This window comes from Arachis ipaensis, chromosome B6 (genome assembly GCF_059453495.1).
Source record: "Arachis ipaensis isolate K30076 ecotype BB chromosome B6, ASM5945349v1, whole genome shotgun sequence".
NCBI classification, from domain to species: Eukaryota; Viridiplantae; Streptophyta; class Magnoliopsida; order Fabales; family Fabaceae; genus Arachis; species Arachis ipaensis.
The window spans coordinates 39,452,511-39,524,599 of NC_142441.1; the positions used below are offsets into that span (position 1 = coordinate 39,452,511).

At 38.7% G+C, this 72,089-nt stretch overlaps 1 protein-coding gene, 1 long non-coding RNA gene and 1 other non-coding gene across 3 annotated transcripts; 1 reads left to right on the forward strand and 2 right to left on the reverse strand.

Moving 5' to 3' along the window:
• Window positions 1-626: 626 nt before the first annotated feature.
• LOC148555225 (uncharacterized) lies at window positions 627-42,165 on the reverse strand. Its single transcript, XM_088490621.1, has 3 exons — window positions 42,015-42,165; window positions 40,502-41,284; window positions 627-1,420 (listed from the first exon to the last, which is right to left on the reverse strand). The coding sequence occupies exons 1-3, from the start codon at window positions 42,163-42,165 to the stop codon at window positions 627-629; spliced, it is 1,728 nt and encodes a 575-aa protein (XP_088346747.1).
• On the forward strand, window positions 29,834-29,941 carry LOC148555226 (small nucleolar RNA R71). Its single transcript, XR_015887288.1, has one exon. It is a non-coding gene; the product is annotated as a small nucleolar RNA R71 (small nucleolar RNA).
• Window positions 42,166-54,954: 12,789 nt separating the features above from the next.
• Window positions 54,955-57,570, reverse strand: LOC107619529 (uncharacterized). The gene is made up of 4 exons (XR_015885627.1): window positions 56,819-57,570; window positions 56,567-56,716; window positions 55,185-55,253; window positions 54,955-55,014 (listed from the first exon to the last, which is right to left on the reverse strand). It is a non-coding gene; the product is annotated as an uncharacterized LOC107619529 (long non-coding RNA).
• Between the last annotated feature and the right edge of the window lie 14,519 nt (window positions 57,571-72,089).

Below are 72,089 nucleotides of genomic sequence, written 5' to 3' on the forward strand. Positions count from 1 at the left end.
TGGGATGTAGCCATTGACGACGGTGATCCCCTACATACAGCTTGCCATAGGAGGACGTGCGTGCGTGAATTAGAAGACAGAGGAAAGCAGAGATTCAGAAGACAAAGCATCTCCAAAACTCCAACATATTCTCCATTACTGCATAACAAGTAACCTTTAATTTATGCTCTCTTGGTTATTCGCAATTCAACTGATAAACATATTTGACTTCCTGACTAAGATTTACAAGATAACCATAGATTGCTTCAAACCAACAATCTCCGTGGGATTCGACCCTTACTCACGTAAGGTATTACTTGGACGACCCAGTGCACTTGCTGGTTAGTGGTACGAGTTGTGAAAAGTGTGATTCACAATTCGTGCACCAGTGGCCACACCAAACTTGCTTCTTAGCAAGTTGTTTAACTCATGATGAAGCATTTGCAATTAAATTCCCAGAGAAACTAAGAACTCTTCAAGCTAAAAAAAAAAACTAACATTAAAAGTTATAAACTAAGAACTAACCAAACTAAAGATTTAAGCAATTAACACTAAGACTAGAAAGCTGTAAAAGGAAAGGATAAGGATGTTGGGGTGTCTCCCAACTAGTGCTTCTTTAACGTCACTAGCCTGATGGTTCTTCCACTTCAGCTGAGGTTGTAGTTCACCCTGTGCTCCTCCAACGATTCCCCTAAGTAGTGCTTAAGCCTATGGCCATTGACAGTGAAAGTCCTCTGTACTTTTTCATCCATGAGTTCCACATGACCATAAGGTGAAACCTTAGTTAATGTGAAAGGTCCTGACCACCTTGATTTCAGTTTCCCTAGGAAGAATTTGAGTCTTGAGTTATAAAGGAGAACTCTTTGCTCTTCTGCAAAGTCCCTTTTTACCAGCCTTTGATCATGCCATTTCTTTGTCTTCTCTTTATAAATCTTTGCATTTTCATAGGTTTGAGTTTTGAATTCATCCAATTCATTCAGCTGCAACAACCTTCTTTCACCAGCAGCCTGATTGTCAAAGTTTAGCATCTTTAGAGCCCAAAATGCTCTATGCTCAAGCTCCACAGGCAAATGACAAGCTTTTTCGTATACCAATTGGTATGAAGACATGCCAATTGGTGTCTTAAAAGCTGTTCTATAAGCCCATAAAGCATCATCTAACTTCTTGGACCAATCTTTCTTTGAGGTCCCAGCAGTCTTCTCAAGAATCCTCTTGAGCTCCCTGTTTGAAATTTCTGCTTGACCATTGGTTTGTGGGTTGTATGGTGTGGCTACTTTATACTTAACACCATATTTGAAGAGGATGGTCTCTAGTTGCGTGTTGCAAAGGTGACTTCCCCCATCACTTATGAGAGCTCTTGGCACCCCAAACCTACTAAATATGTTTTTCCTCAAGAAGTTGATCACCACTTTGTTGTCATTGGTTGATGTTGCTATAGCTTCTACCAACATGGATACATAGTCCCATAAAGTCAATTCCCCATACATCAAATAGCTCTAATTCCACGATGAAATTCTGTGGCATTTCATTCTTCTTGGGTAGGCTGCTAGCTCTTTGACACTCATTACATCTTGTCACAAACTCCTTTGCATCTTTGAAGATGGTAGGCCAGAAAAATCCACACTGCAAAACCTTGGCTGCAGTCCTTTCTCCACTAAAGTGCCCTCCACAGGTAGATCCATGGCAATGTGATGAATCCATATTTTACGATATATTTTGGTTTGATTTGAGTGGATTCCATCACATAAACCCACATTTATTCACCTAAATAGCATGCTTTTGATATTTCTTCCTAAATTGTGCGTGAAAGTGAAAACATGCTCTTTTGTGCTTAATTTAGTCAATTTTATTCACTTTAATCCCATTTGGTATCTTGATGTATTTGTTAAGTGATTTTCAGATTTCCAAGGCAAGAATGAGTTGAAGAAGTGAGGAAAAGAGCATGCAAAAGGAAAGAATTCAAGAAATAAAGGATTTGGAAAGCTGCCAGCCCTGACCTCTCTGTACTAAAATGGTCATAACTTGAGCTACAAAGGTCCAAATGAGGCGGTTCTAGCGGCATTGGAAAGCTAACATCTGGGGCTTCAAAATTATATCAATTTGCTATAGTGGACATAAGTCTAAGTGTGCGTACGCACAGGTACTTGTGCGTACGCACAAGTCAGGATTCAACATGTGTGCGGACGCGCACATCTGTGCGTCCGCACAGGTCCCTGCACGTGACCTCATTAATTGCAACTCACTGGCAGCGATTTTTGGGTCTCCAAAACCCATTCCAACTCATTTTTTTAAGCTATTTAAGGCCAAATTGAAAAAGGATGGGGGGGGGGGGAGAGCAATTAGGTTTAGCTTTTATAATGTTTTCTCTTAGTTTCTAGAGAGAGAAGCTCCCCCCTCTCTCTAGAATTAGGGTTTCTTAGTTTAATTTCCTTTAATTTCAGCATTTAATTCTTGTTTTAGTGTAGGTTCATTTATGTTTCTATGCTTTCTTGTCTTTATCTTCTTCATCTCTTTTGTTATTTTCTCTTTTATGTTGATTTTCATATTATGAACACTTTTGTTATTTTAATTCTAATTAATGCAAATTTATGTTTTCATGTCATTTATTGCTTTCTTAAGTTGTCATTGTCATTTCCTTGCTTTGGTAGTTTTAGAATTTATTTTAATGTAATTTAATATTATTTTATTTTCATGCACACCAAGTGTTTGATAAAATGCTTGGCTTAGTTTTTACTTAGTTTTTCTTCACTATTGGCTTGAAATTGTTGACTTTGGTGATCCTTGAGTCATTGATGTCCATTCTTGTTTGATATATTAGAGTAGTTAATTGATTTGGTTTTCCTTGTCTCTATGTGACCCCTTAGTGTTGACATAGGACTTAGGGATTGGAATTAACTATGCCTATTTGACTTATCTTCGATGTAGGATTGACTAAGTGGGATTAACTCTTCATAATCATCATATGTTTGTGGTCAATAACTAGGATAGGTAGCCTTAGCCTTCAATTACTTGCCATGAGGTTTCTTGCATTTTAAGTTTTCTTTACTTGCATTTAATTGCTTTGACTTTATTGTGTTGACTTTTATTTGCTTTGATGTTTAATTTCTTGCATGTTTAATTTTCACACTCTTGGTTGAGAAATTGGATGTTTGGGTGGAATTGAGTTGTGGATGTCCATTCCGCATTGTGTGAGAATGGTTAATTGATTTGGTTTCCATTGACGCTAGTCTTTCACTAAGTAATTAGTGAGTTGCCTAGGACTTATGGATTGAGATCAATTACACCTTTTGACTAATTCTCAAGGAGGATTGACTAGTTTGTATTGCTTCCACACAATTGCCATATTTGTGGTCCAAAACTAGGATAGGAAGCCTAGATTACCAACTTCTTGCCAAGAGTTGCCATTTGCATTTCTTGCATGTTCCTTTACTTTCTTGCTATTTACATTTTTTGCTCTCTTGCTTTCATTTCCCAATCTCCCATGCTCTCTCCTTCATAGCCAATAATTGTACATTTCATTGCAACTCCTAGGAAGATGACCCGGGAGCTAAACACTCTCGGTTTATATTTTTTTATTTGAATTTAACATTTGATTTGGGAATTAATAGTTGGTCTAGACTATACTTTCAACGATGGAATTTTATATTTTGAAATTTTAGATCCATGATAAATTCTCTTTATCACAATGCCAAAGGACCTCTTGTCCTTCCTCATAAGAAATGCATCTTCTTAATATTCCATCAGCACACCTCTTGAAGAGGTATGGTTTATCCCATATGAAATGCTTGGCATTATTGATCAGCTTCCTTCTTAAGTGCTTGTTGATGTTGGAAGGTAGCTCTCCAATGGCCTTGAAGTTGTCTATGTCTGCGAACCATGGAGCCTCTTGAAGTACCAACAATTGCTCACCTGGAAAGCTTTTATTTACACCAGGGCTGTGAGCTCCATTGTCCATATGTAGGATCATTGATAGGTGGTCTGCCACCTTATTTTCTGCTCCACTTCTGTCCTTAATTTCAATGTTGAACTCCTGGAGTAATAGGATCCATCTGATCAATCTCGGCTTGGACTCTTGCTTAGTTAGCAAGTATTTGAGTGTTGTATGGTCAGTAAAAACAACTATTTTAGAGCTATTGAGGTAAGACCTGAATTTGTCAAAAGCAAAGACTATAGCAAGGAGCACACGACGCGCAAACGTTGCTGATGCGTACGCGTCATATATTGTGTGCGTGAAAAATACAAATTTAATAGAGAGTTGGGCAGGAGTAGTGCTGGTGGCATGCCTTGCGCACAAACAAGTCCACGCGTACGCGTCCATCACGCGCACGCGTCGCTTGCGTTTTCACCAGTCCATGCATACGCGACCCCCACGCGTACGCATGACTTTGAAAATTGGTGTAAATGGGTGTATGGCCAGAGAGTTATGATGGTGTGGCGGTGGAACTGTACTGGGAGCACAAGCCCTATCACGCGTACGCGTCGTTTTCCCACCAAGGCCATCCACGCGTGTGCATCTCTGATGCGCACGCGTCGTATATAATTTTGGCACATGTGCATATCAAACAGAGAGTTGTGCATGCGCGAGGCTGCGTTCGCGCCAATCGCCCAACCACTATCATGTGTACGCGTCCTAGACGCGTCCGTGTCCCCTGAAAATAGCGCGATCTACGCGTACGCGTGATGCACGCGTACGTGTCGCATGCGACGCACAATTTATCCACTTTAGAGCCTGATTTCAAATCTCCTCCCCCATCATAATTCTTTTCAATCCTAATTATTTCTTCCTTTTTCTTTCTTTCTTCTTCCTTATTCTTTCTTACTTTCTATTACTTTCTTCTTTCCTTTTTCATCTTTCTCATCAGGTTTCTTTTTTTCTTCTCTCTCCTTTACTCTCTTATTCTTCATTTAATTATTGTATTTAATTATTTTTCTTTCTTCTCAATTTTATCTTAGCTTAATTCCTTTTGGTTTCTTTTTCATTCCTTTTTCATGCATTTTTATGTTGGTGTTGGAGCTTTATTTGGGTCTTATATTATTATACTTGAGCTTGTGGATATATTAGGAAGTGATTTGACAATTAATATTAATTTTTGGGTTGCATGCATATTTGGAGTTCTTACTTTCTCTAACAAATTTTACATGCATCCAAGTGTTTGTAAAAAGTCCGTATGGCATTGTGAATTCTTAATTATGCTATTCTTCTACACTACTGCCTGTTTTTCACAAAAATCTTGCAATCTTTTATTGATTAAATATAATTGTCAACACAAATGTAGTTGTTAGTTTGTTACATTTGATAATCAAATTGAGCTATTAATGCTTGATCTATGCTACTCATGCCCTTGTCGGCATACTGATAAACACCTTGCATCTAATTGCCTTAATATATCATGCTATATTTCCATTGATGTCCTAATTACATGGAGTCGCGACCATGTTTTTACAATATTCTTCTTTACCTTGGCATTGATTTCACTTGTATTTTCCTCCTTCCGGTTCTAACTATTTGATTTCATGCCCTTTTCTTTTCTCCCTTTTCAGGATGGCCACCAGGAAAGGTACAGAGAAAGCCTCTAACAAGCCACCGGCGAGGAGAAGAACGAAAAGAGCACTGGCTGCGGAACCATCCTCAACATCAGTCAAGCCATCCACAAGGCGGGTCAAGAGGATCATCAAGGTCGATAAAACCGAGAACGCCTTTTCAGCAAGGGACACTACGCGGTTCACTAACCGCTACTGTGAGCACCAAGGCCATGATTCTGTGGGATGATCAGTATGTCCCCAACGAAAAGTACATCAGACCCCCAGCAGCCACTACTAGCCAGACTGCAGACCCCATAAAGAGGTGAAGACTGTGGAGATGCTGTTATCAGGCCCCCTTTGTTCCTGACTGATGGCACCGAGGACGGTGCCAAGCTTTAAGTGTGGGGAGGTCGGTCAGTACCTGACTCCCAGAGGTAATTATTTTTTTTCTTAACACCAATAGGTTATTATTTTTTTTCTTTTGTTAGATAGGATAGATTGCATAATAATAAGTGTTTGCATCTATGTTCTACTCGGTTGAAAAATAATAAGTTTCTTTTCAAGACCCTATTTTTGAAAATTTCACTAATTCAAATTAAAATTCTATGTTGAACTTGTATGAAGATTGTAACTTGGAACATGGTTTAGAGCTAGAACACACAACCCAGTGAGATTTTAAGCCTAATTGTATGGTTACATGATTTAACCATTATTTTTATTCTTGTGTGTTTTCTCTCCTCTATGATTGCAATCTATGGTTTGTTCCGTTCTATATGTCCATTGTTTAATGTATTCATGCATATGTATGATTGAGGCCATCATTTGTTATTAGCTCACTATCCCAAATGGCCTACCATTCTAATTACCTTTATTCGCCACTTTGAGCCTTCTCTATCCCCTTTTGTTCTTTATGTTACCACATCACTAGTCTTAAGCGAAAAAATAATGAACTACCCCAATTGAATCTTTGGCTAGTTTAAGATAGGGATTGTGTGTCAAATTAAGTGTGGAAAACTATGGGAACTCTGGTTAATAAGAATGTGTATTGCTTAATTGATGAATATTAAGAATTTGAATGCTACTCGTGTGAAATTATGAAAACCAAATGCATTGATGTTGTAATGCTTTCAAAATAAATCTAAATTTAAGGGAATGAAAGCACCCCAATGTTAAGTTCAATAAAAAGATCAATGCATGTGAGATAAAATAGAAGAACATTTAAATACATGAGTAGGTGAAAAGAACAAAAAGTGAGACTATGGGTAGTTAGGCATGATTTTAGAAGCATAGGGAATGTATGTGCGTTAGGTGAGAACTTAGGTTAATCAAGGATTCAATTCTTAGCTCACTTGGCCATACATGTATCCTCACCCTTACCTAAGCCCCATTACAACCTTGAAAAAGACCTCATGATGTTTGCATGTGTGCACTAAATATTTGTTGATTGGTTAGATGAAGAACAAATTTTAACACATGAATAGAGGAGACTAGAGTGGATTACCCTATACACTTGAGTGATTAGAGTGCGTATACACTTCCAGTGAGGGTTCAATGCTTGACTCTATGTTCCTAGCTCTCATGAGCTATCTTCTCACAAGTTTACTTATCTTTTATTGTGTGATTTGAGTTAGTGGAATCTGAATTTTATTTGTCTTGGAGAACTTGTTCATTTCTTTAACCAAGTAGGTATAGACATTTCATCACATAGTTGCATTCATATGTATAGGTTACATTGCATTGCATGAGTCTTGTTGTCTCTATTCATTCTTTCTATCTCCTTGAGCTTAGCATGAGAACATGCTAATATTTAAGTGTGGGGAGATTGATAACCCAATATTTTGTGGTTTATCTTGAGCTAATTTGAGTGGTTTTTATCAACTCTTTACTCACTTATTCATATGATTTGCATGATTTTACAATTCCTTCCGAATTTTGTTCTATGGTTGAAAACTTGCTTCCTAAGCCTTTAAATTGTATATTTTAATTCTCCTTTTTACCATTCGATGCTGTGATCTGTGCGTTAAGTGTTTTCAGGCTTTATGGGGGCAGGAATGGCTTAAAGGATAGAAAGGAAGCTTGCAAAAATGGAAGGAACACAAAAAATAAAGGAGACAACTAGCGGGAATCGACATGTGTGCGTACCTAATGCGTACGCGTGAACTGGAGTTTGCACGACGACGCGTGCGCGTACCTGACGTGTACGCGTGACTAGCGCAGAAGACAAGCGACGCGAACACGTGACTGACGCGTACGCGTGACCAGAATTTTTGTCAATCGACGCGTACGCGTGAATGACGCGTACGCGTGACATGCGCCATGTGCAGAAATCACAGAAAATGCTGGGGGCGATTTTGGGCTGAGTTTAGACCTAGTTGTCGGTCCAGAAACACAGACTAAAGCCAGGGGACAAGCAGAGACTCAACACACAACATTCATTCATAATTTAGGTTTTAGTTGTAGTTTCTAGAGAGAGAGGATCTCTCCTCTCTCTAGGTTTTAGGATTTCTCTTAGTTTTAGGTTTATTTCTTCCCAAATTCCAGGTTCAATGTTCCTTCAATTTAGTTTCTCTTCTACTTTTAATTGTCTTAGCATTCTAGTTTATTTATCTTTCCAATTGACTTTATGAACTCTCCATGTTAGATTTGATTTCTTTATTTAATGCAATTTGAGGTATTTCATATTTATTATTTTAATTTAGCTTTTTACATTCTTAGCTTTGGTTGAGTAATTAGAGACTCTTGAGTTATCAAACTCCTTGTTGATTGATAATTGACAGTTGCTGGTTGATTTGGATCCCTCTAAAACTAGTTTTTCCTTAGGAGTTGACTAGGACTTGAGGAATCAAATTGATTAGTCCACTTGACTTTCCTTTATTTAGTAAGGGTTAACTAAGTGGGAGCAATGAACAATTCTCATCACAATTGATAAGGATAACTAGGATAGGACGTCTAATTCTCATACCTTGCCAAGAGTTTTTTAATTATTAATTTATTTTCTTGCAATTTACTTTTCTTGTTCCTTATTCAAAAACCCCAAAAAGTATACTTTTCCATAACCAATCATAAGCATACCTCCCTGTAATTCTTTGAGAGACGACCCGAGGTTTAAATACTTCGGTTATCAATTTTATTAGCGGTTTGTTACTTGTGACAACCAAATTTTTGTACTAAAGGATTCTTTGTTGGTTTAGAACTATACTAGCAACGGGAATTTATTGTGAATTCTTTACCAGCAAAGAATCCATTCGTCACCTGTGCGTACGCACACCCCTGTTTTCTCACATTTTACTTCTTTTCTTCTCTTCTCTCTACTTCTTCTCTTCTTCTCTTCTTCCACCCCTCTCTTCTCTTACTTTTACCCTCTTCTCTACTTGATTTACTTTGTTTTCTTTGCATTTTATTTCTACTTTAGTGATTATACTAGTTTTTCTTAGTTGTTTGTTAATTCAATAAGTTGCAAGTGTTTGCTTAATATTGATTGGGTTGCTTATTGATTGAATTTCATCAATGCACTTATACTTTGCCTTCAACCACTATCACCTAATTAGATTTGCACATTTATATTTTGTTGCATGTTAGGTGAAACTTTTATGAGTGCACATGAAATTTAGTGAATTGAATTGAATTGCTTGTTCATCATGGTTTTCGCGTCAATATAATCACATCACAAGGTCCTTATTCCTTGTTAATGCTTTGCATTTGTTTGAGTTGACTTGACTTGATTCTTATCAAGACTTGTCACTTTTTGTAACAAACACCTTAACCATGTGATTATTTGATTTTTCCTAAGGATGAATAAGTAGTTCCTTTTCATTAATGGATTGGTTATTATTTATTGTACTATTTTACATCAATCTTGAGCTTTAACTTGCACAATATCAATATCCAATATTCTTAATTCAATTCACTCTTGTTGCAATTTCCTAAGTTTGCTTGTGTTTGATTGATGCTCATTTATTGCTTGCTTCTTAGGCCATTTAGTTGAGGAACTCATGCTTACTTTTTCATTGTGTGGATGCCACGTTAGCCGGCCGTTGTATGTATTCCATACCACTATGCAAAATTCCTCAATTAGATGCTTATTTACTCTCTCCTTTACCTTTTTGTGCTACTTGCCCTATGAGTCCTAACTATACTTTGCTCTTCTTTTTGAGGATGAGACATAAAGGCAAGGAGTCGGGAGAGGATGAGGATACTGAGGAGGGAGATGCCGAGCATACATGGACTCGGCAATCTCCACACAACCCAAGCCACCGCATCCGCCAACTGAAGGTAGAGCTCTTGAGAGATATTCTCCCCGGATTTTGTTTGTGCACGAAGGGCCGTGCAACGCTTAAGTGTGGGGGAGGATTTGCCATTTTGGGGTGTAAACTTTCTTTTTCCAAACACCTTGCACTTTATTTTTATTTCTTTTAGTAGGTTTCTTGTATATATTTGGAGTGTTTTTGACTGTTGCATTGCATTTCCTTCTAGTATATATGTCTTAGACTATTCATAGTTTATATCTATTGCGTTTTGCATCTTTTTCTTAGTATATATTTTATAGATAGAAATTGTGACTGGATGACGTGAATAGTATAACACCTAGTTCAATTTTGTCCTAATTGTTCATGTTAATTTTTGCTTGTTGAAAATTAGGAATAGAACTAGGAAAGATTTTGAAATTGCATCCATCACAACATACATACATACATACATATAGCAAATAAGTTTTGGTAAAACAACAAAGAATTTTCAAGAAACCCCTTTTTAGGGCATTCCATTGATTAGATTTGAAACTTGTTTTTGAACTTGCTTGAAATATCTTTTTATGGAACATAGAAAAGAGCTTGAACAAATACCAAGTGAGATTTGAGCTTTAATTGTGTGGTTGCACATTTTCAGCCACAATTTTTTGTTCTTGTGTGATAAACTCCTTTTATGATTGTGATCTTAGATTTGCTTTAGTTTATATGTCTTATATTTGTTGTTTTGGACTGTATTTAGTATGATTGAGGCCATCTTTGTATAGCTCACTAACCCATATGGCAAACCCTTGTATCTATCGTTGTAAATCACTTTTTGAGCCTTTAATTCCCCTTTGTTCTCATTATAAGCACATCATTCACCCTAAGTGAAAAACCATTATGTCCATTGATTGTATCTTTGATTAGCTTGGGTTTGAGTGTGTTTGTTAATCAAGTGTGGGGGGAATTTGTGGAAAACATTGGTAGTTAGTTAGCTTTGGGTGTTCATTGAAAATATGGCAAAATGGGTAACTACTCATGCATCTATTGGTTAAAACATATGCATCTCTTTTTTTTGATAATAAGAAAAAAAAAAGAAAGAAAGAAAGAAAAAGAAAAGAAAAGATAATAAGAATGAAAATAAGAGATGCATATGTGGTTGAATTGAAAAGAAGCATGCATGAGTGAATGTGAGAAAGGGATAAATGGGTAGCTAGGATTGTTTTGTTATGTATATAGGATGATATATAGGATTAGGTGGGATGCTTGAGCTAATCAAAGATCCAATCTAATAGCCCACTTAACCATATTAATACCTAAGCCCCATTACAACCCACAAAAGTCCTCATGATATTTGCATTCATTCATCAAGTATTAGTTGATTGTTAGATGGCTTGCAAATCTTTGAGAAACATGATTAAAGGAGGATTGAGTGATTAAACCCTACACACTGAGCGATTAGAGTGTAAACACATCTGGTGAGGGTTTCAATTGCTCAATTCTATGTTTCTATTGCTTATTTTGTATCTTTTTGCAAGTTGTTAAACTTAATTTTGAAAATTTCAAATCAATCTTTGGACATTGATCATATTGCTATATTTTCCTTATCTTGGCCCTAAGTTCCTACTTTGGATTGATTGAGATTCTTTTGTTTGTTTTTGCCAAACTCAATAGGAATCATAGTGTAGATATATACAGATAGCATTTAGCATAGTTACATGCATGTAAGTAGTTGCATTAATAATTACCCCCTTCATTCATCTCCTTTGGTTGGTTTAGCATGAGGACATGCTTGGGTTAAGTGTAGGAGAATTGATGAATCCATATTTTACGATATATTTTGGTTTGATTTGAGTGAATTTCATCACATAAACCACATTTATTCACCTAAATAGCATGCTTTTGATATTTCTTCCTAAATTGTGCGTGAAAGTAAAAACATGCTCTTTTGTGATTAATTTAGTCAATTTTATTCACTTTAATCCCATTTGGTACCTTGATATATTTGTTAAGTGATTTTTAGGTTTCCAAGGCAAGAATGAGTTGAAGAAGTGATGAAAAGAGCATGCAAAAGGGAAGAATTCAAGAAATAAAGGATTTGGAAATCTGTCAACACTGACCTCTCTGTACTAAAATGGTCATAACTTGAGCTACAGAGGTTCAAATGAGGCGGTTTCAGCGGCATTGGAAAGCTAACGTCCAGGGCTTCAAAATGATATGCAATTTGCCATAGTGGACATAAGTCTAAGTGTGCGTACACACAAGTCAAGATTCAGCATGTGTGCGGACGCACACATCTGTGCGTCCGCACAGGTCCCTGCACGTGACCTCATTAATTGCAATTCACTGGCAACGATTTTTAGGCCCCCAAAACCCATTTTAACTCATTTTTTGAAGCTATTTAAGGCCAAATTGAAGAAGGATGAAGGGGGGGCAATTAGGTTTAGCTTTTATAATGTTTTCTCTTAGTTTCTAGAGAGAGAAGCTCCCCCCTCTCTTTAGAATTTGGGTTTTCTTAGTTTAATTTCCTTTAATTTCAGCATTTAATTCTTGTTTTAGTGTAGGTTCATTTATGTTTCTATGCTTTCTTGTATTTATCGTCATCTCTTTCGTTATTTTCTCTTTTATGTTGATTTTCATGTTATGAACACTTTTGTTATTTTAATTCCAATTAATGCAAATTTATATTTCCATGTCATTTATTACTTTCTTGAGTTGTCATTGTCATTTCCTTGCTTTGGTAGTTTTAGAATTTATTTTAATATAATTTAATATTATTTTATTTTCATGCACACCAAGTGTTTGATAAAATGTCTGGCTTAGTTTTTACTTAGTTTTTCTTCACTCTTGGCTTGAAATTGTTGACTTTGGTGATCCTTGAGTCATTGATGTCCATTTTTGTTTGATATATTAGAGTAGTTAGTTGATTTGGTTTCCCTTGACTCTATGTGACCCCTTAGTGTTGACATGGGACTTAGGGATTGGAATTAACTATGCCTATTTGACTTATCTTCGATGTAAGGTTGATTAAGTAGGATTAACTCTTCATAATCATCATATGTTTGTGGTCAATGACTAGGATAGGTAGCCTTAGCCTTCAATTACTTGCCAAGAGGTTTCTTGCATTTTAAGTTTCCTTTACTTGGATTTAATTTCTTTGACTTTTATTGCGTTGACTTTTATTTGCTCTGATGTTTAATTTCTTGCATGTTTAATTTTCACACTCTTGGTTGAGAAATTGGATGTTTGGTGGAATTGAGTTGTGGATGTCCATTTCGCATTGTGTGAGAATGGTTAATTGATTTGGTTTCTATTGACGCTAGTCTTTCACTAAGTAATTAGTGAGTTGACTAGGACTTATGGATTGAGATCAATTACACCTTTTGACTAATTCTCAAGGAGGATTGACTAGTTTGTATTGCTTCCACACAATTGCCATGTTTGTGGTCCACAACTAGGATAGGAAGCATAGATTATCCACTTCTTGCCAAGAGTTTCCATTTGCATTCCTTGCATGTTCCTTTACTTTCTTACTATTTACATTTCTTGCTCTCTTGGTTTCATTTCCCAATCCCCCATGCTCTCTCCTTCATAGCCAATAATTGTACATTTCATTGCAACTCCTAGGGAAAATGACTCGGGAGCTAAAGACTCTCGGTTTATATTTGTTTTGATTTGAATTTAACATTTGATTTGGAAATTAATTGTTGGTCTAGACTATACTTTCAACGATAGAATTTTATATTTTGAAATTCTAGATCAACGATAAATTCTCTACAATGCCAAAGGACCTCTTGTCCTTCCTCATAAGAAATGCATCTTCTTAATATTCCATCAGCACACCTCTTGAAAAGGTATGGTTTATCCCATATGAAATGCTTGGCATTATTGATGAGCTTCCTTCTTAAGTGCTTGTTGATGTTGGAAGGTAGCTCTCCAATGGCCTTGAAGTTGGCTATGTCTGCGAACCATGGAGCCTCTTGAAGCACCAACAATTGCTCACCTGGGAAGCTTTTATTTACCCCAGGGCTGTGAGCTCCGTTGTCCATATGTGGGATCCTTGATAGGTGGTCTGCCACCTTATTTTCTGCTCCACTTCTGTCCTTAATTTCAATGTTGAACTCCTGGAGTAATAGGATCCATCTGATCAATCTCGGCTTGGACTCTTGCTTAGTTAGCAAGTATTTGAGTGCTGTATGGTCAGTAAAAACAACTACTTTAGAGCTAATGAGGTAAGACCTGAATTTGTGAAAAGCAAAGACTATAGCAAGGAGTTCTTTTTCTGTGGTGGTGTAGTTCTTTTGGGCTTCATTAAGGAACTTGCTGGTATAATATATGACATGCACTAGCTTATCTCTCCTCTGTCCTAATACAGTACTAATGGCAAAATCTGATGCATCACACATCAATTCAAAGGGCAATTCCCAGCTTAGTAGTGCTATAATAGGTGCAGAGGAGAGCTTACTTTTAAGCTCCTCAAAACCTTTCATGCATTCTCTATTAAATATGAAGGGTACATTAGAGACAAGTAAGTTACTTAACGGTTTAGCAATTTTTGAGAAGTCTCTAATGAACCTTCTATAGAAGCCAGCATGTCCCAAAAAGCTCCTAACTGCTTTGACATTGCAAGGTGGAGGTAATTTTTCAATCACTTCCACCTTAGCTCTATCTACCTCTATGCCTTCTTTAGAGATTTTGTGGCCAAGGACTATCCCTTCGATAACTATAAAATGACACTTTTTCCAGTTCAAAATCAGGTTAGTCTCTTGGCATTTCTTGAGCACGAAGGCAAGATGGTATAAGCAATTAGGGAAGGAATCACCAAACACTGAGAAATCATCCATGAAAATCTCAATAAATTTTTCAATCATATCAGAAAAATGGACAACATGAATCTTTGGAATGTAGCAGGTGCATTGCACAAACCAAAGGGCATACGTCTGTATGCAAAAACACCATAAGGGTAAGTGAAAGATGTCTTTTCTTGGTCCTGAGGATCCACTACAATTTGGTTGTAACCTGAATATCCATCCAAGAAGCAATAGTACTCATGCCCAACAAGCCTTTCTAACATTTGATCCATGAAGGGTAGAGGGAAGTGATATTTCCTTGTGGCTACATTAAGTTTTCTGTAGTCTATACACATGCGTCATCCGGTGATTGTTCTTGTTAGTATCAGCTCATTCCTTTCATTTGGCACAACTATGATCCCCCCTTCTTGGGAACTACTTGAATAGGGCTCACCCAAGGAATATCTAAGATGGGATAAATTACCCCTGCTTGCCATAGCTTTAGCACTTCCTTTTGCACCACTTCCTTCATTGATGGGTTCAATCTTCTTTGTGGCTGGATTGATGGCTTGTCATCCTCCTAAAAAAGGATCTTATGCATGCACATTGAAGGGCTTATTCCCTTCAAGTCAGAGAGGGTCCACCCAATGGCATCCTTGTGTTGTTTCAGCACCTTAATGAGCTCCTCCTCTTGTTCCTTACTCAGGGTTAAATTGATGATTACTGGATAAGTTTCATTGTTTCCTGAAAGAACGGAACTCTCGCGTGATCTAGAATTTTCACAAATAAATTCGTGTTGTAAATATAGCTTCTAGACCGACAAGAATTCCTTTCTTACAAAAGTTTGGTTGTCACAAGTAACAAAACCCAATAAAATTAATAAACCGAAGTATTCAAACCTCGGGTTGTCTTCTCAAGGAACTGCAGGGAGGTGTTCTTGTTATTAGTTATGAAAAATAGTGTTTTTGGGTTTTAAAAGGTTTGAACAAGGGAAATAAATTGCAGGAATTAATAAATTAATAACTAATAGAACTCTTGGCAAGATATGAAAATTTGGAAGTCCTATCCTAGTTACCCTTATCGATAATGATGAGAATTATATTTTTGCTTACACTAAGTCAACCTCTAACTATGAAGGTAAGTCAAGTGGATAAATCAATTTAACACCTAAAGTCCTAGTCAACTCCTGAGAAAAGACTAGAGTTATAGGAATCTAAATCAATCAGCAAAGATATCAATTATCAATCACGATGAGTTTGACAACTCAAGAGTTACCAATTAATCAACCAAAGCCAAAAGGAAAAAATTTAAATTATTTATATAAATAAAGGAAAGCAATCATAATTCTGAAATATATTAATTAAGAAAATCCTAACATGAAGGGTTCATAAACCAATTGGGCAACATAAGTCAAATACAAATAAAAGCATTAGAGTATATAAAAGTAAAAGAGAAACATAAATTAAAGGAACATTGAACCTGGAACTCAAAAGAAATTGTAAGTTGAAATAATAAGAAATCCTAAATCCTTTAAGAGGAATCCTAATCCTAAATCCTAAGAGAGAGGAGAGAACCTCTCTCTCTAAAAATTACATCTAAATTATGAAAAGTGAATAATGGAATCCCCCCAATGAATGGATGCATTCTCCCACTTTATAACCTCTAATATGTGATTTCTGGGCCAAAAACTGGGTCAAAAACAGCTCAGAAATCGCCCCCAGCATATTCTGGTACGTACAGGTCGCGGGAAAGTGACACGAAAGCGTCGTCCACGCGTTTGCGTGGGTTGAATTTTGCAGATGCGACGCGTGCGCGTCATCCACGCGTCTGCGTCGCCTAACTTCGGGGCAGTGATAAACCATTATTTTATGGTTTATATTGTGCTTAATTGTGCGGTTTTATCAAATCTTTACCTACTTATTCATATGATTAGCATGCATTTATAATTCCTTCCTAAAAATACTTCATGGGTGAAAACTTGCTTCCTAGAGACTTTTAATTTTGTATTTAATTCTCCTTTATTCCATTCGATGCCGTGATCTATGTGTTAAGTGTTTCAGGCTTTATAGGGCATAAATGACTTGGAGATTAGAAAGGAAGCTTGCAAAAATGGAAGGAACGCAAGAAATTAAGGAGATGACCAACGAGAAGTGACGCGAACGCATGGCTCACGTGACCGCGCAACATAGAGGAAATTGCAGTGACGTGGACGCATGGCTCACGCGACCGCGCGGATTGGAAACTGCACAAGTGACGCGAAGGCATGGACGACACGCACGCATGGCAAGGCAAAACGCTGGATGACACGAACGCCTGGATGACGCGATCGCGTGACGTGCGCAATCTGCAGAATTCGCTGGGGGCAATTTTGGGCCCTGTTTTGACCCAGTTTTTAGCCCAGAAAAGTAGATTAGAGCTAGGAAACATGCAGAGACTAGAGAACAACATTTATTCAACAATAATTTTAGTTTTCAGATCTGATTTTACCTCTCCTCTAGGTTTTCTCTCTACACATTGATAGTTCTTAGGATTTCGTTTTTATTGCTTTTTGGATTGGGATATTGAGAAGAGTTATTACCTCCACTAAGACTTCATTACTCTAGTTTGTTTCCTTACTTGTCTCTTACTCTTCCATGTCCTTAATTTATTCAGAATTACTATTGGATTATTTTTAGAATTTATTAATACAAAAACTATTTTTATTTTTAATTGATCTTTTTGATTATTATCTATCATGTCTTTCTTTATTTCTCTTTATTATTTTGTGAAGTTTACATTCACAATGAGTGAGTAGTTCCATAACTTGATTGGGAGTTTATTGAAAGGAGGACCTTGAGTTGGAATGCTCAAGAGAAAAATTGTAATTGGGTTTATTGTTGGATTGTCCTCTAGTCACTGACACTAATCCTTTCCAAGGGAGAGGATTGAAACTTGTGAATAGAAATAGCTTTCCAACTTGCTTGACTTTCCTCTACCTGGTAAGGGATAACTAAGCAGAACAACCTTCAATCATCAATTAATCTTGAGAGTACTCCAACAAGAATAGGGCTTCCAACTAATCTACTCCCGGTCAAGGTTTTTATTTAAAATTACATAAATTCTCTAATTTAATTTCCTATTTATCAACTCAAACCATTTTTGAAAATATCTGATTAATAAAATAGCACATCTTTTTGCAACTCGTTGGGAGATGACCTGGGACTCATACTCCCAGTATTTTAATTCTAATTTTGTGACAACCCTTCTAAATTGATAAACGGATTTTCGGTTGGTTAAGAACTGTACTTGCAACGTATCTCTTATAATAATTTCTTAACTCGCCAATTTCTGCCACGTCAATTTTTGGCGCCGTTGTCGAGGAGTTGTAATAGAGTGCTAAGTTATTGATTGGAATTTATTTATTTGCATTTTATTTTATCTTGCTATATGAGCTGCATGTTTCTTTTGTTAAATGACGTGTTCACTTCCTGATCCAAGCTTGCCAGTATTTGATCCTGAGATTGAAAGAATTATCTCACGAATAAGGCAAGCTCGGCGTCGGTTAGTCCTCTCTGAGGACAAATCTGAAGCGTCACTTGAGGAAGAAGCAAGCTCCCTTTCTGCTGATTCGGTTGATTTACGTGCAAGTGACATGGCAGCACCTAGGAGAATTACTATCCAGGAGGTTGGAGCCCCCGATTTTACAATACAACCGTTTCAAGCGCATCACCCAGCAGTGGCTACAGATTTTGAAATAAAAACTGCACTGCTCAACTTGATGCCTAAGTTTCATGGCTTACCTGCTCAAGAGCCTATCAAGCACCTTAGAGAATTCCAAGCAGCCTGTTCTACTGTCAAGCGTGATGGTGCAGATGAAACTTCTATTTTGTTAAAAGCTTTCCCATTCTCTCTTGAGGGAAAGGCGAGAGAGTGGTACTACACTCAACTCGCAGTAACTGTTTCTGACTGGGATACGCTTAGAAGGGAATTTTTGAAAAAATTCTTTCCAGCTGAAGTTACTGATAAACTGAGGAAAGACATGTCCATGATTGTTCAGGACAAGTCCGAGACTCTCTACGAATACTGGGAGCGCTTCAACAACCTTTTGGAAGCATGCCCCCACCATATGATTGACAAGATAGTGTTGCTCGGCTACGTCACACAGGGCATGAGGCCTCAAGATAAGATCACATTGGAAAGTGCCAGCAATGGGTCTATGAAAAAGTACAACACCACTGATGAGGCATGGCAATTGATCATCGACTTAGCTGAATCTACTCGGAATCACAGGCAGAAACAAAGCCGGTCAAAAGCTGTTGCAGAGGTATCCTCTAACAAAGAGACTACTGCTCTGACTCAGAGTATATGCGAGATGACCAACTTACTGAGGCAGATGCAGTTGAATCAACAATAAGCTCAGCAAGCTCAACCTTCTCCACCACAGCAAATCCAACAGTTAGTTCCACAAAGAGTATGCGGGGTCTGTGCTGATTATAGCCATTATACTGATAAATGTCCGCAGCTTCAGTAGGAAGACAACACTGTGGCAGCCACTCATAACTTCTATGACCGCCCCAATCAAGGATACAATCAAGGTGGCAGTTACAGCCATGGATGGCAGGACAATTCCAACCAAGGTTGGAGAGATACTTCTAATCAGAGTTGGAAGGACAACTATAACAGAGGAGGCAGAGACAATCAGGGAAATCAGAGGTGGAATAATAACAACAACAGGTAGCAGAACCAGAACCAGCCTTACAAAGCACCTCACCTGAGGCAATCCCAAGGACCACAGAAAAACCAACAGCAGACCTCTCAGATCACTTATCCCTATTCATCTTCTAATGATGAGTTACTATAATCTATTGATCGGAGATAGTAGGCCATGGAAAACAACCTTACTTCTACTCTAAATGGTCTGAACTCTACCTTGCAAGCTCTTGTCTCACAGATTGGATCACTGAATAACTCAAATAACCAGCCTTTGAGCTCCAGTAGAATCCCCTCTCAACCATTACCCAATCCAAAGGGTGGTATTAATGTCATCACCCTAAGGTCTAGAACCACATTGCAAGAGAGGAATCAGGAGGAGCCAAACTCACCAGAACACGCCTCAGCTGAAGAGGTAGTGGAAATAGAAGATGTTAAGGAGGAAGCGGACATACAAGACATGGATAAAGAAGAAGAAGCTCAATCACAGGAAGAAGCACCAAAGGGCGCAGACACTGCAGAAAATGCCATTCCTATTCCATTTCCACAAATTGCAAGAAAGCCCAGGAAGCAGTTGGAACCTGATCCCAAAATGGTAGAAATATTCAAAAAGGTTGAGGTAACTGTTCCCCTTTTTGATGTTATTCAGCAGGTACCTAAATACGCAAAGTTTCTAAAAGATTTATGTATACATAAAGACAAAATTAATGAATTAGAAACTATTCCTTTAAGTAGTTTTATATCTGCTTTAATGGGAGGTATCCCTGAAAAGTGTAGTGATCCAGGTCCATGTATGGTTAATTGTACTATTGGTGGTGTGGTATTTTCTGACTGCATGTGTGATTTAGGAGCATGTGTGAGTATAATGCCTTTGTCTATATATGATATTTTGAGGCTCCCTCCCTTAAAAAGGTCGACAACTCGTTTTGTGTTAGCAGATAAAAGCATTATTACAGTGGTTGGAGTTGCTGAAGATGTATTAGTGGGCATTAAAGGGCTTACATTTTCCATTGATTTTTATATCCTAGAGATGCCCTAAAATGACTCAGAGAAGCCATCATCAATCCTACTCGGAAGACCATTCCTGAAGACCTCGAAGTTCAAATTGGATGCTTTTTTAGGAACATACTCTTTTGAAATAGACGGCCGAGTAGTAAGCTTCAATCTAAATGGAGTTATGAAGCACCCTCCGGAAGATCATTCTATCCTCCAGTGTGACATCATAGATGAAACCGTGGCTGAAGTTCACCAGGAGGAGTTCGAAGAGAAGTACATAGGACAAGGTCTGAGTGTGGGGACACTTTCTGAGGACAATAAAAGTACTCTACCATTGTCACCAACTCCAGACAATCCAGAGCCTGGCCATGAGCAGAAGTTAGAATTAAAACCCCTCCCTCCACACCTCAAATATGCTTACCTTGAGGACAAGCAGAAGTTTCCAGTTATCATTGCAAGGGAACTCACTTCTCAACAAGAAGAGCAGTTACTTAGTGTGCTGAGGAGGCACAAGAAGGCAATTGGGTGGAGTTTGGCAGACATAGTAGGCATCAACCCTCAAGTTTGTGAACACAGGATATTTTTAGAAGAGGGAGCAAGGCCTGTTCGTCAACCCTAGAGAAGACTAAACCCCACTATCTTAGAGGTTGTCAAGAAGGAAGTGACCAGACTGCTGGAGGCAGATATCATCCACCCCATCTCAGACAGTAAATGGGTAAGCCCAGTACAAGTGGTGTTTAAGAAGTCTGGAGTCACTACAGTGATGAATGAGCATGGAGAGCTCATAGCAACCAGAGTACAGAACACCTGGAGAGTCTGCATTGATTACAGGCGTCTCAACCAAGCCACTCGTAAGGATCACTACCCCTTTCCATTCATTGATCAAATGCTAGATCGCCTGTCAGGTAAATCACATTATTGCTTTTTAGATGGTTACACAGGCTATTTCCAAATTCATATAGCTCCTGAAGATCAGGAAAAGACCACTTTCACATGTCCTTTTGGAACTTATGCTTATAAGAGAATGCCTTTTGGCTTGTGCAATGCACCAGCTACTTTCCAAAGGTGCATGATGAGTCTTTTCTTTGATCTTATTGAGGACTGTATGGAGGTTTTTATGGATGATTTTAGCGTTTATGGTGATTCCTTTAATCTTTGCTTGGATAGTTTATCTAGAGTATTAGATAGATGTGTCAGTACAAATCTTGTATTGAATTTTGAAAAATGTCACTTTTTGGTAAAACAAGGTATTGTCCTAGGACATGTTGTGTCTAATACTGGCATTTCTATAGATCCAGCAAAGGTGAATGTTATTTCTAGTTTACCTTACCCCTCCTCTGTGAGAGAAGTCCGTTCGTTCCTTGGCCATGCAGGTTTTTACCGGAGATTCATTAAGGACTTTAGTAAGGTAGCACTTCCCTTATCCAGACTACTGCAGAAAGATATTGAGTTCGAGTTTAGTGAGGATTGCAAACACGCGTTTGATAAGCTGAAGACTGCCCTGACTCAAGCTCCAATTGTGAGAGGACCTGACTGGAGCCAGCCATTTGAGATCATATGCGATGCTTCCAACCATGCAGTAGGAGCAGTACTGGCTCAGCGTGAAGGTAAGGACCCTTTTATAATTGCTTATGCATCTAAGACTTTAGACGCCGCTCAGTCTAATTACACTACTACTGAGAAAGAGCTTCTTGCTATTATTTTTGCTTTGGATAAATTCCGAGCCTATTTACTTGGTATGAAAGTAGTAGTATACTCGGACCACGCAGCTCTAAAGTATTTATTAGCTAAAAAGGAATCCAAACCAAGGTTTATACGTTGGATACTGTTACTACAAGAATTTGATTTAGAAATAAAGGATATGAGTGGTAACCAGAATTTAGTGGCGGACCACTTGAGTCGTCTTGAGCACATCTGGGATGACTCCACTCCTATAGCTGATAATTTTCCATTTGATAACCTGCAAGCAGTATCTGAGGTAGTCCCTTGGTATGCACCTGTAGCTAACTATCTAGTTAGCCGCACTTTTCCTCCAAACTTTACTAAGCATCAAAGAGACAAGCTGAAAAGCGAGTCTAAATATTATATATGGAATGACCCGTATTTATGGAGATGTGGCGCTGACCAGGTAATTAGACGGTGTGTGCTCAATCAGAATTTCAGTCCATTTTAGAGGCTTGCCACTCATCTGAGAGTGGAGGACATTTTGGCCCTCAAAGAACAGCTAGAAAAATCTTAGACTGTGGATTCTGGTGGCCCACTCTTTTTAGAGACGCTGCTGAATTTTGTAAATCTTGTTTCCCATGCCAAAAATTTGGTAATATATCCAAGAGGGATGAGATGCCTCAACAAATTATGCTTTTCTGTGAAATTTTTGATGTTTGGGGCATTGACTTCATGGGTCTATTTCCAAATTCTAATGGTTACTTTTATATATTGTTAGCGGTGGATTACGTTTCTAAATGGTTGGAAGCAATTTCTACCCGCATTGATGATGCTAACACTGTTGTTTACTTTGTTAAAAACCATATTATTTGTCGCTTTGGATCACCACGAGCAATCGTGAGCGATCAAGGCACCCATTTTTGTAACAGGAGACTAACAGGATTACTGAAGAAGCATGGGATAATTCATAAAGTAGCAACAGCCTACCATCCTCAGACTAATGGGCAAGCCGATGTGTCTAACAGAGAGATAAAGTGCATATTACAGAACATAGTCAAACCTCATAGAAGAGACTGGAGCACGAGGCTACAAGATGCGCTCTGGGCATACAGAACAGCGTACAAGACACTCATTGGGATGAGTCCCTTCTGCTTAGTTTATGGAAAAGCCTGTCATCTCCCAGTTGAAGTAGAGCACAAAGCCTTTTGGGCAGTAAAAGAGTGCAACATGGGATTTGAGACAGCCGGAGCTAAAGGAAGTTACAACTGCAAGAATTAGAAAATCTTCGCCTAGAAGCTTATGAGAACTCAAGGCTGTACAAGGAAAAGAAGAAGGCTGTACATGATAAGCACATCAAGAGGAGAAAGTTCCAACCTGGGGACTTAGTCCTTGGTGCACGAAATTGTGATGTCCAAGCTCGAACAATCCCTGGCAACGTGAGCAATTTGGTACGCGTAATTGTGATTACACTTTAATTATGTAAAATTCATGGCTCTTTCTTTCCCTGGCAATGGCGCCAAGAACATGGTGCCAATACCATGGTTCACAACTTCGATACAACTAACCAGCAAGTGCACTGGGTCGTCCAAGTAATACCTTACGTGAGTAAGGGTCGAATCCCACGGAGATTGTCGGTATGAAGCAAGCTATGGTCACCTTGCAAATCTCAGTTTGGCAGATATAAATTGATAAGGGTGTTTTCGAATTTAATATAATAAAATAGGGATAGAAATACTTATGTAATTCATTGGTGAGAATTTCAGATAAGCGAATGGAGATGCCTTCGTTCCTCTGAACCTCTGCTTTCCTGCTATCTTCATCCAATCAGTCTTACTCCTTTCCATGGCTGGCTTTATGCAAGGGCATCACCGTTGTCAGTGGCTACATCCCCTCCTCTCAGTGAAAAATATGCTCACATGCTCTGTCACAGCACGGCTAATCATCTGTCGGTTCCCGATCATGCTGGAATAGGATTCACCCTCCTTTTGCGTCTGTCACTAACGCCCAGCACTCGCGAGTTTGAAGCTCGTCACAGTCATTCAATCATTGAATCCTACTTGGAATACCACAGACAAGGTTTAGACTTTCCGGATTCTCTTGAATGCCGCCATCATTCTAGCTTACGCCACGAAGATTCCGATTAAGAGATCTAAGAGATATTCATTCTAGCTTTTTTCATGTAGAACAGAAGTGTTTGTCAGGCACGCGTTCATAAGGGAGAAGGATGATGAGCGTCACACATAATCATCACCTTCATCATGTTCTTGGGTGCGAATGGATATCTTAGAAGCGAAATAAGATGAATTGAATAGAAAACAGTAGTACTTTGCATTAATCTTTGAGGAACAGCAGAGCTCCACACCTTAATCTTTGGAGTGTAGAAACTCTACCGTTAAAAATACATAAGTGAATGGTCCAGGCATGGCCGTGTGGCCAGCCCCCATGGTCTGAAAACAATGCGTTCAAAGATCTAACTGATCAAAAGATGTCTAATACAATAGTAAGAGGTCCTATTTATAATAAACTAGCTACTAGGGTTTACAGAAGTAAGTAATTGATGCATAAATCCACTTCTGGGGCCCACTTGGTGTGTGCTTGGGCTGGGCTTTGAGTGTTGCACGTGTAGAGGTCTTTCTTGGAGTTGAACGCCAGCTTTTGTGCCAGTTTGGGCGTTCAACTCTGGTTTTGGCTCCTTTTCTGGCGCTGGTCGCCAGATTTGGGTAGAAAGCTGGCGTTAAACGCCAGTTTACGTCGTCTATTCTTGGCCAAAATATGGACTATTATACATTGCTGGAAAGCCCTAGATGTCTACTTTCCAACGCAGTTGGAAGCGCGCCATTTAGAGTTCTGTAGCTCCAGAAAATCCACTTTGAGTGCAGGGAGGTCAGAATCCAACAGCATCAGCAGTCCTTCTTCAACCTCTGAATCTGATTTTTGCTCAAGTCCCTCAATTTCAGCCAGAAAATACCTGAAATCACAGAAAAACACACAAACTCATAGTAAAGTCCAGAAATGTGAATTTAACATAAAAACTAATGAAAACATCCCTAAAAGTAACTAGATCCTACTAAAAACATACTAAAAACAATGTTAAAAGCGTATAAATTATCTGCTCATCACAACACCAAACTTAAATTGTTGCTTGTCCCCAAGCAACTGAAAATCAAATAGGATAAAAAGAAGAGAATATACTATAAATTCCAAACTATCAATGAAACAGAGCTTCAATCATATGAGCGGGACTTATAGCTTTTTGCCTCTTGAATAGTTTTGGCATCTCACTTTATCCATTGAGGTTCAGAATGATTGGCATCTATAGGAACTTCAGATTTCGAATAGTGTTATTGACTCTCCTAGTTCAGTATGATGATTCTTGAACACATCTTCTTTATGAGTCTTGGCCGTGGCCCTAAGCACTTTGTTTTCCAGTATTACCATCGGATACATAAATGCCACAGACACATAATTGGGTGAACCTTTTCAGATTGTGACTCAGCTTTGCTAAAGTCCCCAATTAGAGTTGTCCAGGGTTCTTAAGCACACTCTTTTTTTTTTTTGCTTTGGACCTTGACTTTAACCGCTCAGTCTCAAGTTTTCACTTGACACCTACACGCCACAAGCACATGGTTAGGGACAGCTTGGTTTAGCCGCTTAGACCAGGATTTTATTCCTTTTAGGCCCTCCTATCCACTGATGCTCAAAGCCTTGGGATCCTTTTTATTGCCCTTGCCTTTTGGTTTTAAGGGTTATTGGCTTTTTCTGCTTGCCTTTTCTTTTTCTTTCTATTTTTTTCGCCTATTTTTTTTTTCTACAAGCTTTGCTCTTTGCTGCTTTTTCTTGCTTCAAGAATCATTTTTATGATTTTTCAGATGATCAAATAACATGTCTCCTAGTCATCATTCTTTCAAGAACCAACATATTTAACATTCTTAAACAACAACTTCAAAAGACATATGCACTGTTCAAGCATACATTCAGAAAACAAGAAGCATTGTTACCACATCAATATAATTAAGCTAAGTTCAAGGATAAATTCGAAACTCATGTACTTCTTGTTCTTTTGAATTAAAACATTTTTCATTTAAGAGAGGTGATGGATTCATAGGACATTCATAACTTTAAGACATAGTTACTAACTACTAATGATCATGTAATGAAGACACAAACATAGATAAGCACATAACATAGAAAACGAAAAACAGAGAAAGCAAGAACAAGGAATGAATCCACCCTTGGATTCATAGGCGTTTCCTTCTTGAGGAACCAATGATGTCCTTGAGCTCTTCTATGTCTCTTCCTTGTCTTTGTTGCTCCTCCCTCATTGCTTTTTGATCTTCTCTTATTTCATGAAGCATGATGGAGTGCTCTTGATGTTCCACCCTTAGTTGTCCCATATTGGAACTCAATTCTCCTAGGGAGGTGTTGATTTGCTCCCAATAATTTTGTGGAGGAAAGTGCATTTGAGGCATCTCTGGGATCTCATGGAAATGAGCTTCTTGCGCCTCTTGAGCTCCATGACTGGGCTCTCTTGCTTGCTCCATCTTTTTCTTAGTGATGGGCTTGTCCTCTTTAATGAGGATATCTCCCTCTATGTCAATTCCAGCTGAATTGCATAGGTGGCAAATGAGGTGAGGAAAGGCTAACCTTGCCATAGTGGAGGACTTGTCAGACACCTTGTAGAGTTCTTGAGGTATAATCTCATGAACTTCCACCTCTTCTCCAATCATGATGCTATGGATCATGATGGCCCGGTCTATAGTAACTTCAGACCGGTTGCTAGTGGGAATGATTGAGCATTGAATGAACTCCAACCATCCTCTAGCTATAGGCTTGAGGTCCAATCTTCTTAGTTGAACCGGTTTGCCTTTGGAGTCAATCTTCCATTGAGCTCCTTCCACGCATATGTCCATAAGGACTTGGTCCAACCTTTGATTAAAGTTGACCCTTCTAGTGTAGGGGCGTTCATCTCCTTGCATCATGGGCAAGTTAAATGCCAACCTCACATTCTCCGGACTAAAATCTAAGTATTTCCCCCGAACCATTGTAACATAGTTCTTTGGATCCGGGTTCTTACTTTGATCATGGTTCTTGGTGATCCATGCATTAGCATAGAACTCTTGAACTATTAGGATGCCGACTTGTTAGATGGGATTTGTTAGAACTTCCCAACCTCTTCTTTGAATTTCATGTCGGATCTCCGGATACTCATTTCTTTTGAGTTTGAAAGGGACCTCAGGGATCACCTTTTTCTTGGCCACAACATCATAGAAGTGGTCTTGATGGGCTTTGGAGATGAACCTTTCCATCTCCCATGACTCGGATGTGGAAGCTTTTGTTTTCCCTTTCCCCTTTCTAGAGGATTCTCCGGTCTTAGGTGCCATCAATGGTAATGGAAAAACAAAAAGCTTATGCATTTACCACACAAAACTTAGAATATTGCTCGCCCTCGAGCAATAAACAAGAGAATAGAAGAAGAAGAAGAAGAAATATGGAGAGGGAGAGGGAGATGTGGTTTCGGCCAAGAGGAGTGTAGAGGGATGTGTTGTGTGAATTTGATGAAGAATGGAGGTCTTTATATAGGGAAGGGAGGGGGGAAAAAGGTTTCGGCCATATGGGTGGGTTTGGGTGGGAATGTGGTTTTGAATTTTGAAGGTAGGTGGAGTTTATGAGGTAGGTTTATGGGGAAGAGTGGATGGATGTGAGTGGTGAAGAGGTGATGGGGAAGAGTGTTTATGGGGTTGTGTGAAAGAGAGTGGTGAGAAGAAGTGAGTGGAGGTAGGTGGGGATCCTGTGGGGTCCACAGATCTTGAGTGGATCCTGTGGGGTCCACAGATCCTGAGGTGTTCAAGGATTTACATCCCTGCACCCATTAGGCATGTAAAAATGCCTTTGTACCCAACTCTGGGCGTTCAGCTCCAGGTTGGTGGCCATTTTGGGCGTTCAACGCCCATTTGTGTGCCATTTCTGGCGTTGAACGCCAGAACCATGCCTATTCTGGCGTTCAGCGCCCAGAAGCTGCCCATTTTGGGCGTTCAGCGCCAGAACCATGCTCTGTTCTGGGGCTGAACGCCAGACAGATGCTCCTCCAGGGTGTGATTTTTCTTCTGCTGTTTTTGATTCCGTTTTCAATTTTTATATTTATTTTGTGACTCCACATGATCATGAACCTAATAAAACATGAAAAACAAGAATAATAGAGTTAGATAAATAAACATTGGGTTGCCTCACAACAAGCGCTTCTTTAATGTCAATAGCTTGACAGTGGGCTCTCATGGAGCCTCACAGATGTTCAGAGCATTGTTGAGACTCTCCAACACCAAACTTAGAGTTTGGATATGGGAGTTCAACACCAAACTTAGAGTTTGGTTGTGGCCTCCCAACACCAAACTTAGAGTTTGACTGTGGGGGCTCTGGTTGACTCTGCTTTGAGAGAAGCTTTTTCTGCTTCCTCTCCATGGTTGCAGAGGGAGATCCTTGAGTTTTAAACACAAGGGAGTCCTTATTCCATTGAAGGACTATTTCACCTCTGTCAACATCAATCACAGCTCTTGCTGTGGCCAGGAAAGGTCTTCCTAGGATGATGGATTCATCCTCTTCCTTTCCAGTATCCAGGACTATGAAATCAGCAGGGATGTAAAGGCCTTCAACCTTTACTAACACGTCCTCTACTTGTCCATAAGCCTGTTTTCGTTTACTGTCTGCCATCTCTAATGAGATTTTAGCAGCTTGCACCCCATAGATTCCCAGTTTCTCTATTACAGAGAGGGGCATGAGGTTTATTCCTGAACCAAGGTCACACAGAGCCTTAAAGATCATGGTGCCTATGGTACAAGGTATTATGAACTTTCCAGGATCCTGTCTCTTCTGAGGCAATGTCAGTTGATCCAGATCACTTAGTTCATTGATGAACAAGGGAGGTTCAACTTCCCAAGTATCAATGCCAAATAATTTGGCATTCAGCTTCATGATTGCACCAAGAAACTTGGCAGTTTGCTCTTCAGTAACATCCTCATTCTCTTCAGAAGAGGAATACTCATCAGAGCTCATGAAGGGCATAAGGAGGTTCAATGGAATCTCTATGGTCTCTAGATGAGTCTCAGATTCCTTTGGTTCCTCAGAGGGAAGCTCCTTATTGATCACTGGACGTCCCAGGAGGTCTTCCTCCTTGGGATTCACGTCCTCCTCTCCCTCATTGGGTTCGGCCATTTTGCTTATGTCAATGGCCTTGCACTCTCCTTTTGGATTCTCTTCTGTATTGCTTGGGAGAGTACTGGGAGGGATTTCAGTGATCTTTTTACTCAGCTGGTCCACTTGTGCTTCCAAATTTCTAATGGAAGACCTTGTTTCATTCATGAAACTCACAGTGGCCTTGGATAGATCAGAGACTAAGTTTGTTAGATTAGAAGTATTTTGTTCAGAGTTCTCTGTCTGTTGCTGAGTGGATGATGGAAAAGGTTTATTATTGTTAAACCTGTTTCTTCCACCATTATTAAAGCCTTGTTGAGGCTTTTGATCCTTCCATGAGAAATTTGGATGATTTCTCCATGATGAGTTATAGGTGTTTCCATAAGGTTCACCTAAGTAATTCACCTCTGCTATTGCAGGGTTCTCAGGATCATAAGCTTCTTCTTCATAAGAAGCCTCTTGAGTACTGTTGGATGCAGCTTGCATTCCATGCAGACTCTGAGAGATCATATTGACTTGCTGAGTCAATATTTTATTCTGAGCCAATATGGCATTCAGAGTATCAACTTCAAGAACTCCCTTCTTCATAGGCGTCCCATTATTCACAGGATTCCTTTCAGAAGTGTACATGAACTGGTTATTAGCAACCATGTCAATGAGTTCTTGAGCTTCTGCAGGCGTTTTCTTTAGGTGAATGGATCCACCTGCAGAAGTGTCCAGTGACATTTTTGATAGCTCAGATAAACCATCATAGAATATATCCAGGATGGTCCATTCTGAAAGCATGTCAGAAGGACACTTTTTGGTCAACTGTTTGTATCTTTCCCAAGCTTCATAGAGGGATTCACCTTCTTTCTGTCTGAAGGTTTGAACATCAGCTCTAAGCTTGCTCAGCTTTTGAGGAGGAAAGTACTTGGCTAAGAAAGCCGTGACCAGCTTATCCCAAGAGTTCAGGCTGTCTTTGGGTTGAGAATCCAACCATAATCTAGCTCTGTCTCTTACAGCAAAAGGGAAAAGCATGAGCCTGTAGACTTCAGGATTTACTCCATTAGTCTTAACAGTATCACATATCTGCAAGAATTCAGTTAAGAACTGAAAAGGATCTTCAGATGGAAGTCCATGAAACTTGCAGTTCTGCTGCATTAGAGAAACTAATTGAGGTTTCAGCTCAAAGTTGTTTGCTCCAATGGCAGGAATGGAGATGCTTCTTCCATATAAATTGGAATTTGGTGCAGTAAAGTCACCAAGCATTCTCTTTGCATTGTTGTTGGGTTCGGCTGCCATCTCCTTTACTTGTTCGAAATTTTCAATCAAGTTGTCTCTGGATTGTTGTAATTTAGCTTCTCTTAATTTTCTCTTCAGAGTCCTTTCAGGTTCTGGATCAGCTTCAACAAGAATGCCTTTTTCTCTGTCCCTGCTCATAAGAAAGAGGAGAGAAAAAGAAAAGAAGAGGAATCCTCTATGTCACAGTAAAGAGGTTCCTTATTGTTAGTAGAAGAAAAGAAGAAGAAATTCGAACACAGATAGAAGAGGGGTTCGAATTTGGTGATGATGTGAGGAAGAGATGTTAGTAGATGAATAAATAAATAAATAAAATAAGATGAGAGAGAAGGAGGGAATTTTCGAAAATTATTTTTGAAAAGGAGTTAGTGATTTTTGAAAATAGTTTTTGAAAAATGTTAGTAATTTTCGAAAATTAAGATTTAAAAATTAAAATAATTAATAAATTAAAAAGAAATTTTGAAAAAGGGGGAAGATATTTTCGAAAATGAGAGAGAGAGAGTTAGTTAGGTGGTTTTGAAAAAAGATAAGAAACAAACAAAAAGTTAGTTAGTTAGTTGAAACAAATTTTGAAAAGATAAGAAGTTAGGAGGTTAGAAAAGATATTTTTGAAATCATATTTTTGAAAAAGATAAGATAAGAAGATATTTTAGGAAAGATATGATAGAAATTAGTTTTGAAAAAGATTTGATTTTTAAAATCACAATTAATGACTTGATTCATAAGAAATCACAAGATATGATTCTAGAACTTAAAGTTTGAATCTTTTTTAACAAGTAAGTAACAAACTTCAAATTTTTGAATAAAAACATTAATTGATTATGTTATTTTCGAAAATTTGATATAAAATTAAGAAAAAGATTTTTTGAAAAATATTTTTGAAAATTTCGAAAATAACTAAGAATTTTGAAAAAGATTTGATTTTTGAAAAAGATTTTGAAAAAGATAAGATTTTCAAATTGAAAATTTGATTTGACTCATGAGGAACAATTTGATTTTAAAAATTTTTGAAAAAGTCAATCCAAATTTTCGAATTTGATGAGAGAAAAAGGGAAAGATATTTTTTTTTATTTTTTTGAATTTTTATGATGAGAGAGAAAAACACTAAAAAGATGCAATGCATGAAATTTTTAGATCAAAACAATGAATGCATGCAAGAATGCTATAAATGTCAAGATGAACACCAAGAACACTATGAAGATCATGATGAACATCAAGAACACAATTTTGAAAAATTTTTAATGCAAAGAAAACATGCAAGACACCAAACTTAGAATTCTTTAATGCTTAGACACTAAGAATTCAAGAATGCATATGAAAAACAAGAAAAGACACAAAACAAAAAATCATCAAGATCAAACAAGAAGACTTACCAAGAACAACTTGAAGATCATGAAGAACACTATGAATGCATGAAAATTCGAAAAATGCAAGATGCACATGCAATTGACACCAAACTTATAACATGACTCAAGACTCAAACAAGAAATAGAAAAATATTTTTGATTTTTATGATTTTCTAAATTTTTTTTGGATTTTTTTTCGAAAATTATATGAAAAATAAAAAAATAAGGATTCCAAAATTTTTAATATGAATTCCAGGAATCTTGCATTCTTAGTCTAAAGCTTCAGTCCAAGAATTAGACATGGCTCACTAGCCAGCCAAGCTTTCAAAGAAAGCTCCAGTCCAAAACACTAGACATGGCCAATGGCCAGCCAAGCTACAGCATGTAATTCAGACATGACACGCCTGACATACTCATTCCCAAAGGAATTAGACATGGCTTTACAGCCAGCCAGGCTTCAACATGCTTCATGAAACACTAGAATTCATTCTTAAAAGTTTTGAATAAAATTTTTTTTTGAAAACATTTTTATATTATTTTTTTTCGAAAACAAAAGAAAAATTTTTTGAAAGATTTTTGAAAAATTTTTGAAAAGAAAATAAAAAGAAAATTACCTAATCTGAGCAACAAGATGAACCGTCAGTTGTCCAAACTCAAACAATCCCCGGCAACGGCGCCAAAAACTTGGTGCACGAAATTGTGATGTCCAGGCTCGAACAATCCCTGGCAACGTGAGCAACTTGGTACGCGTAATCGTGATTACACTTTAATTATGTAAAATTCATGGCTCTTTCTTTCCCTGGCAATGATGCCAAGAACATGGTGCCAATACCATGGTTCACAACTTCGATACAACTAACCAGCAAGTGCACTGGGTCGTCCAAGTAATACCTTACGTGAGTAAGGGTCGAATCCCACGGAGATTGTCGGTATGAAGCAAGCTATGGTCACCTTGCAAATCTCAGTTTGGCAGATATAAATTGATAAGGGTGTTTTCGAATTTAATATAATAAAATAGGGATAGAAATACTTATGTAATTCATTGGTGAGAATTTCAGATAAGCGAATGGAGATGCCTTCGTTCCTCTGAACCTCTGCTTTCCTGCTATCTTCATCCAATCAGTCTTACTCCTTTCCATGGCTGGCTTTATGCAAGGGCATCACCGTTGTCAGTGGCTACATCCCCTCCTCTCAGTGAAAAATATGCTCACATGCTCTGTCACAGCACGGCTAATCATCTGTCGGTTCCCGATCATGCTGGAATAGGATTCACCCTCCTTTTGCGTCTGTCACTAACGCCCAGCACTCGCGAGTTTGAAGCTCGTCATAGTCATTCAATCATTGAATCCTACTCGGAATACCACATACAAGGTTTAGACTTTCCGGATTCTCTTGAATGCCGCCATCATTCTAGCTTACGCCACGAAGATTCCGATTAAGAGATCTAAGAGATATTCATTCTAGCTTATTTCATGTAGAACAGAAGTGTTTGTTAGGCACGCGTTCATAAGGGAGAAGGATGATGAGCGTCACACATAATCATCACCTTCATCACGTTCTTGGGTGCGAATGGATATCTTAGAAGCGAAATAAGATGAATTGAATAGAAAATAGTAGTACTTTGCATTAATCTTTGAGGAACAGCAGAGCTCCACACCTTAATCTATGGAGTGTAGAAACTCTACCGTGAAAAATACATAAGTGAATGGTCCAGGCATGGCCGTGTGGCCAGCCCCCATGGTCTGAGAACAATGCGTTCAAAGATCTAACTGATCAAAAGATGTCTAATACAATAGTAAGAGGTCCTATTTATAATAAACTAGCTACTAGGGTTTACAGAAGTAAGTAATTGATGCATAAATCCACTTCCGGGGCCCACTTGGTGTGTGCTTGGGCTGGGCTTTGAGTGTTGCACGTGTAGAGGTCTTTCTTGGAGTTGAACGCTAGCTTTTGTGCCAGTTTGGGCGTTCAACTCTGGTTTTGGCTCCTTTTCTGGCGCTGGACGCCAGATTTGGGTAGAAAGCTGGCGTTGAACGCCAGTTTACGTCATCTATTCTTGGCCAAAATATGGACTATTAAACATTGCTGGAAAGCCCTGGATGTCTAATTTCCAACGCAATTGGAAGCGCGCCATTTGGAGTTTTGTAGGTCCAGAAAATCCACTTTGAGTGCAGGGAGGTCAGAATCCAACAGCATCAGCAGTCCTTCTTCAACCTCTGAATCTGATTTTTGCTCAAGTCCCTCAATTTCAGCCAGAAAATACCTGAAATCACAGAAAAACACACAAACTCATAGTAAAGTCCAGAAATGTGAATTTAACATAAAAACTAATGAAAACATCCCTAAAAGTAACTAGATCCTACTAAAAACATACTAAAAACAATGTCAAAAAGCGTATAAATTATCCGCTCATCAGTCCTCCTTTACAAATCTAGACTGAGGCTCATGCCAGGAAAGTTGAGATCAAGATGGGAAGGTCCATATAGAGTAGAGAAGGCAGAGCCGTACGGAGTTTTTCACCTAAGTCATCCTTCAAGCTCTGAATTCATCAAAGTTAATGGACATAGTTTAAAGCTATATCATGGTGAGAAGATGAAGAAAAACAAGGAGCTTGAGATCTTCCTCTTGGACAATCCACCCATAGCCGAAAACTGAGCTAGTGGAGCGTCCAACTTACGGACGTTAAAGCAAAGTGCTAGGTGGGAGACAACCCACCATGGTATGATCGTTCCTTTCTTTTTATTTTTTAGTTTCCTTTAGCAATAACTCTTCTCAGTACCAGTGCCTATAGCTTGCATCTGTATTTGCATATTGCATAAAAAAAAATTCGTACGCGACACGACCGCATCACCGACGTGTCCGCATCGCAGGTGGCTCAGAAAGAATAAGAAATCGAACAGAAAGTCACGCAAGAGTGTGGCTGGAGGCGTGCTTTTGGCACTAATCACCCCACGTGACAGCGTCGCCGACGCGTCCACGTCATGTGGGAGAATTGCCTCCCACGCATCCGCGTCGCCCACGCGGACGCGTGACCTGAAAATCGACGTAAAAAAGGTGCATGGCCGAAAGTTGTGCTAGAGTGGTGCTGGACTGGCGCTGGACGCACAGTCCCTACCACGTGAATGCGTGCCCCATGCGTCTGCGTCATCCCCTAATATTGGCCACCCACGCGATCGCGTCAACCACGCGACCGCGTCACCCAAAAATTTGGCAAAACAAGGTTTTTGAACAGAAAGTTGTGCGAGCGCGAGGCTGCCCTCGCGCCAGTAGCACAAAATGAGTCACGCGTCCGCGTGACCGACGCGACCACGTCGACTTCTCTAAGCGCCATCCGCGCGAACGCGTACCCCACGCGTCCGCGTTGCTTGCGCCGCACAGCTTAACCTATTTTGCCAAAATATCTTATCTTTCTCTTCCCCAAAATCCTACTTTTTCTTTTCCCTCCTTATTTCTTCCTTCTTCCTTCTTCCTTCTTTCTCACTCTCTACTTTTTCTCCCTCTCACTACCATTATCAAGGTTTTTCTTTTCTTCTTCCTTCCTTACTTTTCTATCGTCCTTCTTATTTTTATGTTTTCTTCTTTTCTTTTCTTTTTACTTTCATTATCCATGTTTTCTTTTTCTTTTAATTGGTGTTAGCAATTTATTTGGGTCATTGTTTCTTATTATATGCTTGTGAATTATTGCGAAATTGTTTGGCAATTATATATTAATTTTTAAGGGTTGCTTGCATGTGTAATTTAATAATTTCAATCGCTTATTCATCATGCATGCTATGTGTTTGTGAGAAAGCCCATATGACATTATGCATTTTTCTAGATTATTTCATTCTACTATTCTAATGCCTGCTTTTCACAAAACCCCTTTCATATTTTATTCATTGAAGATAATTGTCAATACAAACGTGATGACCAGTTTGTTACGAGTGATAACAATTTTAAGTAATTAATGCTTGATCTATGCTACTCATGCCTTTGCCAGCATACCAATAAACATCTTGCATCTAATTACCAAAAAAATGCACTTACTTTATTTTCTTTGATGAACTTTTCACATGTAGTCATGACCATGTGTTAACGACATCCTTCTTTCCTGTGCATTGATTATCACCTATACCATCCTCTTCCTTACTCTATCCCTTTGAATTCAAAGTTACTTTTTTTTCCCTTTTCAGGATGGCCACCAAGAAAGGAAAAGAGAAAGCTACTTTCAAACCACCAGCAAAGAGAGGAACAAAAATAGCATTAGTGGTAGAGCCTTCTTCAACTGTAGTAAAGCCCTCAACAAAAAGAATTAAGAGGATTATAAAGGTTGATGAAAAAGAGAAAGCCTTCCCAGCAAAGGACACTGCACGATTTCCCAATCGCTACTGTGAGCAGATGTTCCCCATCCTGGCAGAACGGAGTTACAACAACGAATACCTTCTTATCCTCCCGCCCAATATTGCTACCTTTGTTGAGCCGCAAATTGAACGAAGACAATGGGGTTTCCTACAGAGATAGCAAAGGCAGGTTAATCTTTCTTGGGTAATTGAGTTCTACTCCAATTTTCACCTGCCAACCCTGCAGTCTGTCTATGTCCGTCAGAAGCAAGTCCCCATTACAGAAGAGGCCATTCAACGAGCTTTAGATCTTCCTCCTGGTCCAGAAGGACTGGACGCATTTCAAGAAGCCTCACTCAAGCGCCAGACATACCAATTTGACTAGGACGCCATTCTCAGAGTTATCGCACAACCTGGCAGCAGATGGATCTACGGATACCATCATTCCTGTCCTAAGGGAATATTGGCTTCTGCACTTACCTTGGAGTCTCGAGTATGGGCACAGATCATGTCCCATTATGTCTTCCCGAGCACCCACGAGTCCTCCTTCACTGCAGACATGGCTGTTTTACTATGGTGCATCCTTACAGACCAGCCTCTAAACTTACCAAGACACATCCAGAATGCCATGGGACACGTACAGATTGCGGGCAACTTATCTTTTCCCGTCCTAATTTCAGATCTTGTCTCCGCAGCCGGAGTCGCCTACAGAGCGGGTGACACCAAAGCCATGCTTCCATGGGATGATCAATACGTCCCTAACGGGAAATATATCAGACCTCCAGCAGCCACTACAAGCCAGCCTACTGAACCAGCTGAGAACATTCCTCCTTCAACACCACAAGCACCTACAACAAACCAACTGCTCCATCAGATTCTTGAAATGTTGGATCGGCAGGAACAGAAAGCAAAGCTTAGAGAGCGCCGTAACAAGCGCCAATTCACATACCTCAAGGAGCTGATTATGGAAAAATTCAAAGACTCAGACACCCCGGACTCCACTTCCTTTACCAGCACAGGGAGCCATGATGGTCCTGACTGTGGAGATACTGCTACCAGCCCACCTTTGTTCCTGACAGATGGCACCGAGGATGGTGCAAAGCCTTAAGTGTGAGGAGGTCGGTCAGTACCTGACTTCCGGAGGTAATTTCTCTTCCTTAACACCAATAAAATATAATATTTAGTTAGTTTTTCTTTTGTAGAATAAGATAAATTGCATAGTAATAGGTTAGTTGCATGCATGTCCTACTTGATTGAAAAGGTAATAAGTTTCTTCTAAGACCTTATTTTTAGAACAAAATTTCACTAATTTTAATCAAAACGTTTTTGTTAAATTTGCTTGAAGTTATATTTGGAACATGGTTTTTGAGCTAAAGAACACACAACCGAGACTTTGAGCCTAAATACATGGTTATATTATTTAACCATAATTATTTTATTCTTGTGTGTTTACTTCTCTATGATTGTAATCTATATTTTGTTTCATCCTATATGTCCAATGTTTAATATATTTATATGCCTGCATATGATTGAGGCCATTATTTGTTTAGCTCACTTATCCAAATTAAGCCTACCCTTTCAATTACCTTTGTTAGCCACTTTGAGCCTTTAAATCCCATTTGTTCTGCATTTTACCACATTACTAGCCTTAAGCGGAAAAACAATTATATATCCCAATTGAATCTGGTTGGCTTGAGATAGAATTGTGTGTGTTAATTAAGTATGGAAAATTGTGGAAACAAAAGATAATGAGGGAATGTGTCATGATGATATAATGAGAATTTGGGTACCTACTTATGTGAAACTATAAGAATTAAAAATCTATGTGCATTGATAAGCTATGTTTATTTTTTATGTTTATGTTTAAAAAAATTCAAAAATAGTCAATAAATAAATAAGGGGACAAAATTACCCCAATGCTAAGTTAAAAATTCAAGGATCAATGCATATATGATAACCTTAAAATAAAAATTGATACATGAGTATAGAATGTGAAAGAGAAATTTTGGGTAGCTAGGTATGAAATTTAAGTTATATAGAATTTATGTATGTGTGTTAGGTGAAAGCTTGGGTTAATTAAAGATTCAATTTATAAGCTCACTTAGCCATATATATGCCCGTACCCTTACCTTGGCCCCATTACAACCTTGAAAAGACCTCATGATGTTTGCATTGGTATATTAAATGTTGTTTATTAGTTAGGTGAAAAACAAAAACTAGAAAGCATGATTAGAGAAGGATAGAGTGATTACCCTATACACTAGAGAGATTAGAGTATACATACATCATCAGTGAGGGTTCAATGCTTAAATTCTATGTTCCCTGCTTTCATGAGCTACCTTCTTGCATTTTTATCTGTTCTTACTGTATAAGAATTGAATTAGTGGAATTTGATTTGTGACTGTCTTGAAGAGCTTATTTACTTTTGACCAAGTGGAAAAAAAAAACAAAAAAATAATATAGTTGCATTCACATATATAGGTTGCATTGCATTGCATGAGTTTTACATGTTCCTACTCATTTATTTTATCTCCTTCAACTAAGCATGAGGACATGCTAATATCTAAGTGTGGGGAGATTGATAAACCATTATTTTATGGTTTATATTGTGCTTAATTGTGCGGTTTTATCAAATCTTTACCTACTTATTCATATGATTAGCATGCATTTATAATTCCTTCCTAAAAATACTTCATGGGTAAAAACTTGCTTCCTAGAGACTTTTAATTTTGTATTTTAATTCTCCTTTATTCCATTCAATGCCGTGATCTGTGTGTTAAGTGTTTCAGGCTTTATAGGGCATAAATGACTTGGAGATTAGAAAGGAAGCTTGCAAAAATGGAAGGAACACAAGAAATTAAGGAGATGACCAGTGAGAAGTGACGCGGACGCATGGCTCACGTGACCGCGCGACATAGAGGAAATTGCAGTGACGTGGACGCATGGCTCACGCGACCGCGCGGATTAGAAACTGCACAAGTGACGCGAAGGCGTGGATGACGGGCACGCGTGGCAAGGCAAAATGCTGGATGACGAACACCTGGATGACGCGATCGCGTGACGTGCGCGATCTGCAGAATCTGCAGAATTCGCTGAGGGCGATTTTGGGCCCTGTTTTGACCCAGTTTTCAGCCCAGAAAAGCAGATTAGAGCTAAGAAACATGCAGAGACTAGAGAACAACATTCATTCAGCAATAATTTTAGTTTTCAGATCTGATTTTACCTCTCCTCTAGGTTTTCTCTCTACACATTGATAGTTCTTAGGATTTCGTTTTTATTGCTTTTTGGATTGGGATATTGAGAAGAGTTATTACCTCCACCAAGACTTCATTACTCTAGTTTGTTTCCTTACTTGTCTCTTACTCTTCCATGTCCTTAATTTATTCAGAATTACTATTGGATTATTTTTAGAATTTATTAATACAAAAAATATTTTTATTTTTAATTGATCTTTTTGATTATTATCTATCATGTCTTTCTTTATTTCTCTTTATTATTTTGTGAAGTTTACATTCACAATGAGTGAGTAGTTCCATAACTTGATTGGGAGTTGATTGAAAGGAGGACCTTGAGTTGGAATGCTCAAGAGAAAAATTATAATTGGGTTTATTGTTGGATTGTCCTCTAGTCACTGACACTAATCCTTTCCAAGGGAGAGGATTGGAACTTGTGAATAGAAATAGCTTTCCAACTTGCTTGACTTTCCTCTACCTGGTAAGGGATAACTAAGCAGAACAACCTTCAATCATCAATTAATCTTGAGAGTACTCCAACAAGAATAGGGCTTCCAACTAATCTACTCCCGGTCAAGGTTTTTATTTAAAATTACATAAATTCTCTAATTTAATTTCCTGTTTATCAACTCAAACCATTTTTGAAAACATCTGATTAATAAAATAGCACATCTTTTTGCAACTCGTTGGGAGATGACCTGGAACTCATACTCCCAGTATTTTAATTCTAATTTTGTGACAACCCTTCTAAATTGATAAACGCATTTTCGGTTGGTTAAGAACTGTACTTGCAACGTATCTCTTATAATAATTTCTTAACTCGCCAATTTCTGCCACGTCAGGCAGCTATAGTAAATTATATATCGTTGTGAAGCCCCGGATGTTAGCTTTCTAACACAACTAGAACCGCGTCATTTGGACCTCTGTAGCTCAAGTTATGGTCGTTTTAGTATGAGAGGGTCAGCTGACAGCTTTGCAGTTCCTTCAACTTCTTGTATTCCTTCCACTTTTGCATGCTTCCTTTCCATCCTCTAAGCCATTCCTGCCCTGTAATCTCTGAAACACTTAACACACATATCAGGGCATCGAATGGTAATAAGAGAAGATTAAACATATCAAAATTAAGACCAAAGAAGCATGTTTTCAATCATAGCACAAAATCAGGAAGGAAAATGTAAACTCATGCAAATCATATGAATAAATGTATGAAAGATTGATAAAATCCACTCAATTGAGCACAAGATAAACCATAAAATAGTGGTTTATCACTTTCCAAGTAAGTATACTTGAGAGTGGGAGGCAATGTTTTTAATTCCAGCTTGGGTGCTTCTACTTTCTCCTTTTTTGCCTTGTCTAACATGATTGGGCTGTCCATGCTTTCTTGTGGTGATTCATTACATGTTTGTTGCTCTTCTTCCATTGCATCTTCAAACTTGTCTTCTTCTAGAACTCCTTGGACCAGTGATTCCATTGTATCCACCATCATACACTCTCCAATAGACTCTTTTGGGTAGCTCATAGTAGTGAACATATTGAATACCATCTTTTTCTCATGAAGCCTGAGGACTAATTCTCTTTTTTGTACATCAATTTTGGCTCTAGCTGTTACCAAAAATGATCTCCCTAGTATGATTGATGTATTGGCTTCTTCTTCTATGTCGAGTACTACAAAATCTGATGGGAAGATGAAGTCACCCACCTTGACTAACAAGTCTTCCACTACTCCATGGGGGAACTTAAATGTTCTATCTGCTAATTGAAGTGCCATTCTTGTTGGTTTGACCTCTTCAATCCTCATTCTCTTTATTATGGACAAGGACATAAGGTTGATGCTAGCTCCCAGATCACACAATGCTTTCTCAATGCTAATGTCTCCTATGATGCATGGGATTTGAAAGCTTCTAGGATCTTTCATCTTTTGGAGAAGCTTCTTCTGTATAATAGCATTGCATTCCTCTGTGAGCACTATAGTTTTCTTTTCTCTCCAGTTCCTTTTCTTAGTCATGAGCTCCTTTAGAAATTTAGCATAGAGTGGCATCTGCTCTAATGATTCTGCAAATGGTATATTGATTTGGAACTTTTTGAATATCTCCAAGAACTTGGAGAATTAGCTGTCCTTTCCATCTTTTCTTAGCCTTTGTGGGTATGGTGCTTTTGGCACATAGGGCTTCAAGACCTCCTTTGGTAGGGTAGGTGTATGTATCTCTTCTTCCTCTTTAAATTCTGAGTTCTTATCAGCCTCTTCTTCTTGTAATTTGTGGCTTGAAGATGCCTCCTTCACCACCTTCCCATTTCTTAATGTGATGGCTTTGCATTCCCCCTTGGATTGGTCATGGTATCACTGAGAAATACATTTGTAGACATGGGTAATTGCTTGGATAGATATCCAAGTTGTGCTTCCAATTTTGTGATTGATGCTCCTTGGTTGTTTAAATTGGATCTGACTTCTTCTTGGTAAGCCTCCAACATCCTGTCGGTTTGTGTTTTTGTTACTGCTGCGTCTTCTACCATCTTTGCAAGTATGGCCTCTAACCTTACAAATATGTCACTGTCATCACATGGTTGTGAAGTTGAAGATGACATATTGTGATTGGTTGGGTTTTAAAGATGGTTGATGTGTGATTGTTGATTGGATTGGAAGGGGGCATTATGTGAGTTGTGGTAAGATCTATAATTATTTGATTGGTGGTTGGGGTTGTTGTATTGGTTAGAGTTGTATGGCTTGTGATCTTGGGTTTGGTTTTATTAGTTTCCCACCCAAAATTTGGGTGATTCTTCTAACCTGGATTGTAGGTTTTAGCATGGGGGTCATAAGGCTGCTTGGATTGGTTACCCACATAGTTCGCCTGTTCCCAATCATACTCCTCTTCTGGGCCAGTTCCTTCCAGAGCTGGTGCTTGAATGTTGATTGCTGAGACCTGAGTTTTCTCCATTTGCTTGTTGAGAGCTGCCAGTTAGGTTGTGATCACTTTATTTTGAGCTACCAGGGCATCCATCTGATTTAGCTCTATCACTCTCCTCCTCGGGTTCCTATCTGATGCATAGAAATACTCATTATTGGCTACAGTTTCTATGATGTCTATGGCCTCTTCAATGGTCTTTTTGGTATTGAGGAAACCTTCTGAAGAATGATCTAAGGTCTTCTTTGCCTCTTGAGACAAGCCTTCATAGAAGATATGCAGCTCTACCCATTCATTAAACATATCAGGGGAACATCTCCTTGTCAGCTCTTTGTACCTTTCCCAAGCCTTATATAAAGTTTCTCCATCCAGCTGCCTAAAGGTTTGGACCTCCGTCCTTAACTTGATGATCCTCTGAGGGGGATAAAACTTAGTCAAAAACTTATTCACCACATCATCCCAGGTGGTTAGGCTCTCTTTGGGAAATGACTCCAGCCACTTAGATGCCTTATCCCTCAAGGAAAAAGGGAATAGAAGAAGTCTATAGGTGTCTGGATGGACTCCATTTGTTTTTACGGTGTCGCATATCTTTAAGAAGGTCATCAAGTGTTGGTTGGGATCCTCTTGAACTCCTCCCCCAAACTGACAGTTGTTCTGAACAAGGGTGATCAGCTGTGACTTTAGCTTAAAATTATTGGCTTGTACAGTAGCTGTAAGAATGCTACTCCCACAATTTTCAGGTTTAGGATTGATGAAGGATCCTAACACCCTTTTAGCAAGTTAAGCATGGTTACCAACACTCTCTCCATGATGGTTCTGTGCCTCGTCTTCCATGGTTTGGTCTGAGTCTTCTCATTCTCCAACCACTCTTTTCCTTCTTGCCACTGCCTCTCTTTTCAATCTAAGAAATGTCCTTTCCGGTTCAGAATCGTAAGAGGTTGCAGCTCCTCTCCTGCCCACTGGCATACACAAGGCAGACACACAATCCAAAGTAAAGGTGATCACCCTTTTAGTAAAAAGGGTGGGTTAGACTTTATGAACAAAATTTAAACAAAGCTATAAAGAATAGGGAAGATAAGAATGGGGAAGCTTCATTGAGGTTAGGAGATGTTGCATTCTCCGGATTAATTTCAGATCATCTCTTCTTCCATCATGCAACTCATTGACCTCTTGGAATCATGATTGATTGAATCCCAATTCTTTGATAATTCAATCTCTCAAATCTTGATCAACATCCAATTCCTTGGTCTAATTGCACATGAAGAGAGATAAACTTGGTCCTTGATTATACCACACATCCTCATAGATCCAAATAGTGGGTAGATCTAGCGTCACATTTATCTAATCTTAAAACCCAGATCTACTCAATGTGCGAAGGGGTTTCAAGCATGGTTTATGATTCCTCTTCCAAGGTTCACATAAAACCCAAATACATTCAATCTCTTTTCCAAGATAATTGAATGCTAAGTATGAAGAACGAAATCCCTTCTAGTGAATCAAAGAAAGATGAAGAGAAGAAAAAACTAAAACTAGCATTAATCCATCAAGTACAATAGAGCTCCCTCCCCAATGAGAGGGAGTTTAGCTACTCATAGCTCAGAGAAAGTACAAGAGATGGAATCAAGTGCCGTAAAAGTTAAGTGAAAGTAAAATTTCCAAGCCCCCTTTTCAGTACTCTTCAAGGGGTATTTATACTACTCCTATTATAGAAAGTAAAATTACAAAAAGGAACTAGAAATTATAAAATACCCTAACTAACTAAGCTTAAAGTCCTTCTCTAAATGTTGGCGTGTGAGGTGGCGTGCCACTTGGGTGCTCTGGCATACCACGCCCTCAATGATGCTCCCTCTTTACTTTCTGGATAGTTGAGCTGGCGTGCTACGCCCATGCTCTAGCGTGCCACGCCCCTTGTGAGGATTGAGCTGGCATACCATGCCCTTGGTGATGGTTGGGCTGGTGTGCCACGCCCAAGATTGGTGTGCCACACCCTTGAGGATGCCTCCTTTTGCCTTTTTTGAACAAATGAACTGGTGTGCCACGCCCTTGTTAAGGTCTTCAAAACTCATTTCTGGAAGATTGGCCTGGCGTGCCACGCCTTCAATTGTGAAACAAACTCTCCTCTCTGGCAAAGTAAACTGGCGTCCCATGCCCAAGACTGGCATGCCACGCCTTCGATGGTGCCCAAGTCTTCTTCTTTGGCCAATAGAACTAGCGTGCCACTCCCAAGACCTGGCGTGCCACGCCCTTGATGATGCTTCAAACCTTCTTCTCTGGGCAATAGAACTGGCCTGCCAAGCCCAAGTCCTGGCACGCCATGCCTTCGATGGTCCATAAATCTTCTTCTTCTTGCTGTGTGAATTGGCGTGCCACGCCCAAAGCTGGCGTGCCACGCCCTTGATGATGCCCAGATTTCCTTCTCTAGCCAAATGAACTGGCGTGCCACGCCCAAGACATAGCGTGCCACGCTGATGAATTCACATTTCATGTTATTTATTTGTTCTAATTTAGTTGATTTCATCAACTTTTCTTGCATTTATTCATTGAAATAGCATGCTTTTGTGAATTCTTTCCTAATTGTGCTTAATTATGAAAAACATGCTTTTTATGCTTAAAATTGCCAATTTTAATTCACTTTTCTCCCATTCGATACCTTGATATATTTGTTTGAGTGATTTAAGATTTTGAAGGCAAGAATCGCTTGAAAAAGTGGAAATAAAGTATGCAAAGTGGAAGAATTCAAGAAATGAAGGATTTGTAAACCTGTCAATCCTGACCTCTCGATACTAAATTGATAATAACTTGAGCTACAGAGGTCCAAATGAGGCGGTTTTAGCGGCATTGGAAAGCTAACGTCCGGGGCTTCAAAATGATATATAATTTGCTATAGTGGACATAAGCTTAAGTGTGCGTACGCACACAATTTGTGCGTACACACAAGTCAGGATTTAGCAAAGTGTGCGTGCGCACACACTTGTGCGTACGCACAAGTCCTGACACGTGAGCTCATTTATTACAAATCGCTGGGTGCAAATTCTGAGCCTCCAAAACCCAGTCCAACTCATTTTTGAAGCTATTTCAAGCCAAAGTGAAGAAGGATGAAGGGGGGAGCAATTAGGTTTAGGTTTTATCATGTTGTAGGTCATTTTCTAGAGAGACAAGCTCCCCCTTCTCTCTAGAACTAGGGTTTCTTAGTTTAATTTCTTTGTAATTTCTATTTTTAATTCTTGTTTTCATCTAGTTTCTTTTACCTTTCTTTGTTCTATTGTCTTAATTCTCTTAGTTCTTCTTCTTCATTTCTCTTTTATGTCATTTTTTATTTTATGAACACTCTTGTACTTCTTTAATTTCTATTAATGCAATTTATGTTTTATGTTCATTTAATGCATATTTGACTTATTGTTGTTATTTTTTTGCTTTTGGTAGTTATATTTTATTTTAATATAATTTAATATTATTTTATTATGATACACACGAAGTGTTTGATAAAATGTTTGGCTTAGTTTTTGCTTAGTTTTTCTTCACTCTTGGCTTGGAATTGAGGACTTTGGTGACCCTTGAGTCATTGATGTCCATTCTTGTTTGATACATTAGAGTAGTTAGTTGATTTAGTTTTCATTAACACTAAGTCTCCCATTAATAGTGTTGACTAGGACTTATAGATTGGGATCAACTATGCCTATTTTACTTATCCGCGATGTAGGATTGACTAAGTAGGATTAACTCTTCATAATCAACATGTGTTTGTGGTCAATGACTAGGATAGACAACCTTAGCTCTCAATCCATGCCAAGCGGTTTTTTTTATTGCATTTGAATTTTCCTTTCCTTGATTTATTTACCTTTGAATTTAATTGCTTGACTTTTCTCTGCTTATTTTCAGCAGGTAAACAATCATCTCTACTTCTCTCCCTTTTTTTTTTCATCCCTTCTTTCTTTTCTTTTCTATTCTCTGATCTTCTGTGGCAGAGGTTTTTTAGATTCTTTTAATCTTTTGACTCTCTACTCTCCTGTCGCAGAGGTTCTTTAGATTCTTTTAATGTTTTACTCTATGTTCTCCTGTGGCAGAGATCCCTTTAACTAATATATTCTTTTCTTTCCTTTTCTTTTCTCATCATTCTTTTAATTCCTTACTTTTAACATAAAAGACTATCTTCACACTCTTCCTTCATCTTTCCCTAAATGTTTTATGAAGAGGGGATCATGAAATCCTAAACTTAGATTTGTCTTTCTAAAGCTTTTAAAAAAACTTGTCTATTTACCACTCTCTGTTTTATTTTTCATAATACATACAATAATATTCTTATAAAATAATATCTTGATAAATAATAATTTGTAATAATAATTTACTCTAATGTAAATGAGTAATTTTAAAAAAATATTTAAAATAATATTAATAATACTCTTAAAACTTATTTTATAAAACCTTATTTTCAAATTTTTATTAATTACTTTAAAAACCACGAATGCTTTAATATTTTATTTTTGACTTCAATATTTTATAAAATTATATTTAAACCTTTACTTTGTTTCATATTTATATATATAACCATGAGTTTTTATAAAATACCCGTTTTACCCCTGAACTTTATTTATTACCCAAAATACCCGAAAAACTTATATAATTATAATATTAAACTCAATCTTTTCATAAAAATACAAGTATATTTCTTCAAAAATAATTCTTCTAGGCTGATTCTTCTCTTCATTAAGAACTGAAACCCTCCTTATTTTCTTTTTAAAATATACATTTAAACCTTAATCAGTTTTTGAGTTTTACGGTTACCAATTTTTCATAACTTTTAATTTAATTCCTCGGCTATTAAACCTCACCCATTTTATTCAAAAACTAACGCAATGACAACCCCAAATCAGTCTCATTATCACAGTTTGGGCAGCCCAAACATGACCAAATCACAAGCTTAATCACATACAATAATATAACAACAAAATTCAATATAAAGTCAATCAAACTCCGTCAATAATCAATCACAACAACCATTCACTTATCCAACACAAATTTAATTAGTGAGAATTTACCGAAACCCTACCTCCGTACAAAATTAAAATATTCGAAGTTCCGGGGAAGCTTTCTGACCGAGCTGCTGAAGAAGAAAACGTCCAGGATCGTCTGTTCCTCCTAGAACTCCAGTTAGCCGAACTCAAGGAGTAGGGAAGCTACGTCATCATCGACTTCCACCGATCAAAAGTGACGCCAACACGTAGAGGAGGAGGATACGAACACTTTTATCGGATTATATTTTTTATTGGAGTTACAGATCGCAAGAAATCGAAACCAGAAGTTCAGTGGGGGTTATGATTCTCTCTCTCTCTCTCTCTCTCTCTCTCTCTCTCTCTCTCTCGGTCACTCTTTGAAATGTGTTGTGCTGAATTTCAGGTGAAGAAGGCATCAAAAATGGGTAGAAGACAAACAAGAAGCTGGGCGTGTGAAACTGGCGTGCCACTTGGGAGCAAACGCCACAAAAATGCACTGGCGTGGCACGCCAGGAGCTAGGCGTTGCACGCCAGTACTAAAGTCCAGAGAAGAAGTTCAAGCATGCATGAGGGTGTAGCACACCAGGAACTGGACATGGCACGCTAATGCATTTTTCTAGAGAGCTACAATGGAGGACACAAAAGGGGAGTGGCACGCCAGGCTGGGCGTGGCACGCCTGACCCATCAATTACTATGGGCGTGCCACTTGAGCAAAGGGGCGTGGCACGCCAACTCACCATTCCAAGAAGAACCTTCACTATGGCATGCCACTTGGTATCGAAGGCGTGGCACGCCAGCCCCAAGAAGTCACTTGGGCGTGCCACTTGAGAATCCAGGTGTGGCACGCCAAGCTTGAAGAGTTCACAAATCCATGGGCGTGCCACTTGAGCAGCATGGCGTGGCACGCTGGTACAACAATCCAGAGAAGGGGCTGAAGGCAATTGAAGACTGGGCGTGCCACTTGAGCAACCAGGCATGGCACGCCAATGCACAAAGGACCAAAAGCAAGGACTGGGCGTGCCACTTGGTATCGAAGGCGTGGCACGCCAACCTTAGCATTTCACTATGGCATGCCACTTGAAGGCTGAGGGATGGCACGCCAACTACTGGAACCAAGATAAGATCATGGGCGTGGCACGTTGGTATAAGTTTCCAAAGAGGATGAAGGAGGCCAATTACATGGGGCGTGCCACTTGGTATCGAAGGCGTGGCACGCCACTCACCATTCTTCACTTAGGCGTGCCACTTGAGCAACCAGGCGTGACACGCCAGTGTCATTCAGAGAGCAAAGAAGCATTGGGGCGTGCCACTTGAGTTCGTGGCATGGCACGCCAAACAGAGAAACCACTCACTCACAAAAGGGGCGTGGCATGCCAGACCCTGGGCGTGCCACGCTAGTTCAACTTTCCAAAGAAGCGTAGCCAAGCATAGAGCAAGGGCGTGGCATGCCAGTTCAAGTTTCCAGAGGCAAAGAAAGGTTGGAAAAGGCAAGGGGCATGCCACTTGAGTTCGAAGGCGTGGCACGCCAAGGTTGTTAGAGGGACGAGCGTGCCACTTGAAGGATTGGGCGTGGCACGCCAAGCTAGAAATGAAGGGCACGTGACACGCTAGAAAAGCACCAGCCACACGCCAGCTGAGAAGTCACGCTTATTGAGTGTTTTCTTTTCCCTCCAAAATGTAATTTTCCTTTTTCCTTTTTCACTTTTGTAATTCTTTTATTTTACTAGGAGTAGTATAAATATCCCCAAGGAGTACTGAAGAAGGGGGTTAAGCAGTCAGTTTTAGATCCACTTTTACACTTCACTTTTGAGTACTTTTTGAGCTATGAGTAGCTAACTTCCCTCTCATTGAGAGAGGGAGCTCTGTTGTACTTGATGGATTGATAATAGTAAAATTCTTCTTCTCTTCATCTTCTTTTTGATTTGCTAGAAGGAATTTCGTTCTTAATGCTTAGTATTCAATTATCTTGGAAAAGAGATTGAATGCAATTGGGTTTCATGGGAACCTTGGGAAAGAAAATATAGAACCATGCTTGAAATCCCTTCTCATACTTGAGTAAAATCTGGGTTTTGGTGTTTGGATATGTGACATATAATCTTCCCTCTACTTGGACCTATAATGGTGTGTGGTATAATCAGGGACCAAGCATATCTCTCTTCATGAGCAACTAGACCAAGGAATTGGCTATTGATCAAGATCTGAGATATTGAGTCACCAAGGGATTGGGGCTCAATCAATCATGATTGCCAAGAGGTCAATGAGTTGCATGATTGAAGAGGATATAAGCTAGATTTGATCCAAAGAGACAACATCTCCCAATCTCAATGAATTTCCCCATTCTTATTTATCCATTTCTTTACAGCTTATTTTTACATTCAGCAATTCCCCATTTCCATTTACATTCAAGTCATTTATGATTCTGCACTTTACATTCTGCCATTTATATTCCTGCACTTTATTGCTTTTCTTTATATTCTAGCCATTTACATTTATGTCATTTACAATTCTGCACTTTACAATCCTATTGATCTGCTTGACTAATTCATCAAATGATTAAAACTGCTCGAATTTGCCAATCTCTGTGGATACGATCCCACTCCACTGTGGGTTATTACTTGACGATAATTTTGGTGCACTTGCCAAAAGAACTAATTCACCAATTTTGAATGGGGTGTGAATTCTAGTCATCAAGTTTTATGGCGCCGTTGTCGGAGATTGGCTTAAATTTGACAGTGATTAAATTGATTGGAGAGCTAGATTAAGCAATTTAAATTCCTTGTTATTTTATTTTATTTAGCACCTTTTTATTTTCTTTTATTTTGAGTTCTATTTCTTTCTTCTTTGAGTATTTTTTATCATCCATATTTCCACTCTTCTAACTGTTTGATTAATTGCACCACTCACACTAACAACCACTCTAACAAGAGTAACTTCTTATTCATTTTCTTTCTTGTTTTTTTCCTTGTTGGTTATATGACAAGTAGAAGAAGCGGGGCTTCAACTTCCTTTGATTCTGAACCTGAGAGGACCTTCCTTAGATTAAGGAGGGAAGCAAGAGGGAAAAGAGTCGTTGGTGCTGAGAAAGATGAAGAGTATTTTGAAACAGACATGGAGGAGAACATGGAGAACCACCATGAAGAAGAAGCTCACAACCATGCCAGAGAAGGCCCAGTAAATCATGATGGGCAAGAAAGGAGAGTCTTAGGCTCCTACATCAACCCAAACTCAGGAAATTGTGGTAGCAGCATCCTAAAGCCAACAATTCATGCCAATAATTTTGAGTTGAAGCCTCAGCTCATCACACTTGTTCAGAACAATTTCTCATATGGAGGAAGTGTCCAAGAAGACCTGGTATGCGAAATTGTTACTCTGAGGTTGTAAAATTTGTTGTTCGTTCTCTCCCTGGCAATGGCGCCAACAACTGGTGTATAATACCATGGTCCAAACATAACTTCACAACTTCACACAACTAACCAGCAAGTGCACTGGGTCGTCCAAGTAATAAAACCTTACGTGAGTAAGGGTCGATCCCACGAAGATTGTTGGTATGAAGCAAGCTATGGTCACCTTGTAAATCTCAGTCAGGCGGATTTTAAATGGTTATAGTATTTTCGAATAGTAATAATAAGTAAACAGAAAATAAAGATAGAAATACTTATGTATATCATTGGTGAGAATTTCAGATAAGCATATAGAGATGCTTTCGTTCCTCTGAATATCTGCTTTCCCGCTGTCTTCATCCAATCAGTCTTACTCCTTTCCATGGCAAGCTTTTTGTAAGGGCATCACCATTGTCAATGGCTACAGCCCATCCTCTCTGTGAAAATGGTCCAAATGCTCTGTCACGGCATGGCTAATCATCTGGAGGTTCTCGATCATACTGGAATAGGATTTACTATCCTTTTGCGTCTGTCACTACGCCCAGCACTCGCGAGTTTGAAGTTCGTCACAGCCATCCCTTCCCAGATCCTACTCAGAATACCACAGACAAGGTTTAGACTTTTCGGATCTCAGGAATGGCCATCCATGGGTTCTAACTTATACCACGAAGATACTAATAACTCGGACTCGGTCCCCTGTATTAGATATCTAAGAGATATTCATTCTAGCTTGTTTGCATGTAGAACGGAAGTGTTTGTCAGGCACGCGTTCATGAGTGAGAATGATGATGAGCGTCACGTAATCATCACATTCATCATGTTCTTGGGAACGAATGGATATCTTAGAAGCGGAATAAGTTGAATTGAATAGAAAAATAGTAGTACTTTGCATTAAATCATGAGGAACAGCAGAGCTCCACACCTTAATCTATGGAGTGCAGAAAATCTATCGTTTGAAAATACATAAGTGATAATGGTCCAGACATGGCCGAATGGCCAGCCCCCATGAAAGTCTAAGACAGCATAAAACTGATCAAAGATCTCTAATACAATAGTAAAAAGTCCTATTTATACTAAACTAGTCTCTAGGGTTTACAGAAGTAAGTAATTGATACATAAATCCACTTCCGGGGCCCACTTGGTGTGTGCTTGGGCTGAGCTTGAAGTTTACACGTGGAGAGGTCATTCTTGGAGTTGAACGCCAGTTTGTAACGTGTTTCTGGCGTTCAACTCTGGTTTGTGACGTGTTTCTGGCGTTTAACTCTAGACTGCAGCGTAGAACTGGCGTTCAACGCCCTTTTGCGTCGTCTAAACTTGGGCAAAGTATGGACTATTATATATTGCTGAAAAGCCCTGGATGTCTACTTTCCAATGCAATTGGAAGCACGCCATTTTGAGTTCTGTAGCTCCAGAAAATCTACTTTGAGTGCAGGGAGGTCAGAATCCAACAACATCAGCAGTCCTTCTTCAACCTCTGAATCTGATTTTTGCTCAAGTCCCTCAATTTCAGCCAGAAAATACCTGACATCATAGAAAAACACACAAACTCATAGTAAAATCCAGAAATGTGAATTTAACATAAAAACTAATAAAAACATCCCTAAAAGTAACTAGATCCTACTAAAAACATACTAAAAACAATGCCAAAAAGCGTATAAATTATCCGCTCATCACAACACCAAACTTAAATTGCTGCTTGTCTCCAAGCAACTGAAAATAAAATAGGATAAAAAGAAGAGAATATACTATAAATTCCAAACTATCAATGAAACATAGCTCCAATCAAATGAGCGGGACTTGTAGCTTTTTGCCTCTTGAATAGTTTTGGCATCTCACTTTATCCATTGAGGTTCAGAATGATTGGCATCTATAGGAACTCAGAATTCAGATAGTGTTATTGATTCTCCTAGTTCAGTATGTTGATTCTTGAACACAGCTACTTTATGAGTCTTGGCCGTGGCCCTAAGCACTTTGTTTTCCAGTATTACCACCGGATACATAAATGCCACAGACACATAATTGGGTGAATTTAGATTGTGACTCAGCTTTGCTAAAGTCCCCAATTAGAGGTGTCCAAGGTTCTTAAGCACACTCTGTTTTTGCTTTGGACCTTGACTTTAACCGCTCAGTCTCAAGTTTTCACTTGACACCTTCACGCCACAAGCACATAGTTAGGGACAGCTTGGTTTAGCCGCTTAGGCCAGGATTTTATTCCTTTAGGCCCTCCTATCCACTGATGCTCAAAGCCTTGGGATCCTTTTTATTTACCCTTGCCTTTTGGTTTTAAGGGTTATTAGCTTTTTCTGCTTGCTTTTTCTTTTTCTTTCTATTTTTTTCGCCATTTTTTTTCTGCAAGCTTTGTATTCACTGCTTTTTCTTGCTTCAAGAATCATTTTTATGATTTTTCAGATTATCAAATAACATGTCTCCTTGTCATCATTTTTTCAAGAGCCAACATATTTAACATTCTTAAACAACAACTTCAAAAGACATATGCACTGTTCAAGCATTCATTCAGAAAACAAAAAGTATTGTCACCACATCAATATAATTAAACTAAGTTCAAGGATAAATTCGAAACTAATGTACTTCTTGTTCTTTTGAATTAAAAACATTTTTCATTTAAGAGAGGTGATGGATTCATATTTACTACTTTAAGGCATAGACACTTAGACACTAATGATCATGTAATAAAGACACAAACATAGATAAACATTTAACATAAGAAAACGAAAAACAGAAAATTTAAGAACAAGGAATGAGTCCACCTTAGTGATGGTGACGTTTCCTTCTTGAGGAACCAATGATGTCCTTGAGCTCTTCTATGTCTCTTCCTTGTCTTTATTGCTCCTCCCTCATAGCTCTTTGATCTTCTCTAATTTCATGGAGTATGATGGAGTGCTCTTGATGTTCCATCCTTAGTTGTCCCATGTTGGAACTTAGTTCTCCTAGGGAGGTATTGATTTGCTCCCAAAAATTCTGTGGAGGAAAGTGCATCCCTTGAGGTATCTCAGGGATTTCTTGATGATGAGCTTCCTCACGTGTTTCTTGAGCTCCATGAGTGGGCTCTCTTGTTTGCTCCATCCTTTTCTTAGTGATGGGATTCTCTTCCTCAATGGGAATGTCTCCTTCTATGGAAGCTCCAGCTGAGTAACATAGATGGAAAATAAGATGAGGGAAAGCTAGCCTTGCCAAGGGGGAGGGCTTTTCGGCTATTTTGTAGAGTTCAAGGGAGATGACTTCATGAACTTCTACTTCCTCTCCAATCATGATGCTATGAATCATGATGGCTCGATCCACAGTAACTTCAGATCGGTTGCTAGTGGGAATGATGGAGCGTTGGATGAACTCACTACAAAAAAAAGGTCTATGGTCACGGTGAAAAGCTACTGAAAAGGGTGACCATAGGTCTATGGTCACGGTTTTTGACCTATGGTCACGGTTTTTCTGCCGTGGCCTATTCTCTCGTGGCCATAGACCTATGGTCACGGTTTTTTAATCTATGGTCACGGTTGTGATGTTCAAATTCTGGCACTTTAGGCCACGTTTTTTTACCGTGACCACAGGTTAATCTATGGTCACGCGATAAAACCGTTACCATAGCCTATCTATGGTCACGGTTTTAGCCGTGACCATAGCCTCTATAGTCACCCCTTCCCAAAACCGTGACCATAGATAAGGCTATGGTCACGGTTTTGACCGTGACCATAGCCATATCTATGGTCACGGTTTTGACCGTGACCATAGCCTCTATGGTCACCCCTTCCCAAAACCGTGACCATAGCCTTATCTATGGTCACGGTTTTGACCGTGACCATAGCCTCTATGGTCACCCCACCCAAAACCGTGACCATAGCCATGTCTATGGTCATGGTTTTGACCGTGACCATAGCCTCTATGGTCACCCCTTCCCAAAACCGTGACCATAGCCATGTCTATGGTCATGGTTTTGACCGTGACCATAGCCTCTATGGTCACCCCTCCTCAAAACCGTGACCATAGCTATATCTATGGTCATGGTTTTGGCCGTGACCATAGCCTCTATGGTCACCCCTCCTTAAAACCGTGACCATAGCCTTATCTATGGTCACGGTTTTTCGCTGTGACCATAACCTTATCTATAATCATCCTATTTTAAAATCGTGATCATAATTTATTCTATTTTTTTAGATTTATTTTTTTAAAGCATAATCGGATCCCAAAATTATGATAATCACAAAATAAGTCTAAAAAGAAGAAATTCAATAAATCTAAATCATAAAATTTACATTATAAACTATATATATTTTTAGTCCAAACAAGACATATCAAAATATGGTATAATTTATCCATTACATATAATACCAGGTAGAAGCTATTAAAAAAATTACAAAAGACATCAAAATATTATACTGTGAAAACAAAAATATTCTCTAATATAGTACATATTCTTCTCATCCTTTGTACACTGTCAACTTCTTGTTCATCTGTGGTCTGGGGTTTTTTGACTCATTATCACTCTTAGGTGAACCTGTAATGGAGAAATAAAGTAATAGCAGTTAAAGCATAATCTATTTGCAGTCACCTGAACTATATAACTCAAAATTTATCCCTCAGAAAGAATAATGATCAACAATGACCTTTCCATTACCTTATGTAAAGATACCTCAAAATTTTATATATATTAACAAATAAATATACCTTTATCTTCAAGCTTATCCCAATCTTCATCCCAGTCAGCAGCTCCTTCCTGGATACCAGGTTGCGAACCTTAAAAGGAAAAAATTGAGTGACCCTAGAGAATATAAGAATAACATAACATGAATGCAATGCAATTACTTTTTCAAAATAAAAGAGCTAGTTGAAGAGAACACATGGACCTCCTGGCAACCACAAAGCAAGGAGAAATAACAAAGAAAACAAGTAAAAGGGGATAACATGATAACTATCTATGCATCAATAGGCAAACTATACACTTAGCAAGAGCCAAGTGACTTCATTCTACATGAATGGAAATAGTTTTTGTAATCTTATTCGATATAGTAGAAGAAAAATGCAACTGCAAGTAACAGATAACCACAATTAAATACCCTTTTATAAAAGAAGAAATCTACATAGTCAAAAGAAAAAAAATGCAGAACATAGAGTAGGATAGGACTCCACACACACAAAAATAGAAAACATTAAAAACAATTCGAACAAGGAAGAAAATCATAACCAACATCATCAATATCAATCATCACAAATCTTGTCATCAATATCATAACTAACATCATCAACCTCAATCATCACCCCACAACACTATAATTAACCAGAATCATCATCAGATATCAAACAACCTAATTGTCACTAAATTCCACCTTAATTTCAAGGAAAACTCTCAAACAACTCACTAAATTCACCTCCAACTCAACCACACATTCTCCATCATATTTCTTAAATTAACTTTCTTCCTCTTAACTGTTATAACCAGTTTCATTAAAAAAACTATAAACTCACTCTCTTATTCCTAATCCCCTAATCTTATACTCAGTTTACTATATTAAAGCATTCTACTAGTTAATCAAATCTCGTTTCATCGCTGAAAGAAATCAAATGAATTTAAAACCACAAATTAACCAAATCATAAGAATTCAATTCTCTTTAATAATCTTTAAAAATATTCAAAACATACTTCTTTTATTAAAATTACTTAAATCAGAATCATCTACCAAGTCACAACCAAAACTTCAAATTTCTTAGAAAATTTTCGACAGCACCTCCCCTAAAAACTAGAATACGCCACCCATTACGGGTCCCCTCTTTTCAATCCTCAACACAATAAAAACCAGCCTTTCAGTTTAACAATTCCAAATCCATTATTCAAGACCATTTATTATCAATTTCTATTTAGAATCCAAAATCAGCGCGTTCAATCGATTTTACCATAGGTTCAGAAAAATCAACCAATAACCAACAAACCTAACCTTTCAGTTACAACAGAAAATCATTTTCAACACAGACATCCATCTATTTGCATTAACTTACTAAACTTGTTAGGTATTCAAAGCCCAAAGTATTTTTAATTTAAAATAAACCCCTACCTCAATTTAGTTGAACCCACGTAGATTAAACGTGACAACTCCCTTCCCTTTTTGTTTCATGGCAGCAGCGGCAACAATTCCATGACGATAATGGTAGTTACAGCAGAATAGAGAATCCAAATTAAATAGGTATCGAAAGTGAACACAGCCCTGAGAATTTCAAAACAGGGCATATACTAGAATTAAATCAAAACAAGCGTGGGAATGACAATAAAATGTGCAAATAGAACGTAATCAAGGAGAAGAGCAAACCAGAATTGAAGTAGCAATATCAAACTCATCAACAGCAGCTCTAATAGTTTCCTGATGGCCTCAATACCACCATAATGGTCCTAACAATAAACAGGAAAACAAAGTAGCAGTACTAAACAGAGACATAGGTTCTTTTAGCTAGAACAGGAGAAAGAAAGAGGAACAGGATGGAACCAAGACAAGGATTAAAGCTTACAGTCTCAACAATGGAGGAATTGGGACCGAATCAGCCACTTCCATGACAGCTCTGGGAACACAGCAACAATTTTGATCCCAATTGACGGCAGTGGCGGCGGTGGCGTCTTCGACGGCGATGGCTAGGGTTCCGATAGGCGGCAGGATTTGGCGGCGGCTCGGCAGGAGCGGCGCGATGGAGCTGCCACGAAGCCCCCTACTCTCTCTCCTATACGCGTTTCCTTTCCCTCAGCTCAAACCAGCGGCGGATTCAACCCCATCGACGACGGCAAGGGCTCGCGCCGAGGACGACAATGGCGAGGCTCGAGGCACGATGGTGACTTCGCACAGCACGGCGGCGGAACGCAGCTCCGACACCCCTCGCGAGCGCTCTCTCTCTTTCTCCACCGCGGACCTTCTCTCTCTCCGACGCATCTCTCCTCATCCGTGGCGGCACAGCCGTGCTGACGCGACGGCGCTAGCTCGGCGACCCTTCCCTTTCTCAACGCTAGCTTTCTCTCCCCTCTGTTCGACCTTCTCAACAACGATCGGCAGGGCGCGGCGACGGCGACGGCGGAGTTAACCATCTCTCTTTTTCCCCCTCTCCTTCCTTGTCCTTCTTCCCCCCCTCCCCCCTCCTCTCGAGCTCCACCCTTACTCTTTTCTTTCCTTTCTTTCTGTGTTTGTGTATATGGTGAGGGCTGAATGTGTGCATAAATTAGGGGAAACTGGTTGGCTTAGGGTTAGAGTTTGGAGAGCAGGGTAAAATAGGTTTTTATTTGGGAATTTTAATAAAATTAAGGTATAGAGTAGATATTTTTAATAAAATTAGAAATAATTAAATTATTAAAATTTTAAATTTTAAATAAAAAATATCTAAATATTTATAAAAATTACATGAATTGTAATTAATTTTAAATTTAAAATTTTATAATTTTGATTTAATTATTTTTTGATAAATAATTTTTTGAAAATAAAAACATGAATAATTATAATAAATTACAAATAATCTGTTATTTATTTTCTAACAATTGAGATTTTTAAGGCTTAATGATGAGCGTTGAGTTATAGTGTGTTTTATTTTTACAATGAAATGGTGAAGTTGTAAAGACAATAAGAGTAGACGATGGCGACAAATAATAGAATAGAAAGTGAAAGTGAGAGTTAGAATTTGAATTTTTACTTTTTACATTTATTTTTATTTTTAAATTTTAACTATTTTTATTTATATTTAATAATTAATTTTTTAATTTAAAAAATTAATTTTTAGTCAATATTTAAGATTTAATTATTAATAAAAATTATATACTAATTTTATAAAATAATATATATTATTTTTAAAAATTAATTATTTAATCTTTTATTTTTTTATAAAAAATAATTAATATAAATAATATTTTAAAAAATTAAATTTTTGAAACAAAATAAAATTACCTTAAAGATTTTAACTGTGACCATAGACCCATTTAAGTCACCCCTAAAACCGTGACCATAGACCCTTTAAGGCCACCCCCTAAAACCGTGACCATAGACCCCTTTAGGCCACCCCTCAAAACCGTGACCATAGACCCTTTTAAGCCACCCCCAAAACCGTGACCATAGACCCCTTTAGGTCACCCTCCAAAACCGTGACCATAGACCTTTTAGGTCACCCTTTTTCGAAAAACCGTGACCATAGCCCCTTTTTGGTCACTGTAAAAAACCGTGACCATAGTTCCCTTTAGGTCACCCCTAAAACCGTGACCATAGACCCTTTTAGGCCACCCCCCAAAACCGTGACCATAGACCCCTTTAGGCCACCCCCCAAAACCGTGACCATAGACCCTTTTAGGCCACCCCCAAAACCGTGACCATAGACCCCTTTAGGTCACCCCCCAAAACCGTGACCATAGACCCTTTTAGGTCACCCTCTTTTGAAAAACCGTGACCATAGCCGCTTTTTGTCACTGTAAAAAACCATGACCATAGCCCCCTTTAGGTCACCCCAAAACCGTGACCATAGACCCCTTTAGGCCACCCCCCAAAACCATGACCATAGACTCTTTTAGGTCACCCTTTTTTGAAAAACCGTGACCATAGACCCTTTTTGGTCACTGTAAAAAACCGTGACCATAGACCCCTTTAGGTCACCCCTCAAAACCGTGACCATAGACCATTTTAGGCCACTCTTTTTTAAAAAACCGTGACCATAGGTACTCTATGGTCACCCTTTCCAAAAAAATCGTGACCATAGCTTTTTTTTTTGGTCACCCTAAAAAACCGTGACCATAGAGAGTCTATGGTCACGGTTTTTTACCGTGACCAAAAAAACCGTGACCATAGACCCAAAATGTTGTAGTGACTCCAACCATCCTCTAGCCACAGACTTGAGGTCCAGTCTTCTAAATTGAACCGGTTTGCCTTTTGAGTCAATATTCCATTGAGCTCCTTCCACACATATGTCCATGAGGACTTGGTTCAATCTTTGATCAAAGTTGACCCTTCTAGTGTAGGTGCGTGCATCTCCTTGCATCATAGGCAAGTTTAAACGCCAACCTCATATTTTTCGGACTAAAATCTAAGTATTTCCCCCGAACCATGGTGAGATAATTCTTTGGGTTTGGGTTCTTACTTTGATCATGGTTCCTAGTGATCCATGCATTAGCATAGAACTCTTGAACCATTAGAATTTCGACTTGTTGGATGGGTTTTGTTAGAACTTCCCAACCTCTTCTTTGGATTTCATGTCGGATTTTCGGATACTCATTTCTCTTGAGTTTGAAAGGGACCTCGGGGATCACCTTCTTCTTGGCCACAACATCATAGAAGTGGTCTTGATGGGCTTTGGAGATGAATCTTTCCATCTCCCATGACTCGGAGGTGGAAGCTTTTGTCTTTCCTTTCCCTTTTCTAGAGGATTCTCCAGTCTTAGGTGCCATGAATGGTAATGGAAAAACAAAAAGCTTTATGCTTTTACCATACCAAACTTAGAATATTGCTCACCCTCGAGCAAGAGAAGAAAGAGAAAAAGAAGAAGAAGAAAAAATAGAGGAGAGGGAGAGAGGTTAGTGTTTCGGCCAAGAAGGGGATGAGAGGGTTGTGTTGTGTGAAAATGAAGAAGAATGGAGGGCTTTATATAGGGAAGGGAGGGGGGTTAAGGTTCGGCCATATGGGGTGGTTTTGGGTGGGAATTTGATTTTGAAATTTGAAGGTATGTGGAGTTTATGAGATAGGTTTATGGTGAAGAGTGGATGGATGTGAGTGGTGAAGGGGTAATAGGGAAGAAAGATTGAGTTGATTGGTGAAGAGTTTTGGGGAAGGGTGTTTATTGGGAAGAGAGGATAAATGAGAAGAGGGAAGAGAATGAGTGGTGGTAGGTGGGGATCCTGTGGGGTCCACAGATGCTGAGTTGATTCTGTGGGGTCTACAGATTCTGAGGTGTCAAGGATTTGCATCCCTGCACCAATTAGGCATGTAAAATGCCTTTGCATGCAATTCTGGCGTTTAAACGCCGAATTGATGCTTGTTCTGGGCGTTCAGCGCCCAGATGCAGCATGTTTCTGGCGTTGAATGCCAGTTCTATGCTTGTTTCTGGTGTTCAGCGCCAGCTTTCCTCAGTGTGCATTTCTGGCGTCTGAACGCCAGGATGCTGCTTGTTTTGGGCGTTCAACACCAGATCCATGCTCTGTTCTGGCGTTGAACGCCAGCCAGATGCTCCTTACTGGCGTTTAAACGCCAGTAAGCCCTTCCTCCAGGGTGTGATTTTTCTTCTACTGTTTTTGATTCTATTTTTGATTTTTCTATTTATTTTGTGACTCCACATGATCATGAACCTAATAAAATATGAAAGAACAATAAAAATAAAAATAGAATTAGATAAATAAAAATTGGGTTGCCTCCCAACAAGCGCTTCTTTAATGTCAATAGCTTGACAGTGGGCTCTCATGGAGCCTCACAGATGTTCAGAGCATTGTTGAGACTCCCCAACACCAAACTTAGAGTTTGGATATGGGAGTTCAACACCAAACTTAGAGTTTGACTGTGGGGGCTCTGGTTGACTCTGCAGTGAGAGAAGCTTACTGTGCCTCTTTTCCATGTTTACAGAATGGTAACCTTGAGTTTTAAACATAAGGGAGTCCTCATTTAATTGAAGGACTAGTTCACCTCTGTCAATATCAATCACAGCTCTTGCTATGGCTAGGAAGGGTCTTCCAAGGATAATGGATTCATCCTCATCCTTTCCAGTGTCTAGGATTATGAAATCAGCAGGGATGTAGAGGCCTGCAACCTTTACTAACATCTCCTCTACTTGTCCATAAGCCTGTTTTCTGGAATTGTCTGCCATCTCTAATGAGATTTTAGCAGCTTGTACCTCAAAGATTCCCAGTTTCTCCATTACAGAGAGTGGCATGAGGTTTATTCCTGACCCAAAGTCATATAGAGCCTTCTCAAAGGTCATGGTGCCTATGGTACAAGGTATTAGGAACTTTCCAAGATCTTGTTTCTTCTGAGGCAATCTCAGTTGATCCAATGCATTTAGTTCATTAGTGAACAGGGGAGGTTCATCTCCCCAAGTCTCTTTACCAAATAAATTGGTATTCAACTTCATGATTGCACCAAGGAACTTGGCAACTTGCTCTTCAGTAACATCCTCATTCTCTTCTGAAGAGGAATACTCATCAGAGCTCATGAAGGGCGTAAGGAGGTTTAATGGAATCTCTATGGTCTCTAGATGAGCCTCAGATTCCTTTGGTTCCTCAGAGGGGAACTCCTTATTGATCACTGGACGTCCCAGGAGGTCTTCCTCCTTGGGATTCACGTCCTCCCCTTCCTCCTTGGATTCGGCCATGATGGTTATATCAATGGCCTTGCACTCTCCTTTTGGATTTTCTTCTGTATTGCTTGGGAGAGTACTAGGAGGGATTTCAGTGATCCTTTTACTCAGCTGGCCCACTTGTGCCTCTAAATTTCTAATGGAGGATCTTGTTTCATTCATGAAACTCAGAGTGGCCTTAGATAGATCAGAGACTAAATTCGCTAAATTAGAAGTATTTTGTTCAGAGTTCTCTGTCTGTTGCTGAGTGGATGATGGAAAAGGTTTACTATTGTTAAACCTGTTTCTTCCACCATTATTAAAGCCTTGTTGAGGCTTTTGTTGATCCTTCCATGAGAGATTTGGGTGATTTCTCCATGACGGATTATAAGTGTTTCCATAGGGTTCACCCATGTAATTCACCTCTGCTATTGCAGGGTTTTCAGGATCATAAGCTTCTTCTTCAGAAGATGCCTCTTGAGTACTGTTGGATGCAGCTTGGATTCCATTCAGACTCTGAGAAATCATATTGACTTGCTGAGTCAATATTTTATTCTGAGCCAATATGGCATTCAGAGTATCAATTTCAAGAACTCCTTTCTTCTGAGGCATCCCATTACTCACAGGATTCCTCTCAGAAGTGTACATAAACTGGTTATTAGCAACCATGTCAATGAGTTCTTGAGCTTCTGCAGGCGTTTTCTTTAGGTGAATGGATCCACCTGCAGAAGTATCCAATGACATCTTAGTTAATTCAGACAGACCATCATAGAATATATCCAGGATGGTCCATTCTAAAAGCATGTCAGAAGGACACTTTTTGGTCAGTTGCTTGTATCTCTCCCAAGCTTCATAGAGGGATTCACCTTCCTTCTTTCATATGCATTCTTGCATTCATAGTGTCTATACATGAAAAATTTCTAAGTTTGGTGTCTTGCATGTTTTCTTTTCTTGAAAATTTTTCAAAAATAAGTTCTTGATGTTCATCTTGACATTCAAAGTGTTCTTGGTGTTCATCTTGACATTCATGGTGTTCTTGCATGCATCACATGTTTAGATCCAAAATTTTCATGCATTGCATCATTTTCATGTTTTTTCTCTTTCATCATTAAAAATTCAAAATTCAAAAAATATCTTTTCCCTTTTCACTCATAAATTTTCGAAAATTTAAGTTGACTTTTTCAAAAAATTTTAAAATCTAGTTGTTTCTTATGAGTCAAATCAAATTTTTAATTTAAAAACCTTATCTTTTTCAAAATCTTTTTCAAAAATCATATCTTTTTCATTTTTTTTATTATTTTCAAAAATTTTAAAAATATTTTTCAAAAATATTTTTCTTAATTTTATCTTATAATTTTCGAAATTATTATCAACAATTAATGTTTTGATTAAAAAATTTCAAGTTTGTTACTTGCTTGTTAAGAAAGATTCAAACTTTAAGTTCTAGAATCATATCTTGTGATTTCTTGTGAATCAAGTCATTAATTATGATTTTAAAAATCAAATCTTTTTCAAAACTAATTTCAATCATATCTTTTCAAAAATATCTTTTTATCTTATCTTTTTCAAAATCATACATTTTCATATCACATCTTTTCCAAATATCTTTTTTAACTTCTTATCTTCTTATCCTTTAAAAAATTGATTTTCAAAATTTGTTTCAACTAACTAATTAACTTTTTGTTTGTTTCTTATCTCTTTCAAAACTACCTAACTAACTTCCCCTCTCTAATTTTCGAAAATACCTCCCTCTTTTTCAAAAATTCTTTTTAATTAATTAATTGTTTTCAATTTTTAATTTTAATTTTATTTCATTCCTAATTTTCAAAAATTACTAACCTTTTTCAAAAAAAAAAAAAAACTATTTTCGAAATCTAACTTCAAATTTTAATTATTAATTTTCGAAATTCCCTCTCCCTCATCTTCTTCTATTTATTTAATTACTTACTAACACTTCTCTTCATCTCATATCTCTGCTCTCCTCACCCTTGTGTTTGGATTCTCCTCCCTTCTCTTTCTTTACATTACATTCTTTTCTTCTTCTACTCACACAAAGGAATCTCTATACTGTGACATAGAGGATTCCATATTTTCTTTGTTATTCCCTTCTTTATCATATGAGCAGGAGCAAGGACAAGAACATTCTTGTTGAAGCAGATCCAGAACCTGAAAGGACTCTGAAAAGGAAACTAAGAGAAGCTAAAATACAACAATCCAGAGACAACCTTACAGGAATTTTCGAATAGGAAGAGGAGATGGCAGCCGAAAATAATAATAATGCAAAGAGGATGCTTGGTGACTTTACTGCACCTAATTTCAATTTACATGGAAGAAGCATCTCCATCCCTGCCATTGGAGCAAACAATTTTGAGCTAAAACCTCAATTAGTTTCTCTGATGCAGCAGAACTACAAGTTTCATGGACTTCCATCTGAGGATCCTTTTCAATTCTTAACTAAATTCTTGCAGATATGTGATACTGTTAAGACCAATGGAGTAGATCCTGAAGTCTACAGGCTCATGCTTTTCCCTTTTGCTGTGAGAGACAGAGCTAGAATATGGTTGGACTCTCAACCTAAGGATAGCCTGAACTCTTGGGATAAATGCAAAGAATTTTTAGAAAAAATACAATTGACACCAAACTTAAAACTGACTCAAGACTCAAACAAGAAACATAAAATATTTTTTATTTTTATGATTTTATGATTTTTTTTGGATTTTTGTATATTTTTTTTCGAGAAATATATAGGAAAAAGAAAATAAGAAATTCAGAAATTTTTAATAAGAATTCCAGGAATCTTTCAATGTTAGCCTAAAGCTCCAATCCAAGGGTTAGACATGGCTTAATAGTCAGCCAAGCTTTAGAAGATACAAATCAGTCATACAATAACAAATTTTATTAGCAACAACTAGCTTGCTCTTGTAATGATGACTTGGAAGCCTCAGTCTAAATGAATTTAGACATGGCTTTACAGCCAGCCAGGCTTCAACATGCTTCATGAAACTCTATAATTCATTCTTAAAAATTTTAGAATAATTTTCGAAAACAGATAAGAAATTTTTGAAAGATTTTTGAAAACAAAATATTTTTTTGAAAATAAAACAAAAAGAAAATTACCTAATCTGAGCAACAAGATGAACCGTCAGTTGTCCAAACTCGAACAATCCCCGGCAACGGCGCCAAAAACTTGGTATGCGAAATTGTTACTCTGAGGTTGTAAAATTTGTTGTTCGTTCTCTCCCTGGCAATGGCGCCAACAACTGGTGCACAATACCATGGTCCAAACATAACTTCACAACTTCGCACAACTAACCAGCAAGTGCACTGGGTCGTCCAAGTAATAAAACCTTACGTGAGTAAGGGTCGATCCCACGGAGATTGTTGGTATGAAGCAAGCTATGGTCACCTTGTAAATCTCAATCAGGCGGATTTTAAATGGTTATAGTATTTTCGAATAGTAATAGTAAATAAACAGAAAATAAAGATAGAAATACTTATGTATATCATTGGTGAGAATTTCAGATAAGCGTATAGAGATGCTTTCGTTCCTCTGAATCTCTGCTTTCCCGCTGTCTTCATCCAATCAGTCTTACTCCTTTCCATGGCAAGCTTTTTGTAAGGGCATCACCGTTGTCAATGGCTACATCCCATCCTCTCTGTGAAAATGGTCCAAATGCTCTGTCACGGCATGGCTAATCATCTGGAGGTTCTCGATCATACTGGAATAGGATTTACTATCCTTTTGCGTCTGTCACTACGCCCAGCACTCACGAGTTTGAAGTTCATCACAGCCATCCCTTCCCAAATCCTACTCGGAATACCACAGACAAGGTTTAGACTTTTCGGATCTCAGGAATGGCCATCCATGGGTTCTAACTTATACCACGAAGATACTAATAACTCGGACTCGGTCCCCTGTATTAGATATCTAAGAGATATTCATTCTAGCTTGTTTGCATGTAGAACGGAAGTGTTTGTCAGGCATGCGTTCATGAGTGAGAATGATGATGAGCGTCACATAATCATCACATTCATCATGTTCTTGGGAATGAATGGATATCTTAGAAGCGGAATAAGTTGAATTGAATAGAAAAACAGTAGTACTTTGCATTAAATCATGAGGAACAGCAGAGCTCCACACCTTAATCTATGGAGTGTAGAAACTCTACCGTTTGAAAATACATAAATGATAATGGTCCAGGCATGGCCGAATGGCCAGCCCCCATGAAAGTCTAAGACAGCATAAAACTGATCAAAGATCTCTAATACAATAGTAAAAAGTCCTATTTATACTAAACTAGTCTCTAGGGTTTACAGAAGTAAGTAATTGATGCATAAATCCACTTCTGGGGCCCACTTGGTGTGTGCTTGGGCTGAGCTTGAAGTTTACACGTGGAGAGGTCATTCTTGGAGTTGAACGCCAGTTTGTAACGCGTTTCTGGCGTTCAACTCTGGTTTGTGACGTGTTTCTGGCGTTTAACTCCAGACTGCAGCGTAGAACTGGCGTTCAATGCCAGTTTGCGTCGTCTAAACTTGGGCAAAGTATGGACTATTATACATTGCTGAAAAGCTCGGGATGTCTACTTTCCAACGCAATTGGAAGCGCGCCATTTTGAGTTCTGTAGCTCCAGAAAATCCATTTTGAATGTAAGGAGGTCAGAATCCAACAGCATCAGCAGTCCTTCTTCAACCTCTGAATCTGATTTTTGCTCAAGTCCCTTAATTTCAGCCAGAAAATACCTGAAATAATAGAAAAATGCACAAACTTATAGTAAAGTCCAGAAATATGAATTTAACATAAAAACTAATGAAAACATCCCTAAAAGTAACCAGATTCTACTAAAAATATACTAAAAACAATGCCAAAAAGCGTATAAATTATCCGCTCATCAATACTTTATTGCAATTCCTAGGGAGAACGACCCGAGGTTCAATACTTCGGTTTATAAATTTAGGGGTTTGTTACTTATGACAAACAAATTTTTGTATGAAATAATTGATGTTGGTTTAGAAACTATATTACAACGAGACTTATTGTGAATTCTAAACCACACAAAAGTCTTCTCATCACTAACCTAAGAGGGGAATGCAAAGCCATTACTCTAAGAAGTAGGAAGGTTGTAGAAGAAGGCACCCCAAGCAAAGACAAGCATGAAGAAGCTGCAACAAAGCATGGGAACAAGGATGAAGAAGAGATCCCTGCTCCACCTCCACCAAAATCAGTCTTGAAGCCTTATGTGCCAAAGGCACCATACCCACAAAGACTGGGAAAAGATGGGAAGGATGGCCAGTTTTCTAAGTTCCTAGAGATCTTCAAGAGGCTCCAAATCAACATACCATTTGTTGAGGCATTAGAACAAATGCCACTCTATGCCAAATTTTTGAAGGAGCTTATAACCAAAAATAGGAACTGGGAGGCAAAAGAAACCATAATATTGACTGAAGAATGCAGTGCCATCATATAGAAGAAGCTGCCTCAAAAGCTGAAAGACCCAGGGAGTTTCCAAATCCCCTGCATCATAGGAGACATCACCATTGAGAAAGCCTTGTGTGATTTGGGAGCTAGCATAAATCTTATGTCCCTAACCATGATGAGAATGATGAAGATTGAGGAAGCCAAGCCAACAAGAATGGCATTCCAATTGGCTGACAGAACATTTAAGTTTCCACAGGGGGTGGTGGAAGACTTGCTAGTGAAAGTAGGAGAATTCATTTTTCCTGCTGATTTCGTTGTGCTGGACATGGAAGAAGAGGCCAACACGTCAATTATCCTAGGAAGACCATTCCTAGCTACTGTTGGAGCCATCATTGATGTGCAAAAAGGGGAACTAGTCTAGAGGTTGCATGAAGAGAAAATGGTCTTCAACGTCTTCAAAGCAACGAGTTACCCCAAAGAATCCATAGGAGAATGCATGCTGGTAGACACCATGGAATAGATAGTTCAAGAAGTCTTGGAAGAAGAACAATGTGGAGGAACCATTGAGCTGGATGGAGAACCACCACAAGCAACCATGAGAAACTCAATCATGCCAACCACCACAGACAACAAAGATGCAGAGTCACCAAAACTAGAGCTGAAAGCATTACCACCCAGCTTGAAATATGCATATCTGGGTGCTAACAATACTCACCCAGTGATTATAAATTCAAGTCTGAGTAAGGAACAAAAAGAGGAGCTTATCCAAGTGCTGAGACAACACAAGGCTGCCATAGGCTGGACACTTGCAGATTTAAAAGGGATCAGTCCTTCGATGTGTATGCATAAAATCTTGCTTGAAGAAGATGTCAAACCTTCAAGACAACAACAAAGGAGGTTGAACCCAACTATGAATGAAGTGGTTCAGAAAGAAGTGTTGAAACTATGGCAAGCAGGGGTGATCTACCCCATCTCAGACAGCCCTTGGGTAAGCCCGGTGCAAGTAGTCCCTAAGAAGGGAGGGATCACTATTGTGGCAAATGAGAAGAATGAATTGATACCCACAAGGACAGTGACCGGATGGCGTATGTGCATTGATTACCGGAAACTTAATGAAGCCACCCGGAAGGACCACTTTCTCCTACCTTTCATGGACCAGATGCTTGAAAGATTGGCAGAACATGAGTATTATTGCTTCCTGGATGGGTATTCAGGCTACAACCAAATTGTTGTAGACCCCAAGGATCAGGAAAAAACTTCATTTACTTGTCCATATGGTGACTTTGCTTATAGGAGAATGCCCTTTGGATTGTACAATGCACCTGCAACATTCCAAAGGTGCATGCTCTCCATTTTTTTAGACATGATTGAGAAGTTCATAGAAGTATTCATGGACGACTTCTCTGTATTTGGGAACTCATATTCTGATTACCTATACCATCATGCTCTTGTGCTAAAAAGGTGTCAGGAAACCTACCTAGTTTTAAACTGGGAGAAGTGCCATTTTATGGTGACTGAAGAGGTGGTTCTTGGTCACAAGATCTCAAAAGATGGCATAGAAGTGGACAAGGCAAAAGTGGAAGTAATTGAAAAATTACCTTTACCTTGCAATGTCACAAGTAATCAGAAGTTTTTTGGGACACGCTGGGTTCTATAGGAGGTTTATCAAAGATTTTTCAAAGATTGCAAAATCCCTTAGCAACCTACTTGTCTCAAATACTCCCTTTGTTTTTGATAGAGAGTGCATGGTAGCCTTTGATGAACTTAAGAAGAAACTCTCTTTTGCACCTATTATAGCACCACCAAGCTGGGATCTTCCCTTTGAACTAATGTATGATGCATTTGATTTTGCTATTGGTGCTGTTCTAGGACAGAGGAAAGACAAGCTAGTACATGTTATTTACTATGCTAGCAAGGTTCTTAATGAGAATCAAAGGAACTATACCACCACGGAGAAAGAACTTTTAGCCATAGTTTTTGCTTTTGATAAGTTTAGATCATATTTTATTGGCTCAAAAGTAATTGTGTTCACTGATCATGCAGCACTCAAATACTTGCTTACCAAACAAGAATCTAAGCCCAGACTAATAAGGTGGATTTTGCTGCTCCAAGAATTTGATATTGAGATTAAAGATAGGAGCAGAGCAGAGAACAAGGTAGCTGACCACCTCTCAAGGATCCCACAAGAAGAAGAGATGCAGCAAGTAGCAGTCAATGAAAGCTTTCCTGATGAACAATTGATGATGATTCAAGTAGCCCCTTGGTTTGCAGACATAGCCAACTTCAAGGCTATTGGGGAGCTACCAACCAACATCAATAGGCACATGAGGAGGAAGCTAATTAAGGATGCCAAACACTACATCTGGGATGATCCTTATTTGTTCAAAAAGTGTGCTGATGGAATCCTAAGAAGGTGTATATCCCATGAGGAAGGGCAAGAAGTATTGTGGCAGTGCCATGGATCCACATATGGAGGTCACTTCAGTAGAGAAAAAACAGCAGTAAAAGTTCTTCAATCCGGATTTTGCTGGCCAATAATATTTAAAGATGCCAAGGAAATGGTGTCAAAGTGTGATGAATGCCAAAGAGCTGGTAATCAAACCAAGAGAAATGAGATGCCACAGCAATTCATACTAGAGTTGGAGCTATTTGATGTATGGGGGATTGATTTCATGGGACCCTTCTCAACCTCCTACTCAAATAGCTACATATTGGTGGCTGTTGATTATGTCTCAAGGTGGGTAGAAGCCATAGCCACTGCAATAAATGACAACAAGGTTGTGATAAGCTTCTTAAGAAGGAACATCTTCAGCAGATTTGGAGTTCCCAGAGCTCTCATTAGTGATGGAGGGACACACTTCTGCAACAAACAACTCGAGACACTCCTTCTCGAATATGGAGTAAAGCACAAAGTGGCAACTCCATACCACCCACAGACCAACGAGCAAGCTGAAATCTCCAACAGAGAGCTGAAACGAATCCTTGAAAAAACTGTTGGAAACTCAAAGAAGGATTGGTCTAAGAAGCTAGACGATGCACTATGGGCCTACAGAACAGCCTATAAGACTCCCATTGGGATATTTCCATACCAATTGGTATATGGCAAGGCTTGTCACTTACCAGTTGAATTTGAGCATAAAGCATTTTGGGCTCTAAAGATGTTAAACTATGATGAGCAAGCTGCTGGAGAAAAGAGATTAATACAACTCAATGAGCTGGAGGAGTTTAGAAATCAAGCATAATAGAATGCAAAAATCTACAAAGAGAACACAAAAAGGTGGCATGACCAAAAGATAGCAAGAAGGGAGTTCACTGAAGGACAGAAGGTGTTACTCTACAACTCAAGACTCAAGTTCTTCCCTGGAAAACTTAAGTCTCGATGGTCAGGACCTTTCACCATACTCAAGGGGTTTCCTTATGGTCATGTGGAGCTCATGGAGGACAAGACTCAGAGATCTTTTACTGTCAATAGCCATAGACTCAAACACTACTTGGGAGGCCCCTTAGAGGAGCAGAGAGTGAGCTACAAGCTCAGCTGAAGATGAAGGAATGTCAACCTAATGACAATAAAGAAGCGCTAGTTGGGAGGCACCCCAACACTTTATCCTTTTTGATTTAATTGCTTTTCTTAGAAGTAGTTTAAAATCTATTGCTTTAGATAGTTTAATTTTCAGTCTCACTTTGAGGTTACAGTATCAATTTAGGATTAGTTTACAAATGTAGGTTAGAAAGTTTGATATTAGCTTTGGTAGCTAGATTTTTTTTACACTCTTTTATTTCTTTCTATTCTGGAATTGCAACTTGATGAAGGCATAAATCATGATGAGTGAATGGGCTGAGAACTAGCTAAACTGCTAAGTTTGGTGTGGCCTTCCACCCACTTAATCTAGGCTTACAAACAATTAATAGCCTGATCTTGAAGGGTAAGCCCAAAGATTAAGTTTGGTGTGGCCACCACCAAGAATCACCTAGCAGCCCAAGTCACCTTATTTGAAAGTACTTAATGCTTTGGGTAAGAACATGAATGTGGTTTAATGAGTTCAGAGGAATTGGAATCAAAAGAAAATGAAAAGATTGATGTTATTCCACTCTTATGAACACATTAAATACACAATGATGAAACCAATTTATTGAGATGCCAAAGAATTAAGTTTGGTGTCCCAAGGGACACCCATCAGTTGCAATCCAATTCACTCTTGATGAGAAGGAATGTGCAGGGTTCTTTTGTCATTACTAATGGGTTCAGTTTCAATTTCAGGAGAGAAGATGGGGCCCACATGGTAAACAACTCACAAAGCAAGGAAGTCAAAGTGTACTTGCACTTTGGAACTCAACACACGCAGAAGACATGTGAGAAAAGAGTTGGCGCCTCTTCCCACGCTAGGCGCCACTCCCCAAGTGGGAAAATATTTAACCCTTTTTATTTTCCACCCTTCGTACCACACTATTCACCCATTATAAAAGCCTCACCTCCCCATCTCCTCTTCCACTTCAACAACCCCAATCACACACGAAGAGCATATAACCCTCGCCTTCCTTTCTCTTTTCATCTTTTACCATCTCTTTCCCTACTTTCTTTCTTTCTTTTTTTTTTCTTGATTGGGACAATCAAGTCCTAAGTTTGGTGTTGGAGCAAAACATTATTTTGCTTGCTCTTTCTTGCAACCACCACACGTTTTCATAATCCCATACACACTCTCTCAACCTAATGGCACCACTAAAAAGCTCAGCCTCAAAGAAAAGAAAAAACAAGGAACCAATCTCTGGATCCTCAAGCTCCTTCAATGACTACAAGTTCCTCTCCGCATTCAACCAAAATCAATTCTATGGTTGGTGAGTGAGAAGGAAATCATTCCAGAAGTTGGGTTTCAACTAGGGAGGAACGAGCA

Excerpts from the sequence above, each read along its gene's own strand:
- LOC148555225 (XM_088490621.1), bottom strand. The coding sequence starts at position 42,165 with ATGGAGAAAACTCAGGTCTCAGCAATCAACATTCAAGCACCAGCTCTG. Across the intron at positions 41,285-42,014 it reads TGCTAAAACCTACAATCCAG|AATCATTAGAGCAGATGCCA; the intron begins GTTAGAAGAATC and ends TACCATTTGCAG. Across the intron at positions 1,421-40,501 it reads CAAGTATACTTACTTGGAAA|AAGCTATAGCAACATCAACC; the intron begins GTGATAAACCAC and ends CCATGTTGGTAG.